At 49.5% G+C, this 70,528-nt stretch overlaps 3 protein-coding genes across 3 annotated transcripts; 2 read left to right on the forward strand and 1 right to left on the reverse strand.

Annotated features, from left to right (window-relative positions):
• The first annotated feature begins 3,390 nt into the window (after positions 1-3,390).
• Positions 3,391-33,960, forward strand: LOC138072664 (bone morphogenetic protein 8B). Its single transcript, XM_068963733.1, has 7 exons — positions 3,391-3,727; positions 19,684-19,873; positions 20,298-20,446; positions 28,342-28,542; positions 29,271-29,350; positions 29,841-29,951; positions 33,811-33,960. The coding sequence occupies exons 1-7, from the start codon at positions 3,391-3,393 to the stop codon at positions 33,958-33,960; spliced, it is 1,218 nt and encodes a 405-aa protein (XP_068819834.1).
• Positions 22,508-24,061, forward strand: OXCT2 (3-oxoacid CoA-transferase 2). The gene has a single exon (XM_068963732.1). It carries the CDS (start codon positions 22,508-22,510, stop codon positions 24,059-24,061), a length of 1,554 nt encoding a protein of 517 aa, XP_068819833.1.
• Positions 33,961-39,192: 5,232 nt separating the features above from the next.
• PPIE (peptidylprolyl isomerase E) lies at positions 39,193-53,478 on the reverse strand. The gene is made up of 10 exons (XM_068966763.1): positions 53,448-53,478; positions 52,357-52,455; positions 50,064-50,107; positions 49,560-49,586; positions 47,794-47,875; positions 47,034-47,134; positions 45,740-45,863; positions 40,806-40,991; positions 39,698-39,840; positions 39,193-39,508 (listed from the first exon to the last, which is right to left on the reverse strand). Exons 1-10 carry the CDS (start codon positions 53,476-53,478, stop codon positions 39,440-39,442), a joined length of 906 nt encoding a protein of 301 aa, XP_068822864.1. The 3' UTR covers positions 39,193-39,439.
• Between the last annotated feature and the right edge of the window lie 17,050 nt (positions 53,479-70,528).

Genomic DNA, 70,528 nt, shown 5'->3' on the forward strand with positions numbered 1-70,528 from the left:
TCTCCTTTTTAAATTTATTTATTTGGGCCATGTGGCACACTTTACAGGTTCTTAGTTCCTCAACCAGGGGTTGAAACCAAGCCACAGCAGTGAAAGCCAGGAATCCTAATCACTAGGCCACCGGGGAACTCCTTCGTCTCTTTAAAATTGCTGTCTCTTTTTCATATTCTGTACGGAGTAGGTCTTGGCAATCATAAATTTAACTTTGTGGTTTCGGTCATGGAAATTCATGGGTTTGCATTTGTGTTTGTTGTGCAAGAGAGCCAGGCACACAGCTGGAGAGGGAAGCTTGCTGGCCACCGACCCCCATACTCCAGTACACCTTTGGTCTGTCCTTTGTTGCTCCCGTGCAATAGAGAACAATTCTTAATGGAAAGATGCATGAAGCTGGAGGTTACTCTTTTCTCAGAGACTAGTAAATTCACAGATGTTTATTAAAACCCTAAACATGAGCCTGGCACTGGGATCTGAAGGTAAACTGACATGACAACTTCCGTCTTGAGAAATTCATAGTGGAGGAATTCCCTGGTAGTCGAATGGTGAGGGGTCTGCTTTCCAATGCAAGTAAGATGGGTTCAATCCCTGGTCTAGGAAGATTCCACATGCCAAGGGGCAACTAAGGCTGTGTGCCACAACTACTGAGCCCACATGCTGCAACTACTAAAGCCTGCATGCTCTAGAGCCTGTGCTCTCCAAGAAGAGAAGCCCACATCCCACAACAAGAGAGGAGCCCCTGCTTGCTGCAGCAAGAGAAAGCCTTCTCGCAGCAATGAGGACCCAGTACAGCCAAAAATGAACAAATGCAAACAAAAAAGTCCACAGTGGAGGAATGAATTCAGGGGAGGAAATGTGTACAAATAAATGCCCTTCAATTTGATAAAATGAAAGAGTTGGTGCCGGGAAGATCTATCTACCCATGAAGGTGGAGAGGACATCAGGCAGAGGTGTTGCTTCAGCTGTATCTTAAAGAGAGCTCATACTGACCAGCCAGGCAAAGGGGATCTGGACATTCTTGGTAAATGAAAACAAAGTTCAGATGAACAGAAATGTCAAGGGCAGGACTGGTGAGGGGACCACAGGTAGTCCCCTGTGACTAGAGCAAAAGGTACACTCTTAGTGGCTCGGCATGACTGTGGAGAGGGGTCCAGCCATAGGGACCAGGTGATGGAGGCCAGACCACTGAGTGCTCGGCCCTTGATCACATGGTGCCCTCCTAGTCCCTTAGATGTGGTCCTTAAAACACCCCAGAATCATCGTCAAATGCATTTGGAAGACGCTGAACTAAAGCTAAGTAAATTCCTTTATTGCAGGACTTCCCAGAGCCTCATACCAATGACATTAGGGCTTGCCCAAGGAGGGAACGTGTAGTGTTTCCTAAACTCCTTTTTGTAGGAAGCCCCTCAAAAACCTGTTTGAGAAATTCTGCTATAAGCAATGAAAGACCGTGAAAGATTTGGAGCTGTTTAGAGAGATTGGGTTTTTATTTGGAAATTCAGTCTGGGGAATGAGGAGTGAGAGAGGGATGGGGTTGAGATGAGAAACAAGGAATTTGGAAGCCTGTTACAGTGGCTCAGGGAGGGGGAGAAGCTCCATAAACCAGGTAAGTGTGGTGTGGGATTCAAGAGGCATTAGAAGGTAGAGTCAGTAGTAGACTGAACTGCCATCAGGAGGGAGGGCCTAGGTCAACAACAGGGTTTCTGGCTTCAGTCACCTCTTGTCAGGCATCAGGAGAAGGTCTGTGTTGGGATGTATTTGAGAGTCCTGCAGGATGGAATGATGGCACTAAAGTCTCAGATGGACGAGCTCATCACCAGGTCGAAAGTCTAAGGAGTAGAGCTGCTGCTGCTGCTAAGTCACTTCCGTCGTGTCCGACTCTGTGCGACCCCACAGACGGCAGCCCACCAGGCTCCCCCGTCCCTGGGATTCTCAGGCAAGAACGCTGGAGTGGGTTGCCATTTCCTTCTCCAATGCATGAAAGTGAAAAGTGGAAGTGAAGTCGCTCAGTCGTGTCCGACCCTCAGCGACCCCATGGACTGCAGCCTACCAGGCTCCTCCGTCCATGGGATTTTCCAGGCAAGAGTACTGGAGCGGGGTGCCATCGCCTTCTCCGAAGAAGGAGAGCAGGACTGAATAAATGCGGTGAGAAAGCGCCTAGGGAAGAGCAGGCTATGCAGAAGGGGATAGTCAGTCAGGGAGTTTCCGCGACGATCCTTCTCTCACAAACCGCCGAGGGCCCTGATAATTAAGAGGCGCAAAAAATCAGGAAGGGCGCCAGAGCTCCTTGACCCGAGGCATATCTAGCGCACGGCTGGACCCGCACCGGGGTCCGAAGGGCGCACAGCAAACCTGGCAGTGATAGCGCGGCTGCTGGAGCTGCTCGGGCGGCCGGCCAGAGGCGCCGACAGAGAGCGCGCCGGAGCCGGGTGGGTGTGCGCGCCGGGAGCAGTGACCCGACAGGTGTCAGAGGTCCCGGAAGGAGCCCCCCAAAAGCGCAGAGCCCGGCCAGGAGCTGCGGTGGCGAGGAACTCCTGCCCGGATGCTAATGGCGAAAGGATGCGCTCCGCTCTCTAGACTCGGCTGGTACCCGCGAACCCCTCCATCTCTAGGCTGGCCTGAGGCGTTTCGGGCCCTGGGGCGACATTCCACGCTCCAGTCAGGGCTTTCGGGTCACTCCACGGCGGGACGGAGAGTTGGGATCCCGCCCCGGCAGGGCGATCAAGAACATGCCCCGTGGGAGCGCAGGGTCTGATCTCAGATCGCCCCTGTACCCTGGGTCCCCAGGCCCAGTCCCCGCTCCATCCGGACAGCGCTTCCACAGTGGGCAGCGGAACCCAGGACGACAGCTAGGCCCCTGACGGCGGGGCTGCGGACTCCTCACTCGTCCCGCCAGCCACCTACAGGCGGGTCTCGCCTCGGGGGCGTCACGACCCGCCACCCAGAGCCCCTTCCTGGGGCACAGGTTCCGAGCCTTGTCCCCGCCCCTGCGCCCCCATTGGTCGGGTCCGGGGGGCGGGACCCGACGGCTCCCAGCTGGACAGAGACGGGCGGCCGCGGCCCCTCGGAGCGGTACAGACTCGGTCCGCACCTCCCCGAACCCGACGGCAGCTCTCCCTGCGCCTCTAAGCTGAGCGGCCTCGGCAGCAGCCGGACTATCGGGTGCAGCGGAACGGACAGACTACCCAACCGTCCCTGATTCCGGGAGGAGCCCCTGCCCGAGGCGGTGCGGCCGCAGCCGACGGTCCGGGAGCTCTAGGGACCGCGCCGCGTTCGCGGGCGACCCACGCCCCGTCCCGCCGGCCCCAAGCCAGGCCCGCCGCGCGCCGTCGGGCGGCCCCGATCCGGGCCCCGCTGGGAGCGGATGCGCGCGCGGTGAGGCCGCCGGGTCCCGCCATGGCCGCGCGCCCCGGGCCGCTCTGGCTGCTGGGCCTGGCGCTGTGCGCGCTGAGCGGCGGCGGCGTCCCCGGCCCGCGCCCCCCGCTCGGCTGCCCGCAGCGCCGCCTGGGCCCGCGCGAGCGCCGCGACCTGCAGCGCGAGATCCTGGCGGTGCTCGGGCTGCCCGGGCGGCCCCGGCCCCGCGCGCCCCCCGCCGCCGCCCTGCTGCCGGCGTCCGCGCCGCTCTTCATGCTCGACCTGTACCGCGCCGTGGCCGGCGACGACGACGAGGACGGCGGGGCCCCCGAGCGGCGCCTGGGCCGCGCAGACCTGGTCATGAGCTTCGTCAACATGGGTGAGCGCGGGCCCCGGGCGGGCGGCGGCGACCCCGGGAGACGGCGGCGGGCTGAACGGTCCTACGGGGGCTGAGCGCGAGCGGCAGGGGCGTGCGCGCCACCTCGCGCAGGGGGAGCGCCTGCTGGGGGCGGGGAATCACCTTGTCGTGGACAAGGACCTGCGGGAGGATAACCTGCCCGGCTCAGGGCAGCGAAGTCTTAGGGATGTGGGGGTCGGTCAGCTGCTGGACCGACAGGAATGTGAGTCCCAGAGGTGTCTGCCTTCACCCGCCCCCAAACACCCCCGACGGTAAGATCCTGTAGTGTTAGGTGGACGCAGGTAGTGGCAGGAAGACAGTCTGGTCCTGGCGAGTCAGATGAGTAAACAGAGGCTGTGATGCTGTCCCTGTGATAAGGGCGGTATGAAGCGTGGGACAAAGTTCAGCGTGGAAAACCCTGTCACGGCATCAAAGCACCGGAGTCGAGGTGAGGACCCAGATGTCCTGAGCCCGCGTTGAGCAGCCTCTTGCCTGGGTCACCTAGGGGTGGGGGCAGGGGAGGGGAAGGCGTGGACTCTGAGCTCAGTGGGGCAGGGACTGTGGTCTTGTCACCCTGGGCTCGCATCTGGGACTTGGCTTGTCATGGAATGAGTGTCCAGCCCCAGTGAATGACCCGATGGGCAGTTTGAACCCCCTTTGTTCTCCCAGGCAAAGCCCAGCTTTTCTTCTCTGCAGAAATTATACTCCAAATCATGGAGCCATTTACCCTTTTCTCAAAGATCACCTTTTCCATAACTAAACTCTCTTTAATCTACATTCATGAACATAGGTCTCCCATCCGCTTTGCTTCCTGCCTGTGGCCAGTGAGGGGCATGGATCTAGGCTGCAGCAGACACCAGGCTAGACCTGGGGACCAAGGGTCATAGCTCAGGCCCAGGTGGGGAGAGCCATGGGACCCAGAGCAGGGAGAGGCCCCTTGCCAGGGCCACCAGCCTCCCTCCACCTTGTAACCCCCCAGCAACCCTGTTGGCAGACATGATATTCATCCCCATCTCCCAGATGAGGACAGTGAGGCTCAGAGGGGTGGTGTCTTGCTCGGACAACGTGACCTCTGTGTGGCTGAGCCGGGACAGGCCCAGGTTCTTTGGCCTTCCATCCTGGGCTCAAGGAGGTGACAGTTCTGTGTCAAGGGGGGAGCCTTTCATGGTGGAAAGAGCTGTCAGAGGGGTTTCGGCAGAGGGGCTCAGGGGTCAGAGTGACAGCAGGTTTTATGCATCTTCAGCCATTTGCTTCTTACGGTATGGCAAGAAGAGGGGGCTGTCAGGGGAAGCCTGTTCCCCCCAAACAGCTGGTGATGGGCTCAGGTGGGAGAGTGAGCAGCAAGAGGCAGCTGTTAACCTCTGCTGAGATCCCAGTGCCAGCTCGGGACTTGGGCTGGTGGGTTCTAGATGCCGCTTCCCTGGTTAGAAGTTGGGTGGGGGACTGGGGACAGAGGTGACCATATGTGGAACTGAGGCTGGAGCTCTGTGCTGGGGACAAGCTGACTAGAAGAGCTGTGGATACAGCCCCCCTGAGAATGCCCCCATGGGAGCCCTCCGTGAGCGAGTCACCACCTAGCCCAGGTCCCTCTTTCCCCAGCACCCCTTGGGGCAAGGGGTACACAGCCCTGGTGGGAGCTTCTACTGTGAGTGAGCAGCACCCCAAGCTCAGGAGGACCTGGTTCCCCTCCTGCCTCTGCTGTGTGGTCCTGGGGAAGTCCTTGCCCTCTCTGAGCCTCAGAGCTCTCCTTGTAAAAAGGAGCTCCTCATGGTCTGTCCTCAGAGTTGTTGTGAGATAGGTTGATGGAGCAGAAAGTCAGCCCCCTTTTAGGGGGAACCCAGCCCTGGTCAGTGCTGACCCCAGTCTCTCCGAGCTGCTGCTCAGCCTTGGTGTGGATGTGTGGAAATGTTCTCACCTGTCTTATAGACACACGAGACCCAGAAACAGATTTTTGAAGCCAACCAAAGGTGTCTGTCTACCTGTTTTTGAATAAAAATTAACATTTGAAGTTCCATAGTCCTTTCAATACTCATTTCATCCATGTAGCAACTTGTGAAGCTGTTTTACCAGCCATGGGCTCAGAGAGGTTAAATAAGCAACCCAGGGCTACATAGCACATCCGCGGTATCATCCAGACTGTGGACTCCAAATTCCAGTTTCTTCCCACGCCACCTCTGCATGTTTCATGGAGATCTAAGGCCTGTGACGCTGTGAATTAACAAGACGATCTTTGTTCAGGGGAAGCCTGGTGTGTGGGCAGGTCCAGCCAGCTGTCAGAGGGCCTTCTTTATTCTGATGTACTAATTGCACTAGTAAAACTTCTTCAGTTGAATCAGTTTAACTGGTAATTATGTGGGCTGATGTGGGGATTAGGCAGCTACCAGCGTTGTTTCCTCCTTTGGAGGCCCTGGCCCTGGGCCCCTGAAGGTCCTCGGGCCCTGAACCACCCTGGAGTCTAACAGCAGAGTCGCTGCGGCGTCAGAACCCACGCTGAGGCTCCCACACCTGTGGCCTCCAGCTCCCCTCTGCTGCTGGCCTCACTAGCTCCTGACAGGCCAGGCCTGGGGCTTGCTGGGCCCTGACCATCAGCAGCACCTGTAGGACCCAGAGGCCTGGGCCTCTCAAAGGCTTCTGTCCAGGGGTCGGGCCTCTGTCCAAGCAGACACTCCAGGGGCCTTCTGGAGGCATGACTGCTAGAGTCTGTGCTGGAGGCCAGGGCTTCGGTCAGAACTGGGCCCCGCCTGGCCTGCCTGTCAGTCTGTGCCCGTGGACTCTTGGCTCCCTTTGGCCAGGACACAGAGATAGGTAGGTCTGGGACCTCGAGGAGTGGACAGAGCTGGTCCCTGGTGTCGCCTGAGCTCCGGGGAGGAGACCCTGAACTGGGAGGCAGCACCCAGGGTCTTGGCCCTCCTGGGCCCGCCATGGATTCCTGCACGTCCCTCCCTTATCTGGTCCCTTCTCAGCACACTGCCCACCCCTCCGCCCAGCTCAGGTGAGACTGGCTGGACCCCGCTGGCCCGGCCCCTCCAGAGAGAGGCAGGAGAGACACCTGTGGTATTTCTCCTGAATCCTTCCCCACCTCCTGTCCTCAGAGTGGGGGTGCCTATGCTCCAGATTGAGAAACTGAGGCTCAAACAGCACTGCAGGCTGACGTGTCATCAGAACTGAATGGGACCGTCTTCTCCTTTGTCCTGACCTTTCCCTGAGCTGGGCTCCCTCATTCCCGTGGTCCCGGGCAGCTGAGGAGAGGGGTGTGAAGGAGCTGAGCTCTTGGGTTCGGGAGAGGCAGGGCTCCGTGGGAGTGAGGGGCCTGCCCGGATCCTGTTCAGCCCCTGACCTTGAAGGAGTGACCCCTCACCTCCATAAGCCCCGGGGTCACTTACTTTGCTTCCTTACTACAGAGTTCTTTCATGTTTTCCTGACTTCACTCCACAAACGGTCCTGGGGCGCTTGCTCTGTGCCGGGCTCCATTCCAGCTCCTGGAATGTAAGAGGGGACGAAACAAAGACCCCCCTTGTGGAGCTGACCTTCCAGTGGGAGAGACGCATGCCTGCCCCTCAGCCGCAAGGTGACTGTCACCTGGTCCACACAGTGACGCCCTCCCTGGGGGGCCAGTGTGAGGATGGGCAGGACGGGCTGGTGTTCTGAGCCGGACTCAGAATTTGCTTCTTGACTCCACCTCCTGCTGTCAGTGTGATCTGGACTCTCTAGTCCACCTCTCGGAACCTCCGTCTCCTCCTCTGTAAATGGAGATACTCATGGAACCCACCCTGGAGGCTGTTAAGGGACTGTGTGAGCAGACACCCAGTGACGACCACATGCCGAGACCCTCCATGTCTGTCCTTTCATCTCATCTCACAATTACAGTCGCATCTTTGTTTTAAGAGGCTCAGAGAAGTTAGGTGGTCTTCCCAAGGCCACACAGCTGGTCATCTTCCTGCCTGTGTATCTTCTGCTCTTGTCCTACACAGAAGTGGCCTCTGCCCCCGGGCCAGGGCCCATGATTAGGTGCAGTGCGTGCTGCTGCATTGGACTGTATTAAATGTGAGGCTTTGTTGTAAACTAGGACATGATTTTTAAAATATCTTTGTTTTGGGATTTACAGAACTAATGCATGTTCACTAAAAAGTTTATGCCATATAGATTCATCATAGAATTTCATTATAGAAAATTCAGACCATGTGTCTAGAAATATATCATATGGAAGCCTCTAGTAATCTTCTGTGTACCTCAAAGAGAACCAGTGTCTTAATCCTTTAGTGTAACCCTCCCGACAACCAGCCCTGATTTTTAAAAACTAATTAATTTGGCTGCATTGGGGCTTAATTGCCTCATGCAGCATCTTTTGTTGCAGTGCTCGGATTCTCTAGCTGTGCCATGAGGGCTCAGCATTTATGGCACACAGGCTTAGTTGTTCCACAGCACGTGGGATCTTTCCAGACCAGCGACCGAACCTGTGTCTCCTGCAAGGCGTATTCTTAGCCACGACCAACAGGGAAGTCCTTAGCTCTGATTAAAAAAAAAAAAAAAAATCAATTTGTGTTAATCTTTTCTAAGATATTTTCTAAGATCTTAAGTGGGATCTAAGTGCCTGTTGGTTGGCCATTTTGTCTTTCACTTAATCTATCTTGAAAGTCGAATATCGGAATGACCACATTATTTCTCTTTTTATCTATCTACGTTTCATTTATTTATTTTCATTTCAACTTTGTTGTTGTCCAGTTGCTAAGTCATGTCAGACTCTTTGCAATCCCATGGACTGTGGCATTCCAGGCTTCCTTTTCCTTCACCATCTCCTGGAGTTTGCTCAAACTCGTGTCCTTGGAGTCAGTGATGCCATCCAACCTCCTCATCCTCTGTCGCCTCCTTCTCCTCTTGCCCTCACTCTTTCCCAACATCAGGGCCTTTTCTAATGAGTCGGCTCATCACATCTGGTGGTCAAAGTATTGGAGCTTCAGCTTCAGCATCAGTCCTTCCAATGAATACTCAGGGTTTATTTCCTTTAGGATATTTCAACTTTATTGAAGTATAATTGACATATAAAATTCTAAGTTATTTAAAGTGTACATCAGGATGGTAAAACATCCCCCCCAATCCAGTTAACACATTTCATCACTTCACATATGTGTCCTTTTTTTGCATATGTGAAAATATTTAATTTCTACTCTTTTAGCAAATTTCAGTTATATAACACAGTATTATCAATTGTAGTCACCATATTTTACACTAGATCCTCAGACCTTATTCAGTTGATGACTAAAAGTTTGCACTGTCTTACCAACCTCTCCCTATTTCTCCCATCCCCAGCTCCTGGCACACACTTTTTCTACTCTTTTGACTTTTTTTTTTAAACTCGCATATAAGTGATACCATGTCATATATGTCTTTTTCTGGCTTATTTCACTTAGCATAATACTCTCAAGTTTCAATCCATGTTGTTGAAGATGACAGGATTTCCTTTTCTCTCACAGCTGAATAACATTCATATATATGTGTATATATATGCACCCATAGATATTATATTTATATATATGCTGTATCTTTAAAAAATACTTCTCTATTTATTTGGCTGCCTTGGATCTTAGCTGTAGCGTCTGGGGTCTTTTGCTGTGTAGTGTGTGCTTCCCCTTAATGGCACGTGCACTTAGTTGCCCCACAGCGTGTGGGAACTTAGTTCCCTGCATTGGAAAGCGGATTCTTTACCACTGAGCTGACAAGTAAGTCCCTGCCATATCTTCTTTGTTCGTCTGTAGATGGACACTGAGGTTGTTTCCATGTCTTGGCTATTGTGAATAGTGCTGCAATGAACATGAGAGTACAGATAGCTCTCTTTTTTAAAAAACTGAGCTGTAAGTGACATCATCTATCAGTTTCAGGTGTTCAACATAATGACTCAATATTTGTGTTGAATACATAGTTATACTTTTTTTCACTCCTTAATATTTTATTTCCTTTGGATATATATCCAGAAGTGGGATTGCTGGATCATATGGTAGTTCTATTTTTAATTTTTTTTTAGGAACATCTATACTATTTTCCTGGAGAAGGCAATGGCACCCCACCCCAGTACTCTTGCCTGGAAAATCCCATGGACAGAGGAGCCTGGTGGGCTGCAGTCCATGGGGTTGCTAAAAGTCGGACACGACTGAGCGACTTCACTTTCACTTTTCACTTTCTTGCATTGGAGAAGGAAATGGCAACCCACTCCAGTGTTCTTGCCTGGAGAATCCCAGGGACGGGGGAGCCTGGTGGGCTGCCGTCTATGGGGTCGCACAGAGTCGGACACGACTGAAGCGACTTAGCAGCAGCAGCAGCAGCAGACTATTTTCCATAATGGCTTCACCAATTTACATTCCTGCAAAGAGTGCACAAGGGTTCCCTTTTCTTACATTCACTATCTCTTATCTTTTTGACAATAGCCATTCAAAGAGGTGTGAGGTGATATCTCATTGTGGTTTTGGTCCTGTTGGCCATTTGTATATCTTTGGGAAAAGGTCTATTCGGTTCCTCTGCTCATTTGAAAAACTGGATCGTTTGAGGGTTTTTTGCAGTTGCATTGTAGGTGTTCTTTATATGTTTTGGATATTAACCCCTTATCAGATATGTGGTTTGTACATATTTGCTCCCATTTAGTAGATTTAGTAGATTGCCTTTTCATTTTGTTGATGGTTTCCAGGAGTTGGAGATGGATTCTTTTCTCCAAAGCCCTACCTGCCACTAGGGTGGTGTGCCCTGTGAATCCCTGATGACTGAGTACTCCTCTCTAGCCCCCATCTTCTCGGTCTTTCCTCACTCTTCTGGGGTAAATGACAACCACTGCCCCTAGGTGACAGATGAGAAGTAGAGTGTCAGAGTCTAAGTGACTGACCCAAGGTCCTGGGTACCCAGATTCAAAGGAGCAGCTATGAGAGCTGGGTCACAGCAGCGAGCAGGGTTGGCCTTGGTAATGGGAGAGCAGAGCTCGGAAGACCAGATTTTAATTCAAGGTCTGCTACTTGAGATCTGTGAAATTTTGAATAGCTTACTTAAAGTCTTGGCACCTCAATTTCATCATCTCTATTTATTTTTATTTCTTTGGCTGGACCAGGTCTTGTTGTGGCACATGGGACGATCGACCTCCATTGTAGCATGTGGCCTCTTTAGTTGCACCATGTGGACTCTCAGCTGTGGCATGTGGGATCTAGTTCCCTGACCAGGAATTGAACTCTGGCCCTCTGCACCGGGAGCGAGGAGTCTTAGCCACTGGACCTCCAGGGCAGTCCCTCCTCATTCTAAAAATCAGAATAAATAATATCTATATCATAGTACAATGGGTAAATAAGTAGGTTAAGACACTGAAAAACTTAGCAAGTGCTTGAAAAGTGAAGTCAGTCGTGTCCAACTCTTTGTGATCCCATGGACTGTGTAGCCTGCCAGGCTTCTCCATCCATGGGATTTTCCAGGCAACAACACTGGAATGGGTTGCCACCTCCTTCTCCAAGCAAGTGCTTGGCACTGCTCAATAAATGGCAGCCAGAATGGTGAGGAAGGGCCTGCTGTGTTTATCTACCTTTCCGCCCCCATCATTCACTTGAGGACCTGGAGCTGAGTGGTAAGAGCACAGTGCCAGGATCAGATCCCCATTCCACTGCGTACTTTTTAGGGGATGCTATGGTGCTGCCCAGATCTTCTCTCTGGGGTTGAGTCACTCATTGCCCCAGCTGCCTAGAGAGTGGGTCTGTCCCTAGGCATCAATCCACTAGCTTCTTGCTCAAGGTTGGGTACCCTCCCTGGGGTCACCCCACATCCAGTAACAGGCTTATCAGAATATAAATGCCCAGCCTCATTGCCTCACAGAGGGACAGTTCTGAAGGGCCATCAGCCCCAGAGCTCCCCGTGCAGCCGGAGTCGCTTGGCCCTTGTGTGATTGCATCACCTGTGCCCGCTCCTGCTCCCTGCATTCCCTACAAGAACCCTCTCCACTAAACCTTCCCACTCAGTCTGTTGCCCAGGAAGTCTGACCTAGGATACATTTATAAGATTTTTAATGCATATACTTATTTATGGCTGCACTGGGTCTTCGCTGCTGCGCTGGCTCTCTCGAGATGCGGTGAGCAGAAGTTAGTCTCTAGTTGTGGTGTGCAGGCTGCTTATTGTGGTGGCTTCTCTTGTTGTAGAACACAGACTCCAGGTACAAGGGCTCAATAGTTGTGGCACGTGGGCTTAGTTGCCCCTTGGCATGTGCGATCTTCCCAGACCAGGGTTCAAAACCGTGTCCCCTGCTTGGACAGGTGGATTCTTAACCACTGGACCACCAGGGAAGTCCCCTATTTATTTGATTTTTGTGTAAGTTATTTACTGCTCTGTGCCTCAGATTCCTCATCTGTAATATAGCCATCCTAGGATGGCTGTGAGCATTAAATGACTTACTCTACATAAAGGGCTGAAACAGTGCCTGGTAAATGCTCAGTAAATGTCAGCTCAGTTTGTTTGTTTGTTTGATTTTAGCCCCAGTAAGTCCAGCTGGTAGTGACAAGACCTAAAGTAAAGCACAGTTATTTTCTTTGCTGGCTCTGTTCCCTGAGCAGCAGCCATTCCTTCAGAACAGTCTAGGGCTCCAGGTATAGGAAGGGTTCTGGGGAACCCAAAGGCTGCAAGACCCAGGTATGGAGAAAGTTGGATCCTTCAGCGTGTGGTCATTCCCTCACAAACACTCCTGGGAACCCAGTGTGTGCTCTAGCCCTCCCTGGTTATCTTGGAGCCCACTGCAAAGCAGAGTTGAGTCCAAGGTCTGCTCATTACAGTGGGAAAGAGAGGCCCACAGACAATCCAATATAAATGATCATCAAGTGGAAGAAATGGCCATTTCCCCGCTCAAATGTGAGCAGGAAGGCTTAGTACTGCAGAAGAGAGACCAGATCCCTCTCTCTCAATGGGAGATGAGCAAGCCCAGAAGACGGGGAGGAATGGCCTCTTGGCTGAGGGACAGACGGAAGTCTTGGGAGGAGGTGGAGTTATGCTGAACCTTGAAAGAAGGGTAGAATTTAGTTCGAAGGGGGTGAGAGGAGAAGGTGAAGAAGCAGAGGGGAGACATGGAGGTGAAGAAGCTCTTGGTCTGTTCTTGGAACTGCAGTTCCTCACGTGAAAACCCACTCATGGCTCCTCTTGCTTGAGGTCCTTCTGTGTGTTTCTTTGCCAGCTTGGTACTCAATACTCAGCTCTAGTCCGGTGCCACCCGACGGCGGTCCCTTGACACATCCCCGACCTGCCGAGGCCTTAGATGAGGGGAAGGGAAGCAGACTTTGCAGACAGACACACCTATTCTCACCCCACCTTGGGAGTTCTGGGTGTGGTCTTGGGCAGATTGGCCACCTTCTCTGACCTTCAGTGTTCTCAGCTCTGAAATGCAGTGAATGATGCTTCTTTCTCAGGGTTGCTGTGGTTGCCAGCCTCCAACATGGCTCTCAAAAACCCTGCCTCCTGGTTTTCACATCCTCATGCCCCCCTGTCCCCACCACGGGGCAGAACTGGTCTGTGTGACAATAGGGATGCTGTGTCACTTTCAAGGTTAGGTTATAAAAGACTGCAGCTTCCATCTTGGGCCCTGTGTGTGCCCTGCACCCCCGACCCCCAGGTGAGCTCATCCTGAGGGAAGATCATGTCGTGTGAGGTCCACAGTGGGAGGCTGCTACCCTCAGCCCCAGGCGTGAGCTGAGGATCTGTTCGTCCCAGTCAGGTCTCCAGGGACCTCAGCCCCACCCGACAGCTTGCCTGTCACCTTGTGAGAGACCCTGAGCCAGCGCCACCCAGCTAAGCGCCTGGATTCCTGACCTTCAGAAACCATGTGAAATAGTAAGTGCTGGTTGTTCTCAGCTGCTACGTTTGGGGTGATTTGTTACACAGCAATAGCTAACTAACACAGTTAAGTAACGATGAACAAAAACGCCCAGGATGCCCCCACCTCTGCCACCCTGCCAAGAAACCATGAACAGTCTGAAAGCAGGGACCAAACCGGCTCTCATGCCTTCCCCCAAGCTGTCCCCTCACCCCTGTGTGGCCAGCTCTCAGGGCAGACTGGCGATGCTGAGGGAAAGAGGCATCGGAAGGCAGGGAGCACCGAGAGCCAGGAGGAGACAGAGCAGGGCCTGCCTCCCTGTCTGTGCGGATCATGCTCCCCACCCAGGACCCGAGTCCCCGCAGAGCCCTGCCTGGAGGACCGTGGCCTCAGGAGGTCACTCTCAGGCACCTGTTGATGGAAGAACCTTGTGAACAGGTGAGCCCCCCCATCCCAGTATCGCCACCAGAGCAAGTCTGGGGCCACTTATATCACATGGGCTCCAAGTCTGCAATTCCACGTGAAGGGCCCCTAACCTGACACCTGATGCCCGGCGATCCTCTGCCCCCTTGGGCCTCAGTTTCCTCATCTATGCAGGGCAGCCCCGAAGGCCTTTCCAGCTCCCACCAAAGAATGTGCCCCCGCCCTCCCCACCCGCTGGTGGCCGCCCACGCCCCACCCCGGGGGTGAGGCAGGCTCGAGGAGGGAGCACACGGCTAGTCCTCACAGGCACGCACTCCCCGTGGGACAGAGGGCATGTGTCACCATGACCGCGTCCTTCTGGAAAGCCCCACAGTTCGGGTCTTTCCTAGGTTGACCTGGAGGAGCCGCATCCTCCTTGCTCACATCTCCTGGGATCTATTTTTGGCCGTGGCGGGCTTGATGTGGTGCGGCGGGCGGGTGCCCCTTTTAATTTGGTCTCTGAATCCGGCTGAGGTCTGGATGGTAATTCTGAGCATGGAGCCATTTATGGAAACAGGCCCTAAAAAAGTCAGTAATGAGAACTGACTAAAAATGCCCCAGAATGAAGGAGCGCTGAGATTCCTGGGTGGGAAGGAATCCTTCAGGAGGCAGAACCGGGAGGTGATGCAGTCCGAGGCTCCCCCGGGACCTGGGGCTGCGCAGACTGGGTCTTGTCTTAGGTCTGAGGGGCCCCTTGGCCTCGATACCGGTGGGACCAGCCAGACAGGCCCAGCCCGTCTGCCTCCAGGGCCCCGGGGGAGCCTGTCCTCCTTGTCAGGCTGTGAACAGAGGCGAGTCCCTCAGCAAATAGAGAACATGGGTGGCTTCAGATGGAGGCCTGAGGTGACCTGGAAGCCACTCCCAGACCAGCAGGACCCCTCAGTGCAGGGGCTCCACTGCTGGACACTGAGTCACTGTCCTGGAGACCAGGAGCCCTTGGGAAAAGGGGCCGGACATCCCCTCTCTGGGCCCAGGGGACACGAGGGGCTGGACGAGCAGACTGCCAAGGCCTCCCATTTCCACCCAGTTGTTCAATTTCTGCCTCCAAATTGGTCACCGTCCAGAGGACATATGAGCCAGGGATGGGGACCCCGGGACAGGGAAAGGAGAGACTGACAGGCTGATGTGTGGGGTCAGGGGAGGGCAAGGGGGCTGTTACAGCTGGACTGAGAAGAAAGTAGACTTCATACTTGGTGGGATGGGGCAACCCTGGGAGAGGGCTTCAAGGAGGGTCTCTCGGGGAGGGTGTTTATACCAGACGGCCCAGGAGACCATGAGGATGAGCCGGGCTCGCTCGGGAGGCCTGGAAGCAGAGCCAAGCTTAAGACCCTCCCATGGGCCCTGAGGGGCTGGGGAAGGGCTTCAGGAAGGACTGTCAGACAGGGCAGAAGATTCCAGGCTCTTAGCAGTCACAGCAAACAGGAGGAAGTGGGTGTCTTTTGAAGTCTTACTTTTTTGGTCAGAAAGAAGATTCAGATTGTCCGGGTGACTGTAAATTTTGCTGAGGGCCCAAAAATAGCCAAAGCCTATGTAGGTTTCGGGCGGTGGATGTGGGGTGTGGCATCTGGAGCTCTAGGCTGAGAGTGGCGGGTGCAGGGCCTGAGAAGTGGAAAGGCAGAATGAGGATCCCGGACATGGTGGCGGCGGCCGCCTCCTGCCCCCAGAGGGCCCTTCCCTCAGCTGGGGAACCTGGAGCTGGTTTATCAGAGGCTGGAGGAGAAGGCTGAGGCTCCAATTAGCACTCACTGGTGAGTCATGTCTGCTCATTATTCGGAGGGCAACATTAAGGTGATCCAGAAGGTAAATTCATCTGCTGCTGCTTCCCCAGACAGAAGGAAATGGCAACTCTCCCCAGTACTCTTGTCTGGAGAATTCCATGGACAGAGGAGCCTGGTGGGCTACAGTCCATGGGGTTCCACAGAGCCAGACATCACTGACCACCTGAGCACACACCCTAGACAGAAAAGCTGGATCAGTGATTGAACATGTTGGCAGCTTTTATAAGTTTTGGAAAACAAACATGTGCCTGTGGAGCCAGATGTAGCTTTGTCTTCGCCCTGTGCCAAATGAAGAGCTTTGTGGCTGTCCTTTCATATTTTTGCCAGTGTGTCTTTGGAACTCTTGTGTCAAAGGATAAATTCAGGATATTGCAAAAGCATGTTGCCAAAGTCCTCTCCATGGTGTTCCTATCAGCACCATATATGGGAATATGCACAACTGCACTTACTTATTTCCTTCTCGCAGGTCATGCTAAGCACCTACGGACAAGGCCCCCACCCCTTCCAATTCCTTGAGCCCAAGTCGCTCTGTAGTTCACTTACAATAGAAATGACAATCCCTAGTTTACTTGTCTTGTTTGTTTCCATTCTGTCTCCTCTATTAAGACTCGAAACATTGTGAATGCACCATCTTTTAAAAAAATATTTAAATCTATTTATTTGGCTTCACTGGGTCTTAGCTGCAGCATGGTGGTGGTTTATTCACTAAGTCATATCTGACCCTTGTGACCCCATAGACTGTAGCCTGCCAGGCTCCCTGTCCATGGGATTTCCCAGGCAAGAATACTGCAGTGTGGGTTGCCATTCTCTTCTCCAGGGAATCTTCCTGACCCAGGGATTGAACCCGTGTCTCCGATATTGTAGGCGGATTCTTTACTGCGGAGCCACAGGGGAAGCCCCAGGATCTTTAATAATCGCATGTGGGATCTAGCTTCCTGGCCAGGGATGGCCCCTGGGCCCCCTGCGTTGAGAGCATGGAGTCTTAGCCACTGGACCACCAGCAAGTCCCCTGAATGCTCTGTCTGGTTCTGTCTTGCTCACTGCTATGTTCCGAGTGCTCAGAACAGTATGCTTTCACATACAGTGAGAACTTGACAAATTTGTCTATAAATTGCACTTGATAAATGAATGGATTAATAAATGAATGATGAGTACATTTATTTAGATAACAATCACTCAAAATCTCCCCTTCCCCTCCACCCCTTGGCCTTGGAACTGCTGACACAGCCTCTCACATCTTCGCTCAAAGTTAGGAGAATGCAAGTCAAGCTCATCCCAAACTCCTACTGAACAGCCATTCCTCCCAGTCCATTGCCTGACTGTTTACAAAGTTCTTTCATGACCGCGAGAGGAAAGCTGGGCTGTCTCCTCATTCTCAGTTCACACAAGAGGAGACCAGGTCCAGAGGGGAATGTCCATTCCTGGTTAGTTCAGGGACAGGCCTGCAAGGAAGCCCTGACCCCTGGCCAGAGCCCTCTGGGCTGCCTTAGGCTGCCTCCCTGGCTGAAGCAGGCTTGGTCTGCACAGTTAACAAGGGGGACAGAGAGGTGCCAAAAAAATGTTTTCTTAGAACACCAACTTTTGGAAAAATCTCTCTCCTAACTCAAGGCCACAGGCACTGAAAAAGCTGCAAATCCAAAGTGGCCTATCCCTCCCTCCCCACTAACCCTAACCCTAACCAATTTCTAATGAAAATCATTTTCCTAAAAATGTCCCACCACTAGTGCTTGCCTGGAACAGCTGGGACAGGCAGTTTCCTGTGCGGGAACTATGGGGTGGGGGTTGGGTGGGCATCGCTTTCACACACCCACAGCTCAGAAGCTGGGAGCTGAGGTCAGTCCAGGGGAACAGGGCTCTCTGGACCCAGCACATGTGGGCCCCAGGTCAGCAAGGGAGGGAGGCCACAGAGCTTGATGCCCTCGGAGCTGGCGGTTCGTGGTTGTTCCCTCAGTCCTGGATCCAACGTGAGTCAGTGTCAGGCCTGCAGACAGGTTCCCAGGGACCCACCTGTCAGCCCCCTCTTTGCCTTGGGGGCAGATACACTTAAGGATGCTTTGAGAGGGGTCCGGTACAGGGCATGGCTGGGCGACCCTTTTTCATTCTTGGGGTCACTCCCTGGAACAGCCAACAGCCTGGACCTATTCACCCTGCAGATCAGGGCTGCTTCCATAGCCACATAACAGAAGTGGTCTCTGCAGTTACCTAATCCACGGAAATTGTCCCCAAAGCTTTGTGTGTGTGTATCTGTAGGGAGGAGGGGACTCGTGTGGTGATATTCATGGCGAGCATCACTCAGTGAAGGTTCAGAACCCTGCCCTCCACGCCCTGCCTGTGTGGGAGGACCTGGATCTGCCCTTGTCATGCTGCCCACGAAACAGCCTGGCTGGTGGGTGGGCATTTGCTGCGGGTCCAGCCCCCGTCAGACGATGGGCGTTCCGTTCCCTCCTCCCTGGTCTGGGGATGAAAAGCCCATCTCCTTCCCAAACGCGTGTGTCCACTGGCCCTGCCCAGCGCAGCTGTTTGCCCACCCCTGGGCCAGGTCCCCACCGCGAGGACAGGAAGTGCTCCCACATCCGCCTCCACCACCAGCCTGGCGGCTTGTGGTCACTGAGTCCAGTAGCCAGAGAGAGAATTTTTAAAAAGACTCACAAACGTGTAATTAAAATCTCAGTGTTGGTTTTAGGGGAAGGCTTGGGGCGGCTCCCACCCCTGCTTTGTGGAAACACAGATTTTTAGTGTTTGAAAGTGACAGGAGGCTAAAGTGAGATGCCCTAAATATACTGTCCTGGGCATTTCCGGCAGCTGGGGAAATGTGGGGTTTACTCCACTCCTGCGGTCTCTTGCCCAGACTGAGAGCATCCTCGCCACCAGCCTGGCTCGGGTCCCTGCAGTCTGGGCTTTACCCTCGCCTCCACACATAGCTTCCACTCCACCCTCAGACCACGACCCCCTGCTGCCCAGAACCCTGGCCCTCCACTGGTCAGAGCACAGCCCACGCTCCGAGGCCAGGATTCCAGCCCTTGCAGCTGGACCACAGCCAGACTCACACCACGAGCCCCAGCTCTGCACACCTGTGCATAGAGGTCCCCTCTGCCTAGAAAACCTGTCCTCCCAAGACTCCTTCCTGTCCTTCAAGGCCAGTTCAGGTGTCACCTCTTCCAGGAAGCCCCCTCAGATCACACCATGGGACCCTTCAACTTCCCCCGCACTTGACACAGCATCTTTGGGAGCTGTCATCCTACCTCGCCTCTTTCTGGTCCTTTCCACATCTCCCTCAGGTCTCCCTCCTCCTTCCCCTTGTTCCTCTCACATTTTGCTGGGTGTCACGGCTGCTATTTTCACTGCTGGTGCCATTGTCCCTCAGCTCTAGGCCATTGCTCATGCTTGTTCCTGTCTCTGTGGTGTCCTTCTCCCTTGACATCATGGCATATCCACTCTGACCCCCAAGGCCCAGCTCCAAAGTCAGCTACATGCCCAATCTCCCCTCACCTGCCATCCAGACACCAGCAGGCTCTGGGAGCCCTCGTCCCACTCAAATGCATTCAGCTATGTCTCTTTTCAGCCTTGGGTCTCAGTCTGTCTCCCCAGAGGAGGGACCTGTCCTGTACCCCATCTGTGGGTCCAGTAGGATGTGAGCAGGGCAGGCTGGGTTTGGGGCTCGGGGGCCAGACATGGACGCTGCCCTGCGGCACTGCCACGTGCCGGGTGCTGAGCCAGGCATCTCACCACACAGCTCTTGGAGCCCTCTGAGCACCCAGGAGGCAAAGCTGGGACAAGCCTGTTCTTGAGGGAGTCAGTCCTGCCAGACTGCCCAGGCCCCCGCCTCCCACCCTGGAGCCGGAGCCCGAACCTCGAGTGACCGCCAGCCCTGCTCTGTCTTGCAGTGGAGCGTGACCCTGCCCTGGGCCACCAGGAGCCCCACTGGAAGGAGTTCCACTTTGACCTGACCCAGATCCCGGCCGGGGAGGCTGTCACGGCCGCGGAGTTCCGGATTTACAAGCTGCCCAGCACCCACCCGCTCAACCAGACGCTCCACATCAGCATGTTTGAGGTGGTCCTGGAGCAGTCCAACAGGTGCTTGCCCCACACCCCCCCGTACACCTGCTCAAATCTCTGTCAGAGTGTCTGGCCCAGCCCTGGGGTGCATTTCCCAGAAGACAGAAGGGGAGCTTCCTGGGCAGCCCACCCTCAGAGAAGAAAGATGTTTGGCCCAAGGCCTTGTCTCACTGTGGGGACAGGCCAGCATCAGTCCTGGATTCAAGTCCCCATCTTGCTGTCTTGGCTGTGGGACCATGGATGGGTCACTGAACTCCTGAGCCTCAGTTTCCCCATCTGTACACAGGCTCCATAACACCTTTGTAGACAGTGAGATAAGGCCTGAAAAGCACCCAGGCCAGAGCCAGGCGGATGGATGCCCCAGTAATGGTCCCCCGGCGGGCACTGGAAACACAAAGGCAGCCGTGCTGGCCCTCGGTTAATTGTTCTTTCGTGTCCACAGGGAGTCTGACTTGTTCTTTTTGGATCTTCAGACGCTCCGATCTGGGGACGAGGGCTGGCTGGTGTTGGATGTGACAGCAGCCAGTGACCGCTGGCTCTTGAACCGTAACAAGGACCTGGGACTCCGCCTCTATGTGGAAACAGATGATGGTAAGACAGGGGTCAGCATCGAACCTTCCCCTGGGGCTCCTCCAAGGAAGCTGCTGGCAGCAGACACAGCTGGAGCCCCCTCATTTGGCCCTGGAGGGCTGGCCTTTCTCAGTCGAGGGGACTCAGTGGGTAGAGGGCCAGGGTTCCTCAGTGCGGGACAGCAGTAGGGCAGGTTGCTTGCCTTTCCAGGCCTCAGTTTCCTCACCTGTAAAATGAGGATTCGTGCCTTCATTCATTCATTCAGCCGGTGTTTGGGGGAGAGCCTCTTTTATCCCGGAAGTGGGACTAGAAACCCTGCAGGTGGGCCCACGTTGGTGTGTCTGAGGTGCAGCAAGGGGCCACCGTGGCTGGAGCACAGAGAGCCAGGAAGTGATTGTGAGGAGGTTGAGAGAAGTGGCCAAAATATGAAGTATGAAATCAGTGTTATTTTATTTAAGAGCAGTGGAGGATGGCAGGATCTGATTCAGCTTTTTATAAAGCAACCCTCTGAGACGCTTCCCGCGCACGGGGGTGTAGCCTCTCCCCTTCCTTCAGTGTGGGCTACACTTAGTGACCTGCTTCCAGTGTGTGCACAGGCTGGGGCAGTAAATTCAATTTACGGGGGAACCTCAGCAGCACCCCCTCAGTCACGTGCTCAGGCTCCCATGAACATCTCATGTAGCTCCCAGACGAGACGAGAACCCATTACCTCCATGGTCTTTATCCCTGAAACCCAGAACCCCAGTCTGACCATGAGAAAAACACCAGACAACTCGAAACTGAAGAACATGCCACAGAAAACAAACCCAAACACAAAAGCTGTCAAGGTCATCAAAAGCCACAGGAAATCCGAGAAATTCACAGCCCATAGGCGCATAAGAAGTTGTGATGACTAAGTGCTCTGTAGGACCCTGGGTGGGATCCTGAAAAAAGACACTAGAGAAACTAGTGAACTCGGGTCAGTCATGGTGTTTAGTAAACAAGACACCGGTGCTGGTTCATTAGTTGTAACAAAAATCGTTCAGACACTAAGTCGAGTCTGACTCTTTGCAACCCCATGGACTGAAGCCCACCAATCTCCTCTGTCCTTCACTATCTCGAGTTTGCTCAAATTCTTGTCCATTGAGTGGGTAACAAAGGTCCTATAGTTGTTTACATGTTAACACTTCCCAGGGGAAACCTGGTCTGGGTGTGTGAGAACTCTCTGTACTATCTTGGTGTATTTTCTATGAGTCTCAACTATGGTAAAACGAAAAGTTCATTTGTCTTACACATAAAATAAAGCCCCCTGACTTCAGTCGGGAGAGTAGACTCGGGGACGGAAGTGAAGGCAGAGAGGCCCAGAGCCCCGCAGGGTGGAGGTGGGAGCTGGGGGTGGGGGAGCTTGTCCAGGGAACGGAGGAGGGTGCTTGGAGGAGGCGCCGGTGACAGGACTGAGCCAGCGGCTTTTATTTATTCATTTATTTTTTAATTTATTAATTTTTATTTTTACTTTATTTTACTTTACAATACTGTATTGGTTTTGCCCAGTGGCTCTTTGTAACAGGTTTGGTGTTGTTCTTGCCCGAGGTGGGGACAAACAGAGGAGGAGCAGGTTTGAGGCAGGAAGGCAAGAGGTCTCCTTCGGCGGGGCTGTCGTTGAGGCCCGGCTTGACGTCCGTGGAAATGTTGCAGGACCGGGAGCGCTGGGGACACAGGTGTTGGAGCCCGTGCCCCGGGGGTGGAATTTTGGGGGGTGGGGGCGACGGGAGTAGCGCGCCTGGGAGGAAGGGTGACGATGGAGAGGGCAGGAGGCCGGCGCCCAGGCTTCCCGGGAGGGACGTCGCCTCGGGGTCTCCGAGCGTCAGGCCCGGGATCCCTCTGGTCCTCCAGACGATCCAGGCGGTCCCGCCTCCCGCCTTCGCTGCCCGGGAAGCTCAGCCCCTCGGGCCCTCGGAGCGCGGAGACGGAGCGGAGCGGCGGGAACCAGCCGGGCGGGCGCATCACGGCTGGGCGCCCCCTGCTGTGTGACGCGCGGGCGGGGACGCGCGGTTGCCTCCTGTCCCCGCCGGGCCCGGAGCCCGAGCCGGAGCGGAGCGGCCGATGGCGGCCCTGCGGCTCCTGGCGTCGGCGCTCGGGCGCCGGGTCCCCGCCGGCCGCTCGGGGCGCGCGCTGGCGAAGGGTGTCGCGTGCGGCTTCGCCTGCAGCGCCCGCGCGCGCGCCAGGTTCTACACGGACCCGGTGAAGGCCGTGGGAGACATCACTGATGGCTCGAGGATCATGATCGGGGGCTTCGGGCTCTGCGGGATCCCGGAGAACCTGATAGGGGTGCTGCTGAAGACCCGCGTGAAGGACTTGACTGTGGTCAGCAGCAACGTGGGGGTGGAGAGCTTCGGTCTCGGCCTTTTACTGGGGACCAAGCAGATCACCCGCATCGTCTGCTCCTACCTGGGGGAGAACTCGCTCTGTGAACAGCAGTACCTGGCGGGTGAGCTGGAGCTGGAGATCACGCCCCAGGGTACCCTGGCCGAGCGCATCCGCGCAGGGGGCGCCGGTGTGCCCGCCTTCTACACCCCCACGGCCTACGGGACCTTGGTCCAGGAGGGAGGCGCACCCATCAGGTACTTACCAGATGGCCACATCGCCATCCTCAGCCAGCCCAGGGAGGTGAGGGAGTTCCATGGGCAGCACTACCTGCTGGAGCATGCCATCACGGCTGATTTTGCTTTGGTGAAAGGGTGGAAGGCCGACTGGGCAGGAAATGTCATCTTCAGGGCCAGCGCCAGGAACTTCAACGTGCCCATGTGCAAAGCCGCCAGAACCTCCGTGGTGGAGGTTGAAGAAATTGTGGACGTGGCGTCCTTTGCCCCAGAAGACATCCATGTTCCTAACATTTATGTAGATCGCATAATACAGGGGGAAAAATACGAGAAAAGAATTGAGCGCTTAACTGTCCGGAAAGAGGATGATGAAATATGCACGTCTTCAGATAACATAAGGACACGGATCATCAAGCGGGCAGCTCTTGAATTTGAGGACGGCATGTACGCCAATCTGGGCATCGGCATCCCTCTCCTGGCCCCCAACTACATCAGCCCCAACATCACCGTGCACCTTCACAGTGAGAACGGGATCTTGGGCTTGGGTCCCTTTCCATTAAAAGAGGAGGTGGATGCGGACCTCATCAACGCGGGCAAGCAGACAGTCACCCTTCTTCCCGGGGGCTCTTTTTTCTCCAGCGATGAATCATTTGCCATGATTCGAGGGGGACACATCAACCTGACCTTGCTGGGAGCCATGCAGGTTTCCAAATACGATGACCTGGCTAACGGGATGATACCTGGCAAGAAGGTGAAAGGCATGGGGGGTGCGATGGATCTGGTGTCCAGTTCCAAGACGCGAGTGGTGGTCACCATGCAGCACTGCAACAAGGCCAATGAACCCAAGATCGTGGAGAAGTGCACCATGCCGCTGACCGGGAAGCGGTGCGTGGACCGAATCATCACCGAGAGGGCCGTGTTTGACGTGCACAAGAAGACAGGACTGACCCTGATTGAGCTCTGGGACGGCCTCACAGTGGAGGACATCAAAAAGAGCACGGGGTGCCCCTTTGCTGTCTCCCCGAACCTCAGACCCATGCAGCAGGTCAAAATGTAGCCCGAGAGTGAACCTCGGTCCCAGAGTGTGTGCTTCTGCCTTCACCTCCCAGGACTGCATTCCAAGGAAGCCACAGTCACATTTGTACATTTCACCAGCATCCTGCTGGCTTTGTCCTGCCATCCCAGGCTGCCTGCCCCTGGATAGCCTAGGTTCTCTCAGGAGAGACGTGCCTTTAATTAAAAACCAGAGGAAAGATGTTGACCTTGTGTGTCCTGTGAATTCTGAGAAAGCTCTGCTCCCATCGCCCTCCTTACTGTCTGTGATATTTACATTAAATTCTATGTGGTTTGAGATGATCCCATAAAAGGGGTTTCATTGAAGTGCCTGTTAGCATGAATGACTCATGAACCATGGGGAAAGTGACGGGGGAGGAACAAATCCACCCAGAGTCTGCCTCTGGAGTTTCCTAGAGCCATGAAAACATACACGTGTAAATGTGAGTTTGTGATCAGGAGAAATGCTGTCTTAAAGAATGACTTTTTTTTTCCCTTTGGCCCCTTTGACTTTCCTTCTGGACCTTTCATTTTGTCCCTAAGGTTTGTTTTCATTATAGCCTCACCTTCTCTGCCCCCTATATTTCTCCTTCTTGTAGCTAAGCATATGTCTCTAGAAGGGAAGCAAGAATGTCTAGGCAGCCAGTAAACTGGTCACAGGGGCAGTTGAAGAGGGAGAGACCTTGAGTGCCGCTGTTCTGCAGGGAGGTCTCCTCTGAATAAACAGTCCAGCCGTGTGGTTCCAAAGGCTTTGGCTTAGGATGGGAGGGATCTAGAAACCTGAGAGATGGACTTCAGTGGGCTGTCTCACCTCAGATCGTCCAGATCAGACACTAGACCCTTCCGCTCTGTCACAAAACCTAAACTGGCCTTTTGTTCATACTCCCTTGAAACTCAAGAGAGGCAGAGAGGTACTTCATCCTGAATCCACAGTCTCACAAGCTAAACAGAAAAAAAATGTATGTGTGTGTAGGGTTCAAACTCAGGCCTGCCATGGAACTCAGGCTTTCTCAATGTGGTCTTAGGGCTGCACAGGAGCTCATGGGTAAGAACACGAAGCTCCAGCTGGTCAAGGAAGGCCTTTCGGAGAGGCCTCCCTGGAGCCTCACCCTGGCGGGAGGCCCAGATCCTGCAGTAGAGACAGTGCGTCTGAAGGGACAGCCACGGGATGTCGGGACCGTCAGCAGGCGGGCAGGGGTTGGGCGTCAGTGGGGGGACGGTGTAGCACCTTCTGGGGCTTCTGGAGCCGAGGACCTGACTGCCCTGGGTGTCGGGAGAAGTCTTCCAGCAGCAGCCAGGACAGGCAGAGGTTTCCAGAAGCAGAGCAGTGAGAGGGCTGTTCAACAGTAGGAAGAAGGAGAAGCCCTGAGTTCCTAGTTCTCCTGGTGAGGAAACAACCCGCGGGACAAAGGTGCTCGGTCACAGCTGGCTTCCCTCCCAGGCCCCCAGGCACCCGGACTGCCCTTCAACACGCGGCACGAGGGTGCCATCCATGGCAGCAGGCTGAGAGTGGGCAGGGGCTGCAGGGAGGCTCAGGTGGCACCCAGGGCAGAAAGAGGCCTTGGGGAGGGATGAGAGCGACCTTGGCCTGGCCCAGGGGGAGAGGGATGAGTCCCTAGGGATGGGACGGGCAGGGGAGCTACCATGACATCCAGGCCCTGATGGGGAGGATCCAAACATGGGGGGAGGCTGGAAATGTCAGGGGCCCGCCTGGCCCAGAAGAGCAGCATCTTCATCCAGGCCTGCAGTGGGGGAGGGAAGGCCACAGTGTGGCCCTCATCTCCAGGCGTGGCCACACATCCTTGTCCCCTGCAAAGGGATGGCATGCCTACCGGCACCCTCACAGCTCAGGTCTAGAGCGGGGACTCTGGGCCCCAGAGGCTCCTGGAGTTCCCGCTCTGCTTTCTAGTAAGGGTCCTGCCAGAGCCAGACAGCCTGGGCGCCACCACCTGGACAGTCCAGGCCTGCCCTGTGACCCAACCTCTCTGCGCCCAGGAGACCCCAATACCAGACAGTTGCACAAAGAAAAGCCTACAGTGGTCCCAGCCTTGGGTCACCCAAGGTCTCCCTGGCCCGTCTATGGACAGGGCTCTCCAGGGACTCAGGACAGGGCACTGCACACACAGGCCTGGAGGGTGACTGGGCCGAGGTTGTCTCAGGTGTCCACTGGGGAGATCCACTCCAGTGCCACATGGCTGAGAGCTGTCCATCTGCCCAAATCGCTCCATAGTCACCTCCTGGTGCCCTCAGGACCTTTCCCTCTGGGGAGGAGCTGCTGTGTGTCTTGTGGCTTCGCCTCCTCACGGGCCGGCTCTTCCTGTGACCCTCACTTGTCGTGACCCAAACTCCCCGAATGGCTTCTTCGTGGGCCCCTTCAGTGTCAGCTCCTGTCTCAGCAGGGTCATTCCTGAGTGGCAGCTCTGATGATGAGCCCAGTGCATATAGTGGCAGGTGATGTCATAGGTCAAAGGTTAGTCTCTGGTCAGTTGGTTATTGTCAACTCTGGCCCCTGGACTTGGGCATAAAGCACAGCCGTGTAAGGGCTGACCTTTGAGGCGAGCTGTGTGTGGGGCAGGCAATGTCCTTGACATGTCGTGTGCAGTGGAGATCATGAGACTGACCCGCTAATGTGTACACTTGCTTCATATCAACATGCCTATGTGTGTTTGTGTGTACGCATACATTTATGTGCACGTGTGTACATGCCTGTGCATCAGTGTTGCAACACTGGGGTGAAATGTACTTGGAAATGGGATGCTCCACCTTGTGTTTTAAGAAATGTGACAGTGAGCTTGTAGTCACATCCCTGTTGTTTAGTCTGAGAAAGTCCCATCAGGAAAGGAAATGACATTTTCCCTTTATGGAAAAGGAAAAGATATTCTCATCTTTATGATGACAGCCAGGACATAAGCTAAATGTCTTAAAAGATGAGCTAGCATCTAAACATTTTCAGATCTACTCAGAGGAATTTTATCTATTTGAAATGTTTGTAGTTGAGACTTAAGAACCAAGAAAATGTTTAGGTGGAAAAATTGGGGGAAAAACTATAGACTTCTTTGTTATGCAGGAATTTTTTAAAAAATTATTTTGTTTTGGTCGTGTGGATCTTTGTTGCTGTGCGTGGGCTTCCTCTGGTCGCGGCTAGTGCAGCTGCTCTTTGTTGTGGTGCCTGAGTGTCTCACTGCGGCGGCTTCTCTTGTCTCAGAGCACAGGCTCTAGGCACACAGGCTTCAGCAGTTGCAGCTCTATGCTCACAATTTAAATTAACATGAAAAACAAAAGCCTAGAAAGAATGAAAATGGTGTATTGTAGTGCGGAAGGGGTTTTATATTTTTCCGAAGTTTCTTTACAGTTGTTTTTATATCACTTTGACAATTAAAAAACGAGAGGTCACTGGGAATACAAAGAGGTACAGGAAGATAGTTTTATTGGTGGAGTTGACTTTTCCAGGGATAATCAGTGTGTTTCCTGCATCCTCAGGCTTTAAGCGGATGTGGGTGAAACTCCACTTTTACAAGCATCACTGCTTTGAGGCTAAAGCCCCAGTTGTGTCTCTGCCCGCAGCCTTTTCTCTTTCTTCCTTTTTAAACCACAAACCTGGTGGCTGAGAACATAAGAGGACAAGAACTTGGGCTCTGGGATTAGATGCTTGTGTTTGAACCCGACTCTGGGACTTGGGGTTAATGTCTCTGCCTGCTGAGCCTGGGGTCTCCTTCGGGGACTTCAGGGGATGTGAACAGCCTGCTCTTGGGTGGTGTCAGCAGAGCAAGCACTAAGTCCGGGTCACCTCCCAGCCAGGGGTTGTAAATCCTACACTGATCCCTAGAAAGGATGGGATGGGAGCTAGAGCCCCACGATGGAGGTTTGACCCTGGTTCTGAGATCCCCGGCAGTGAGGCTCTGGGCCGTCACTGAGCAGCTCTGTTTCTCGGTGAAACAGAGCTTCATGGTCCAGGGTCACTGTGAAGACTGGCTGAAATTGTCACGTGAATGGACTGAACGTTGTCCACCTGCGTGCCCTCAAACATCACTAATCCTCACCCTGTGCTGGCAAGGCCCCTCCCTCACCCCATAGAACTGCCTGCCCAGGCAGGAGCCAGGCTGAGGTGGGGAGGTTGACAGGCAGGGGCTGGACTGGGGACTTGGGTCTTCAGAGGAGGAAACCCAGGCCCAGTGGGTCCCTGAGGCCTCAGCCTCGAGCTCCTGGCCAGCCCAGAGAGGTGCCTGCTGTGTCCCCGCGCAGCGCCCGCCCTCGAGTGACCCCTCTCTGCTCTCTCCATCTCAGGGCGCAGCGTGGATCCTGGCCTGGCCGGTCTGCTGGGGCGACAGGCTCCGCGCTCCAAACAGCCTTTCGTGGTCACCTTTTTCAGGGCGAGCCCCGGCCCGGGCCCTGCCCGAGCTCCGCGGGCAGCGAGGCCCCTGAAGAGGAGGCCGCCGAAAAGGACCAACGAGCTGCCGCCCCCGAACAGACTGCCGGGGATCTTTGGTGAGCCTGGGGACGGAGTGGGGACGGAGCCCCTCTGGCCTCAGCGCGGTCAGGCCCACGGTCACCCCGCCGCCTTTCCTGACACCCTCTGCCCTGCCCCCTGCGGAGCGGCCGCCCCACAGTCTCCGGGGCTCTGAGCATCCACCCTTGCTGCCCCCGCCGCCCCAGAGTCCCTTCTCTGCCCTCAGGGGCTCAGCAGGCCTCGCCCTGGTCTCTGTCAGAACCAGGGGCCCCTGCAGCCCTCAGGGCTGCCCCGGGCGCCCTGCAGGGTCCAGGCGTTTGTGTGAAGGTCACCCCACCAGGCCGAGCCCCGCAGGATCAAGGCCACCAGGGGCCCTTTCCTTCACGGGAACCAGCCTTTGCTTGACCTCAATGGGAGCACTTGTCCTGTGGAATGGGCATGGCAGGAGAGGCAGGGGAGGTCGGGGTGACTCTGGGGAAAAGGCTGCTGGATGGCCAAGGGCCCCCGGGACTTTTCCTGGATTATCAGGACCCCACAGGCTGAGAGTCAGGGGAGGCTGGACTGAGTGTGGGGTGACTGCAACCAGAGGGAGCCATCGAAAGTTCTTGAACTGGGTCATGGCACCAGCAGAGCTGCAGACATGGGCTTTAGGAGACCAAATGGGTTAGTTTCCCACCATTTATTATTCAGCAAATGTGTGCATCATGGCATCCCCCGCCCTGGGAACAGCAGTCCAGTAAAGCCCTTGCCCCTCGTGTCTCTGCAGATGACGTCCACGGTTCCCACGGCCGGCAGGTGTGCCGTCGGCACGAGCTGTACGTGAGCTTCCAGGACCTGGGCTGGCTGGTGAGTCCCGACTCTCCTCCTTTCCTAAAGACCTTCCCCACCTGGAGCCCGCAAGTGTGTCCCAGGGGAGGTAGACCCACGGAGAACTTTGATTGTCTTTATTTGCCTCTGTGTTTTCCAAGTTCTCTAAAGGGAGAAGTGCTGTTGTGTGAAACCATGAATACGGAGACTGAGTCCTCAGCCATAAAATGTCTGAGCTGCAGCAGGAAAGCTGAGGCCAGGGTGGGCAGTGCCTCTGGCGGGGCTGTGACCAGGGGCGGCAGGGGAGGACGCAGCTGCGTGCTGATGGCGCGTGGAGGGGACGGAGCTTGTGTCCAGCTCAGTCCACCGAGGCACTTCAGTGGATGTCTGACTTGGGATGGGGGCCACTCTGCCTTGGGAGATGTCCTGCGGGAGGGAGGGGGCAGCCCTGAGTCATGCTGTGACAGGTACTGGATGAAGGGCTGGGAGGGCACGTGGATGGGACTCACCTTCTCCCACTACCCCCCAGGACTGGGTCATCGCCCCCCAAGGCTACTCAGCCTATTACTGTGAAGGGGAGTGCTCCTTCCCGCTGGACTCCTGCATGAACGCCACCAACCACGCCATCCTGCAGTCCCTGGTCAGTACCGCGCCCTTCTGCCCGGACACCCAGGGGAGGGGTTCGCCCTGGGGAGGGGGCCGTGCAGGCAGGAGGTGACAGTGGACTTCTGTGTCAGGGAGCCTTCTTCACGTGGAAACCTTCCTGCCTGCACGTGCAGTGGAATCCCACAGCCGGACAGAGACGGGTCCCTGTGTGGCCACTCTGTATGGAGACCCTGCATCCCATGCACCTGAACAGCGTGCAGCAGGCTCTTGTTGACTGGTGTGCACACATACACACGTGTGCACTCCACGTGCACATGGGGGACATTCACATCCATGGGGTGGGCCTGCCTGCTGGTGGTCGAGGCACAGCACGTTCCTGACCGGTGGGCATCCCACGCGACTACCCGTGCCCCAGGTCACACATGTGCACCGCGTTCACTGCCGAGTTTGGCCTCCTGTGGGACACACAGCCTGGGGGTCGGGCTGAGTCACACGTGGAGGTTCTGTCCTCTTCCTGCCCGAGAGTCACGGCGTGCCCTGTGCCCTTCTGGCTTCGGCTTCCCCTCCCGGTCCTCTCCTGTTGCTTTTTCTTCCGGGTCCCTCTTGCTCTTTGTGTTTCTACAGATCTTAGGGCTTCTGATGCCCTGGTGTCTGGCGTAACTTTAAATGCTGGAAGTTTCTAGTAGGAACAAGGTTGAGGCTGCTTATTGCTAAGTGCAGTAGTTTTTGTGTGTGTGTGTGCTGAGGCTTATTTCTAGAACGTTGACCTGGGCACTCTAGTTAGAGGCTGTTCAAGGTGTTGCCAGAGTGAGAATGAGTGAATTAAGAAAGCAGCCTGGAAGCCCGGTAATGCCTCCTTTCCCAGTGGTCACGTGGGGTTTGCTGGACACCCCCTCCCCCAGGAGCCACCTCCCTTGCAGAATCTCGGGGTGATGAGCCGTGTGTGGGCTTCTCTCTGCCCTGTGAGGGGGGCACAGGGTGATGACGGCGCTGCCCCTCCCGGGACTGGTCCCCTGGCTCTGCAGCAGCCCCGCCCCTCAGCCCCCGCGCTGTCCGTCAGCAGGAGGGAGCAAGCTGTGTGCTCCGCGCTGTCAAGGCAGCAGCTGCCCTCTGGGGAGGCTGTCAGTGAACATGAGAAGAAAGCACAGCCAACACGGTGGGTCCCCTGAGGAGGGGAAGGCTGGGGTGAGCTGGGTGGGCTCAAGGACCATGGCTTGGAGGGGAGGAGGACGGAGGTGATGTTGAGGGGGGCAGGGCCTCTCCCACAGGCTCGGCAGGTGGTAGATTTAATCCCAAGTAAACTGAGGGGCTGGAGTAGATTTCAGAGAAGCAGGGCCTGATCTGGGCACTCTCTGGAAGCATCTCTGGCAGCTGCAGGAGGAGGACAGACTGTGGGGTCGAGGGTGGAGGGGGCAGGGAGTGAGGAGCGGCTGTGGTCCCAGCAGGAGGACCAGGCACCTGGTGGGGTGAGACGTGGATGGTGGAGGCAGAGGGCAGGAGCCCAGCCCTCCAGGTGAGACCCTCCCCCAGGACGAGGAAGGGGCAGCGAAGGTGCTGAGTTGATAAAAGGATTGGAGGGAATCAGCGGTTCTGCTTCCATCCCCACATGTGTGAGGCCCTGCAGGACCCTACGTGAGAGGTTGGGGGGCAGTGGGTGCAAGTCTGGAGTCTCTGAGTTGTGAGAGCAGAAGAGATTTTCTGGTGGGACAGTGGAAGTGGGAGAGGCCTGCGGAGGAAGAGGAGCCTTCGTGGAAGAGAGGGGGTGAGATGGTGGTTGGGGAGTCCTGGGCCAAAGAGCAGGAAGTGGGTCCCTCCAGCCTCACCCCCCACATTCCCCATGCAGCAGCGAGGGTCGCACTAAAGCACAAATGTGACCACCTCCTTCTGGGCCAGGAACCTCCCCGTGGCATCCTTTATCCCTGGGGAGAAGTCTGAGCCTTCGGCCTGTGACTCGGGGCCCCTCACTGGCCTACCCACCTCCCCAACGTCCCCCAGCACACGTCCCAGTGCCCTCGCCTCCCTGCTTTAGCCTGGGGCCTCCTCGTCTGCCCCGGGCCAGGCCAGCTCCTGCTCGCCCTGCTGCCTTGTCTCTGGGTCCTTCCCAGCCAGCGTTGGTCTCCAGCACTCATGCCCCCAGAGCGAGGACACTGCTGTATGTTGTGCTGCTCTTGGGGGTCCTGGGTGTTTCCTGGAATGTTCCCCCGTCTCCCCTCCTCCCCTGCTGAGGATGTGAGCAGGGACCATGTCTGGGACACTTTTGTATTCTTAATCTGGGTAGGGTTGGCACAAGGCATGTGAAATTACATTTGTGTCGGGAGGGAGGAAAATACCATTATACCCATTTGGCAGAGGAGAAAACGGAGGCCCTCAGATGCAGCACTATTCCCCAGCGATGCATCGCCAATAAGTTACAGAGCCTCTGATTTGGTCTCCCACATGATTCTAAAGTGAATTGAATGGAAAGGCAAATTAGGTTTCAATCAGTCTTTTTGGTGCAGATAGGGCAAAGACCGTCCTCTCTGTCAGTCACGTGGTGAAGCCTGGTCCAGGATGGACTTTCAGAACAGCTGCACCGCTGTGGTGCTGACTCCTCTCTTGATGGTCCCAACCCAGGAAAGGCCCTCCCAGGTTTCCAGCCACTTAGAGCCCCATGGCCGGCTGGCACAGGAGGGCAGTGTCGCCTGGTTTCTTTCATGTGGGCCTATGAAAGTGGAGCCCAGCCACCACAGGTGGAGGCTGGGAAGTTGGGGAGCAGTGCTCCCACAGCCCAGTCTGGTCAGACATCCCCACAGAGGCCTCGGCTCCCCCTGGGGCCTCAGAGAGGCTCTGGGCCCCAAAGCAGCCTGGTGTCTGCCTGACGGTCCTGGCAGCAGGCTGGCTCCAAGCTGGGGCTCCCAGGACAAGGCTGGGCTCTGGGGATCCCAGGCCAAGCTGCTGGACAGACACCCCCCCACCAACCCACCCCCTTCATCAGACAGCTTCATCCTGGTCCTGCTCATTGGCCTTGGTGAGGGCTGGGAGGTCCCGTGGATGGCAGCAGGTTCCCTTTACTCTCAGGCCCGGACTGATTGGGGGTGCCTTCAGGGCCCAGCCCTGTGGTGCCCTGATGAAGAGTCCAGTAGGAACTGCAGCTCATTCTGCCTGAGTCTCTGCATAAATATTTGTGTGGAGGCTGCAGTAGCTTCCTCAGACGGGCTGTTTTTAGGGGTAGAGCTGTTTGCAGGAGGGTAGCAGGGACTCCCGGCCCCCTCCCCGAGTCGGGTCCCAGCCTTGTGCAGGTGACTTGGCCCCTGTGTCCCCAGCGGTCATCCGCCCAGAACAATCCCTGCCTGGAAGTTGTTACAGGGGTGGAGGTGCTTTGAGAAACAATGGTGTTGGACACCCCAAGGGTGAGTCTGGATGTCTGAGCATTAAGAGGTGTGACAGGGACCTTCACCGGCTCCCAACCTGGACGGGTGGATGGACCAGAAACAGCTCATGCGGGCAAGACACGATGCGGGATGTTACAGAAGCGATCAGGGACGAAAGAGGGGCAGAGAGGGTGGGGAAGGGGAGGAAGGGTCGCAGCGGCGCCAGGCCGGCGCTGGCACAGGTGCGAGGGACCCGCAGGGTCAGGGCCCTCCCATTGAAGGGGCGGGGCTGTGGCAGGAGCCCCTGGTGCTCAGTCTGGGCCTGAGGGCAGTGGGCAGGGCGGGCATCAAGGGGGCGGGGCCGGGGCAGAGTTCAGGCCAGCGCCTGCCCGGCCGGGCCGCGGGGGGCGGGGGCGGGGAGGAGATGGAGCTGGCAAGGGGCCAGCGGCGGAGCCCCAGGCGGCAGGAGCTGGGCGCTGGGATGGGGGTCCCGGGAGGAGCCCGAGGTTCTCACGCCTCTGCCCGCCGCCCCCTCCCCGCCAGGTGCACCTGCTGAAGCCGGACGCGGTCCCCAAGGCGTGCTGCGCGCCCACCAAGCTGAGCGCCACCTCCGTGCTCTACTACGACAGCAGCAACAACGTCATCCTGCGCAAGCACCGCAACATGGTGGTCCGCGCCTGCGGCTGCCACTGAGGCCCCGCCTCCACAGGGGCGGGGCCCGGAGACCCCCCAATGCCGTCACAGCTCAGGCAGAGACCCTCCCAGCGCCGTCCCAGCTCAGGCAGGGTGGCAGCGAGGGCCCCCTCCCCTGCCCACATCCTGCCAGGGGCTGGTGCTCCCCAGGCCCTCTGCCCCATCGCCTGCCTGATGTTGGTGGAACCCTGCATCGTGGTCTCAGTCATCCAGCAGGGTTCTACCCCAGCTCCCTCCCCAGAGGCTCAGGATGACTGTTCTTTGGGGTTGACACAGAGTCCTGTCTGAGGACCCACTCTTGTCCATTGCTGGCCCAGCTGTGGGCTATGTGGAGTGAACTGAGGCACCTGGAGCCCAGGATGGCCACCTCAGGCCCTTCACCATCCAGGACTGGGTTTGGGGATGTGCAGACAGGTCCTGGTCCATCTCCAGTTGTCTGACCCTCCCGGGTGCAAAACTGGGCATTTCTGGGCACTCAGAGCGTGGAGTCATCCTGTTTTCTATATTTGTGGGTCTGAATGACCAAACTGTTGGCCACAAGGAGGCATGTGGGTCACCTCCAGAAAGAGCTGAATAGCATGCTTTAGGGCCAAGGCCAGTGTCAATTACCTTCCCCGTCTTCCTGCCTTGATCTGTCTCTGCTGTCAGGGGAAGACGTGCCCTTGCATGGACACTTTGGTGAAAAAAAAATCTTGGGGGCTTTATTGACCCCATCTATCAGTCACTGTGTTGAACCATCAGAAGTTCAGCTCTGTGAACAGATTACCTTTTCACTGAGCCCAGTATGGTGGATACATCGGGTGGCCCAGAATGATAATGCCCCCAGCAAGGGTGACAAAGTTTTTCTTAACTTTCTGCACAGCAGTTATCAATAATCAACCTTGGTATTTTTTCGTTCAACTCTGGAGAGAATTTCAAAGTGATCAGCACCAAACTGAAGTGGCCACCACCAACAGATTAGAGTTGGCGTGTAGAGTGAAAACTGTCCGTCTTCTCCTGCTAAGGAGCAGTTCACTGCACCCAGGGACACTGGGTGGCCTGTGGCCAGGCGTGGGGCGAAGGGTAGGGCTGGTCAGCACCTGCCTGTGTCCACAAGTTGTCAAAAACAGACTGGTCACCCAAGTCTGCGTCACCCTGTGTGCTCTGGAGTCCCGTCCTGTTTCTTGGAGCCTGTGAGCCAAAGAAAAGGCCCCCGTTCCAGGGAAGTGACAGGTGGCAATTAGGCCAAGCTGGGTGGGGAGGTTCCCGGAAACCACTGTTCTTCTTGGAGCGGCCACCGGCAGCTGGAGTGTTTATTTGATTTCTGATTTGGTAAGCCTGTAATTTACCTGGTGGAGCAGACAGAACCCAGCTGTCCAAACCCCAAAATATCATTAAAAACACACCCTGGGCCTGCCCCACCCCATGGGCACAGCCCAGGATGACACCCCTGGAGTTCACTCTGTGCCCTGAGGGGCTCCAGGAGCTAAGCAGGGGTGGAGGAGGGGGCTGGGCTGCAGAACAGCAGCCCCTCCATCTGGACCTGGGAAGGGCTCTGGGAGCCAGTGCACAGAAGAGCCGCTCTCCATGGACACAGGAAGGCGGTGAGCACCCCAACAGTGTAAGGATCTAGGCTCTGGCCTACATGTTGGGGATGTGACTTTGTGACTTCCTCCTCTGGGCCTCATTCCCCATCTGTAATATGAAGCTTTTTGATCTGCCAAGGGCCTTCAGCCTGGGAAGCTGCGTCTGCCAAGCTTTCTCACACTGAGCCGAGGCAGCCTGGTAACCCTGAGCGTGGAGCTCAGGCGGCCATCATGAATCCGGGCTGGCACATAATGTGGACCCTATTTTTCATTCTAGGACTTAGGACCTAAGTTTTCTCTTCCCAACAGCGAAGATTGCCTCTTGTGCGTGTGCTCACTCGTTCAGTCGTGTTCAGCTCTTGTGACCCCACGGCTGCAGCCCGTCAGGTCCTCTGTCCATGGGATTCTCTCAGGCAAGGATACTGGAGTGGGCTGCCGTTCCCTTCTCCAGGAAATCTTCTGACCCGGGGACAGAACCTAGGTCTCCTGCACTGCAGGGGGATTTCTTACCATCTGAGCCACCAGGGAAAAATAAACTTTAAGTTAGCCAATTATTTTGATAATTCTATTTGAAAATTTTTGATAATTTTCATTTTTTATTGCACATTAGGAAAGTCAAAACATGTTAGCTCACCAGCTACAAATTACCAAAGAAACTCTTATTAATGACTACCTTTAAAATGGAAGAATTGACAACTGATTTTTAATTTGGTATTTTTAGGCCCAGCCAGTGATTGGCTTAGTTAGGGGTACACCAGGAATGTCTGTCCAGTTACCCAAAGGTTGGCAGATACTGAGAACACCTCACCTCCCAACCAAGCAGTTTAGCAGGAATAGAGCTAGTCTTGCTTTTTCATCCAGAACAACTGAAAAACAGTATTATTGTTTATGTACGTGGTCGTCAAACTTCCAGCGACTTCTGCCATCCGGTCACTAAGTGAAATCAAATAGGAAAAAGCCTGAGTGGTGGAACAGTAGTGAATGAACACAAGGCCCATGTATTTTATCCCGAGAGTTATCTTTGCTCAGCCAAGCAGTGGCAGGAGAGATGCCACCATTTTTCTTTCTCTTGCTCAGCGCCTGGCTTGTTTACCTGGCCAGACTAGAAGGATAAATAAAGGTGGTCTGTTCAGACCCCCTGACAGCAATGAGAAGTCATTGACAGCTGATAGTTGAGGAGGATGTGGGGAAAAAAGTAAAGAAGCAGCGCACAAGCTTTGCTGTCTGCACTGCAATCCTGGCCTCAGGAGCACGTCATCACGCCAGACTGTTTCAAATGAAGGCAGGCTAGTAACATGTTCTGGAAAATTTCCTAAGAAATAGAACAGAGGCAGCAGGCAGAACAAGAGCACAGATTTATGAAGCCACATGGACTTGAATCCTGGGTATTCTTCCTCTGTAGAGCAGGATAGTGGCTCTCTCCTTCTAAGCTATTAAAAAGATCATCTGTGTACACAAACATTTAGTACCATTCTGGCATATAAATACCTAAAAACTGGTAAAAGTCAATTGTGTTCAACTCTCTGCAACCCCATGGCTTCTCTGTCCATGGAATTCTCCAGGCCAGAATACTAGAGTGGGCTGCCATTCCCTTCTCCAGGGAATCTTCCTGACCCAGGAATTGAACCCAGGTCTTCTGCACTGCACATGGATTCTTTACCAGCTGAGCCACCAAAGAAGCCCCTAAGAATACTGGGGTGAGTTGCATTCCTCTTTCCAGGGCATCTTCCTGACCTTGGGACTGAAGCTGGGTCTCCAGCATTGCAGGCAGACTCTACTTAACAACTGGTATCTGTTGGTATTATTACAAAAGAATTTGCTAGTTTTGAGCCCCTTCTGTGCTTGGTCACTAAAACTTTCTTCTTCTGAGAATGTATTTTGTGGGTGATGGTGTTTGTTCAGAGCTGTGCTTTTTCCTAAAACATTTACACACCACAATCCTTTGAGCACAGGACTTGTGTTCTCACCTGCTTTAAAGGCCTGGGCAAGTGGCCGGTTATGCGGCAGTGGTCAGGGTGGTGACACCGTGCTGTTCCCAGGAGCCTGCTGAGGGCACGCAGCACTGCCGAGGTGCCTTTAGGCAATTTTAACAGGGCTTGTCCATCCTGAGTGTTACTCCTCATGGAGAGGCCTTTTAGAAGCACTTGACCCATATATATATATATTTTTTTTTATGTGCTTTTATTACAGCAATAATGCAGTTTTGGAGGAAAGTTTGGAAAAAACAAACAAAAAAAAATACAATTCAAATCACCATAATCCTACAAGTCAGATAAAATATGCTAGTTAATATTTTGTTGAATTTATTTTTAGGCTTTTTTCTTATATATATATATATATATATAAAATATAGATGTTCACATATTACAGATAAGTATTTGTACAAAATGGTAGTCATACTGTATTATATAAACTGCTTATAATTCCCCCTAATAAATACATTTTGAAAATACAGCTCTCTAATTTTCCATCACCTGGAACTGTATTTCACAATTAAAAGTAGGTCCAACAGTCTTTTTTTGCGCCAGCAGCATCTGGAGCAGACATGCTGTGAGAAACTCCCAAGCCACAGAGTCCTGGGGCCACAACCCTGGGTCTCTTCCTCTGTGCAGCCACCACACCCAGCAAAGACGGGACCTGGCCCTGGAGGAGCTAGTGAGGGATGGTGGTGGTTAGTTCTCTGTCTATAGCTAGGCTGTGGTACCCACACTTTAGCCAAACACCAGTCCAGATGGTGCTGTGAAGGTATTTTCCAGATGTGACTGACATTTAAATCAGTATGTCTGAAGTAAAGCAGACCACTCTCCCCCAAACAGTATGGGTGGGCCTCATGCAATCAGTTGAATGCCTCAAGACAGACAGACTAGGGTCTCGTGATGGAAAGAATTCTGCCTTCAGAACAGTCTTTGGACTCAAGCTTCAACATCAACTCTCCCTGGGGCTCCAGGCTACTGGCCTGTCCTGCAGCTATCAGACTTGTCAGCCCCCACAACTGCAGAGCCAGTTCTGCTTAATGAATCGTTTTCTGTGTACATGTATGCACATCCGATAGCTTCTGTTTCTCTGAAGAACTCTAATTCAGGGACCATATGGTATCTGCCACCAATTACTCCAGTCACGGCAGTGAGAGTATGTAAACCGATGACTCTGACTGTTCCAACAAAACTTTACTCATAAAACCAAGTAGTGGGCTGGACTAGAACCAAGGGGTTTGCTAACCTCTTGTCTCCTGAAAAATAGGTATAGTACCTAGTATAGAAAAGGCACTGTGAGTAATAAGGTATCATTTAAAAAAATCTGTAAAATGAAAGTGAGCAAATAAGCAAATGCATCATGGAGACTGAGCGATACACTCACTGGCTCTGGGGTTGGCAGTGTGATGTGGGAGTGGAGGCGCTGAAGACAGTTCTTCCACTGTCTTTGATGCCCACGGTCTTGACAGTGGTCTGACAAGGGTATCTGACCTGAAGATATATCACCTAGCATCTCAGGGAATCATCCAAGGGAAGAAAAGAAAAACTGTGGGGAAGGGATTATGCCCTATTCACTCACCAACCTGTCTCAGGGGACAGTTTAGCTTTATAGGCGACATCTGACAACTCATAGGAACTAGCTGGAGGCAGCAGTACAAAAACTAGGATTTATTTTACCCGAAGAAAATGTCCAGGAGTCACACAGGTGGGCCCACGAGAAGCCCCGGTGGCAAAGGCCTGGAAAGACCACGCACAGCTGTCCATGGTGGGGAGGGCAGCCCCGGCCCCAAGGCCACACCTGAGGAAGACCAGAGGAGGCGCAGACTGTGCCTGCAGAGGAGCTGCCCCACGCTGACCCCGAGGAAGGGCCACGACACGAAGCCCTGCTCGCTGCCAACGGGACACCTCGGGTGCCGGTTCCCCGGGTTAACAGCTCCCCTCTCATACGTACTCCCCACAGTCGGAGATGATCACCTTCTGCTTGGGCTTCCCGTCCTTGCTGCCCTGGGCCTTTGCGGGCCAAACAGAAGAGGAGGAATCAGGGGAGGGAGGGTGGAGAGTAAGAGTGGCTCAGGGATACCCACCCCTCTGCCCATCCCACCCCGCCACCCCCAACAGCAGCTTGCTGTCTCTCTCCAGGCCCCGATTCAGCTCTCCCACATTCACGGCTGTGCCCCAGGGGCCCCGGCAGCCACCCACCTCAATCTGCCGCAAGACGTCCAGGCCATCCGTGATCTCCCCAAACACTACATGCTTGCCGTCCAGCCAATCCGTCTTGTCACAAGTGAGGAAGAACTGGGAGCCGTTGGTGTTTGGGCCGGAGTTGGCCATGGAGAGCAGGCCTGGGGGAGAGAAGCGCCCGTCAGCTCTCCCGACCCTGCTGCTGGTTCCAGGCGTGGAGGAGGGAGTACAGATGCTGCCTCTGCACTGGCAGATGGGAGGGCGAATGGGATGAGCAGCAGGAGCTGACTATGGGCTGGGTGGAGAAGAGTGCCTTCAGGGGAGCAGTCTGTCTAGACGGGACCAAGAGAACCAAGGCAGGGAGCCCAGATAACTTTATCAAGAAGTTTCGGTTAAAAAGGGGACCAGAGGCATGGGTGATAGCTGAGGGGGGGACATGAGTCAAAGAAAAGATCGATACTGTGTGCTTTTGTGCTGATCGAGCAGAGCAGGGGACGGGCATTACACGAGGCAGCGGCAGGGCACGCGTGCAGAACCAGGTTCTGAAGGGCGAGGGGTGGGGAGGGTCTGGGTCACGAGCAGAGGGGAGGTGGCTCAGCCCCTGCACTTGGGGGGAAGCCGGCGCAGGCAGGTGTGGACAGATGCAGACAGGTGCGGGAGGCTAAGCATCAGCTGGGGCAGAGGGTGACGTGGAGGTTTCGGGAGTGAGGCGGCAACTGCCGTCTCTGACCAGGACTGAGCATGAACTAGGGAGCTCTGTCTAGTGTGGCTGCCAAGGGCCTCCAAAAGAACTGCAGTCTTAAATATCAGTACAGTTCTGTATTTTTTTCTAGTTGCTGGGGAACCAACCACTGAAATTTTTTACTAGAGTCTGACAGACAGGCAGGCAGCAGGGTTGAGGGAAGAAGAGCAGGCTTACAGTGGCTGACCACAAAATTTAAGCTGTGCCCACAGTTGTGGACCCTGTGATGGAAACAGGCTCGTTCCATTCCAGCCAGGCCAAACGCCTCCCCTCTGTTCCCTGGGTGGGGGTCTGGAGGAGACCAGAAGCACAGCCTGTCACCTGCCTGCGCAGCCATCCTGCCCCAGCCCAGTGCGCCGACCATCACCCACCAGCCGATCCCACCTGGTCCCGTGTGTTTGAGGATAAAGTTTTCATCGTCAAACTTCTTCCCGTAGATGGACTTGCCCCCGGTGCCGTTGTGGTTGGTGAAGTCACCGCCCTGGCACATGAACTGGGGGATGATGCGGTGGAAGCTGCTGCCCTTGAAGCCAAAGCCCTTCTCGTGGGTGCACAGGCAGCGGAAATTCTCTGGGGCCAAGAAAGGAAAAGGCGCCTGATTAAAAAACAAACCAATGGGGGGATTCCTTGGTGATCCAGTGGTTAAGATTCCATGCTTCCAAGGAAGGAGCACAGGTTCAATCCCTGGTTGGGGAACTGAGATCCCACATGCCTCGGGGGCATGGTCAAAAAAACCCAAATAACGAGATCTCCAACTAGACTCTGAAAAACTATATTTGTTTAATGTTCGTATTTTCATTTCAAAATATGACATGTTCATTATAAACCTTTGAGATACTGATTATCTTGAAGGATTAGAAAGGATTCTAGCTAAAGAAGGCGTGAAAACATGCATTCTAGATCTGCTCCACCCTAAGCTGGTGGTAAAGCAATTTTTAAAAAGAAAGACCAAACAGGATCTTAGAGAAAAAGACAGGTCAAGTCTTTGTGACTTTGCACTTGGCAATGTCTTAACTGCAACTCTGAAAGCATAAGTAACAAAAAACTGGCAAATGAGACTTCATCAAAATGAAAAACTTTTGAACATCAAAGGACACTCTCAACAAAATGAAAAGGCAACTTAGGGAATGGAAGCAAACATTTGCAAATCACATCTCTTGAGTGTTTAATATCCAGAATATACAATGAACTCCTACAAATCAACAACAAAAAACCAACCTAGTAAGTAAATACACAAAAGACTTTCACAGACATTTCCTCAAAGAAGATACACAAATGGCCCCTACCCCTAAGCACATGAAAAGATGCTTCACATCATTAGCGATTAGGGGAATACAAATCAAAAACACAATGAGATCCCACTTCCCAACTACCAGGATGGCTATGACAAACAGAAAACAAGTGAGGATGTAAAGAAACTAGAATGCTTATACATTGCTTATGAGAAGGGAAAGCGGTGCAGCCACTGCAGAGAGTACTTTGGTAGTTCCTCAGAAAGTCAAACTGGAACTGCCATATAACCCAGCAATTCCAGTCTTAGAGAGGCACCCAAAATAACTGAGAACAGGGATTTAAATACTTATTTGTACACAAATGTTCACAGTATCATTATTCGTAATAACTGGAAAGTGGAACCAGTGTTCAAGTGTCCATCAACAAATGAGTAGAGAAACAAACTGTGGACTATCCAGACAATGGAATATTAGCCAGCCATACTGATACCTAAATGAGCCCTGAAAACATAATGCTAAGTGAAATAAGTCAGACATCAAAGGACAACTACTGTTAGGACTCCATGTATATGAAATGTCTAGAATAGTAAATTCAGAGAGATAGAAAGTAGATTAACCATTACCAGAGGCTGGGAGTAGAGGAGAAAGAGGAGTGACTGTTTAACGAGTCCTGAATTTCTATTGGGCTTCCCTGGTAGCTCAGCTGGTAAAGAATCCGTCTGTAATGCAGGAGACTCCGGTTCGATTTCTGGGTCAGGAAGATCCACTGGAGAAGGGATAGGCTACCCACTCCAGGATTCTTGAGCTTCCCTGGCGGCTTAGACAGTAAAGAATCCGCCTGCAATGTGGGAGACCTAGGTTCGATCCCTGGGTTGGGAAGATCCCCTGGAGAAGAGAAAGGCTACCCACTTCAATATTCTGGTCTAGAGAATTCCATGGACTGTATAGTTGCTATTAGGGGTGGTGCAAAAGTTGTGAGAGTAGATAGTGGCGATGGTTGTACAACATTGTGAATGCAATTAATGCCAGTAAATCATACACTTAAAAAATGGATAAAATGACTAGCCCCTAAAAGGAGCGAGAGAAGAGAAAACAGCAACACAAATCTTTGGAAACTGGAAGACAAACAGATGAGCCATAACTGACAGAGCAGACCTAACAGAGCTGAAGCTTAAGCTGATAAAGCCCAGAAGCAATCTGATTTCTGCTGCAGAAATTCCAAAACCTCAGTGACAAGGATGAAGATGGTTCTAAAAGCAGTAAGTCTGGTTGAAAGCTCACTTTAAAAAGTAGCTAGCCCCTAGATCCTCTCTCTTCCCTAGCCCTGCCTGCTGGTGGGAGGTCAACCCTCCAGCAGGTTAAAGCAGAGGGTCTCTGGTCTGGGAAGCTCTATACATACCTGAGGGACCATCATGACAAATGGAGATTTACTGAAGTTCATATACTGCTCCCACAACCTCCCACCCTCCACGACAAACAACTGGACATAGGACCATTAGCAAGAGACTAGAGTCTTCTCTGTGGCCTCTGTTCTGTGCAAGAGACTATGACTCAGGGATACTGATATCCGGGGTCCAATCAGAATCACCTCATAGAGGAAGGTTCAGTCAGCAAGCCTTACCAATGTCCAGGGAGTTTCCAAGCAGATTTTAAGGACTCTAGTCTTATACATGAGAAAGGCATCTAATGTGAAAAGCAAAGACTGAAACAAGCAAACAGATCAGTAACAAAACAAACAAAAAGAAGAAAAAAACAAACTGAAAAAAGTAATTTCAAACATAAGCTGTATAGGAAAAAGAAATTTTAGTATACTAATCTCCCAAGATGAAATGATAGTACATACATGAAATAAGCACAGGATGCTATGAAAAAGAACATTTAAAAAGATTCCAAAATACGAGTAGAGAAAAATCAGAAGGGATAAAAGTAAAGAAATAATTCAAGGAAAACTTTTCAAAAGATAGGACTGTCCTAACTGATGGGTGTGGTATGCAGGATAATGGCTCCCGAAAGATGTCCATGTCCCAATTCCTAGAACCTGAGAATATGCTGCTCACAGCAGAAGGTCCTGTGCAGATGTGATTAAGGTTACGGACACTGAGATGGGGAGAGTGGCCTAGATTACCCCAGTGGGCCTAGTATAATCACAAGTCTATAACCAGAGAGCCTTTCCCAGCTAAAGGCAGAAAGAGAGAGTCAGAAGTGGCTGCACTGTTGTACAGCAAAAACTAGCAAAACACTGTAAATTATATTCCATCTCCTCCACAACCCACCCAAAAAAAGAAGTGGATGGAAAAGGAGGCAGGTGGTTCAAAACGTGAGAGGGACTGGATCACTCACTGCTGGCTGTGATGATAAAGGAGGGGGGCCACAAGCCTCTGGAAGCTGGGACTAGCCCTCAGCTGGCAGCCAGCAAGGAAATGGGCACCTTCATCTACAGATGCAGGAAACTGAATTCTGTCAACAAGCTGACTGTCTCTGGAAACAGATCTACCCGTAGAGCTTCCAGTAAGGAATGTGGTAACCCAGCCACCATCTTCTTTTAGCCTGGTGAGTCCCGTGTTGGACTTCTGGCCGTCAGAACAGCTAAGACAACAAATTCATGTTCTTGTAAGCTGCTAAGTCTGTGATAATTTGTTACAGCAGCAAGAGAAACCAATATAGTAGGGCCCACTGAATATCTAGCAGGATGGATGAAAGGGACATCTACTCCAAGGGGACAGTATTTCAGAACACAGGATACAGAGACCCTCCAAGCATCTAGACCAGTGTTATCTAACAGCTTTTAAGCATCTGAATAACTGAAGAAGTGAAACTTAGTTTTATATAACGTGAATTAAGTTTAAAGAGTCACACATGGATAGTGACTACCATATTGGGACAGCTCACCTCTAGACAGAAAAAAAAAAAAGGTTTTATATTAAGGACCAAAAATCAGAATGACATTAGACTTCTCTAGAATTCTACATCCAAACTATCAGGTGGGAAAGTAGAAATTTCCACACATCAGTCTCAAAAACCTGATCCTCCAAGCTCTTTTCTCCAGAAGCTACAGAATTATATCCTCTACCAAAATGAGGGAATAGATCAAAAAAGACAACAGAGGTCCCAACACAGGAAGTGAAAGCAGGAGATCCCAAGACAAAAGCTATGAGATGGGCCTGGAAGGCAACTAGTCCAACCTGGAGGAGGCCAGGGGGCTCCAAGGAGGAATAAGTGAAACTGACACAATACCTGATGTGTCTGAACATGATGGAGATTTATACAAACAGGAAAATTTGGGGAAGCTCAGGAATATGTGTACAGAATACTAAGCAAATGTGAAAACAAGAGAATTATGAATTTTAGGGGAAACAAAGTGCTGTGTATGAAAAGAAGCTATCACAGTACGATGCTTACATAGAATAACCTGTGACCTAACTAAAATTATGGTAACAACATAAAAGGATGAAGGAGCTGGGAAGCTGATTTAAAAAGCTAATTCCTTATCTTCTCAAGTGGGAAGTCAATAGATGTCTAAAACGAAAAGACATTAAAACAAAAAACAGAAAAACCAGAAAGTAGCAACATACATCTGTTACCTACAAATATGGAGGTTAAAAACCAAAAGAATCAGCTAAGAGCTGAAACTGGCTGCCTCTGAGAAGCAGCAAATGGTGCTGGGGGATGGCAGCAGGGCAGGGGGCAGCATGGGGGCACTGCTGTGTTTCAAAACAAACTGTGAAATTAACACTCCTGACTATATGTCTACATAATAAAATTTAGATTAAAAGAAGGATAAATAGAATTCAGTATTTAACAAATGAAAAAAACATTCAAAAAGTTGTTAGTTATCGGTAGTTACTTCTGAAGAGTATGATTAGATATGGAGAAGGAACAAAGACTCAGGTTTTCAATTTATTGCCTTCAATACTGTTTGAGAGAGAGAGAGAGAGAGAGAGAGAGTACTTAAAAACAAACAAACAGAAAGAGAGAGAGAGTGTATGTGTGTGTTGGAGTGTGTGTGTTGGAGTGTGTGTACTTAAAAACAAACAAACCAACCAACCATGAATACACATTCACTGTATTAAAGAAAAAACTACTCACCTGCAGTCATGGGCACGACGTCTGAACGCAGGAGCATTTGGATGCGGCCAGCTGGCTTGTTCCCAATCTTGATATCCATATACACCTGAGGGTTTGACCGGGCCTTTTTTACAGCAGGCTCTCCCTAGATGCAGGAGAAATGGCCAGGTTAGAGAGAACGCCCTGACTCCCCAACTAGGAGAGCGAGTGTGAACGAACACATCTGAGAACCCAACTAGTGGGCGAGCTGAACAGGGAGACGACAGGGAAGGCCTTGGGAATGCAGAAGAAGGTGAAGGCCACGGCCACGGCCCCAGTTTGGCATCCAGTGACAGGAGATTCAGCACCGTCTACCAAAACACTTTTCTAGCCCCAAACAGACAACTCTCAACACCTTCACAGCCCAGCTCAAGGTCACCCACCTTAATCCAGTAAAACGGACCCATTTCTGCAGCACCATCCCCTCCCTCTGTGCACAGCACTGCACACACGCAGGCTGGCTGCAACGGAAGCAAGGAGTTCCGAAGTGCTCACAATGGAGGTGGCCGGGACCTTGATTTATACACTTGCAGGCACTCTGCTTAGCCTCTGTATTTCCTGCTTGCATCGATGTGGATGGAAAGTGGCAAGTCAGTGAGTTAGAGAACACAGGATGAACAAGATTAGAGGAGGGAGAGCAAGACTTGCATTAGCAATGTCTGAAGCTCAGGACTAGAAACAGAGGCCAGGGGAGTCCAATAGCCTAGGAGAGGCTGTGAAAGATCAGAGTGACTGCTGCTATTTTGGCAGAGAGGGGAGAGAGAAAGAAACCCAGAACGTCAGTTACAAGGGGGAGGGGCAGCCGGAGAGGCAATGGTTAGAGAGGTGCACTGAGAATCAGAAGGAAGTGCCAAGGCAGGTTCCCTGGAAGGGAGGACCTCAAACCTGTGCCCAGACTGCAGGGAAGGTACCCTCACCCCGCGCTGCCTCCCTTGCGTCAGGAACAGAAAGACGGTGAGCCGGGAGCACACTTGCGTGAAGGAGGGGGACTGACCAGGAGAGTGCAGAGGCCCACTCACCACCCTTCCTCACCTCACACTTCCTCCTCGTCAGTAACAATCACAGGACAGAACCCAGCAGAGCTGAGAAGCTCCTCACGTAGAGCACAAGGACAAGACACTTAAAGCTTCACTTCAGTTCACTCATTACCAACCTCCACTAAAACACTGTAAGTTCACTTTTCATTCTCTCTACTTTTGTATATACATTTGCAGAGTTCCATAAAAACCTAAAAAAACAAAGTTTCCTTGGGGGAAATGCCAGGCTGCAATCTCACCTCCTGTGTTTCCACTTTGGGGGGCTCTGACCCCTCCTCCTCTTTGTTCTCCTCAAGCGTCTTCCCAGAAAACTTCTTCAACCAGTCATCATCAGACCAAACTGAAAGGAAAGCAGTGAGCAGATGAGAACCCATTCAAGCCATCAGCCAGCTGCTAAGTAGGTACTCTGATCAGCGAAGCAGAACATATTTTATGGCCCTCTCGGCCACAGGTCTCCACTTTGGGAAGTCACATCTGTCAGGCAAGTTCCCATCTTTTAGAGACTGCCAGCCCTGAAGCCCCAGCTCTTGTGTGTGTTAGTCGCTTAGTCGTGTCTGACTCTTTGCGACCCCATGGACTATAGCCTCCCAGGCTCCTCTATCCATGGGATTCTCTAGGCAAGAATACTGGAGTAGGTTGCTATTTCCTTCTCCAAGCTCTTAGCAGGGCAACATGAAAAGGCTATGCCCCAGGGAAAGGTGCAGCCCTTGCCAGTCCCAGCCCCTGATGGAACCTGCCAGGAATGTTGAGAAAACTGGGACAGATGAGAGATCAGGCATGGCTTCTCTCATAAAGGAAACAATTACCTTGGTGTGGCTGAGAAGGTCACACTCTTTATTTCCCCACAAAAGTGGCACATGTCCTTTGCCAATGTAAACCATTCTCTACTACTGTCCGCCAGAGAAGCATTCAGTGCCTCCTTTCAAGAAAACTGGGACAGGAAGGCAAGCAAGGCCAAACTGGAGGGTGTGATGAGGCATCTGTATTACTCCCACTCACCTGGTCTAGAAGAACCTTCCTTAATCCTCATGGGTTTTGCCAAATTGACACGAATTGTCCGTCCAAAGAGCTCAGATTCATTCTGAAAAGTGTGAAAATCCATTTGCTTAAACTGTTAGGTTAAAAGAAAGTCAGACACTTTCCATTTACTTCTGACGCATGAGACAAACTCATGATTTGTTCTCCCTTAATCCCTGATCCCCTACCAGCAAGTTATGCACCTGCCACAAAGCGGCCTGTGGGCTGCAGAGAATTTCCTCCTGGGAGCCATCATACAGGTCCTTTCTCCTTTCTTTCTTTCAAATTTATTAGTTCCTTATTTGGCTGCATTGAGTCTTAGGTGCAGCACATGAGGTCTCTGTCGTGGCCCATGGACTCTCTAGCTGCAGTACAGGCTTAGTTGCTCCATGGAATGTGGGATCTTAATTCCTTGATCAGGGGCTGAATCTGCGTCCTCTGCACTACAAGGCGGATTCTTAGCCCCTGGGCCACTAGGGAAGTCCCTTTCTTTTTTAAAATTGAAGCATAGTTGATTTACAATGTTTTGGGTGTACAGTAAACTGATTCAATTATACATTTTATATATATATGTCAGATTCTTCTCCATTATAGGTTATTAGAAGATATTATAGATTAGAAAATATTATTATAGGTTATTAGAAGATAGGTTATTCTTCTCCATTATAGGTTATTAGAAGATATTAAATAACAGGTTCCCTGTGCTATATAGTAGGACCTTGTTGTATATCTAGTTCATATGCAGTAGTATCTGACCTCCTTTCTTTCAATACTAGTAATGACCTGTGCTAACAAAAGTGATGCTGTGTTCAGAGTACTCGGAAATTATAAGGATAAATGCAATTTCCAAGTACCTGAGTTCATTTTCAAAAGTCAAGGTCAGCCTTGAGCAATGAGAAGTGATCTCGCTCTGAGAGCTGAGGAAAACATTTGATGAATGGAAAACAGAGAACAGGAATGAAGGAAAGCCTCATTACCCTAAGATAACTGGTACCAGGAAAGGTCACTCAATGTGAAATGACTTAATGACAGTGAAGAAAATTTCATGGTTTAAAATGTGAAGGGGGAAAAAATTGGGAATGTACTGTGATGAAACTAATTAATGAAAATAAATTTCTTATAGCTAAAATTCAGCTTTTAAACTATGGCCTAATTTGAAGAACAGAGATATAATGGATGTTTATACATCTGCAGTATTTTTTCCAATAAAATCCTATCAACAGTATGACTATCTTTGCATTTCTTATCTGATGTGAAAATCCTTAAGTATCCTGAAGAGGGAACACACACTCAGGAGCTACATCATCGCCCCAAGGAGCTCTCCAGGCTGTCCCAATCACTTGGATCAGCAGCACATCCTATCATTATCCTTATCAAATTTCTCTTCTCAATTGTTAACCGGTCTAACACTTCATGAAACCCTGTCACTTTTGTAAAATATGCAATTTCACTGTGCAATTACTTTGCATTGTTTGCAACTTCTTATCCTAGACACAGGCAGCCAGTGAGTGACTGGTCAACAAGGATGATTAGCCTTTACATTATTCATCAAATGGAGAAAGATATTTGAGAAAGGACAATTTCGTAAGTGATCAATTCACAGTGAATATTTTCACACGATGACAATTTGTATGTACTTCCTCATGCAACCTTGTAACTTTGGAGGTTTGGCAAACCGAATGTAGAACTAAGTGCCCTCTGTACCACCAAAAAGCAACTTCTGTAAGAAGCCGGATTCCCAGCCTTACCATGTTGTCAATAGCTGCTGCAGCATCCTGCCAAAAAAAGAGAAGGTGCGAATTTAGGTTTGCAGTCAAATGCTTCTTGTAGTGTCTAAACACATACTTGGTAAAACGACAACAGAAAAACAATCCAACGGAAAAAGGTCTCTTTTTCTTCCTCACCTAGGTTGCACGGGTCTAACAAAGTGCACTTCCTGGCTGACTTCAGCTATTTGCCATTTAGTGGAAGACAAAGAAAGTATCACCAGTGCTACCAGGCAAAGATGCTCAATGAGCAGGGCTGCAGGAGTTTCTGCAGAGCAAGAGGGGCAGGACCTAGCAGGTCTGTAATGTTAATCACGGCCCATGGTTTCATTAAGTGAAGGCAGCTTTCCTTCAGTGTTTCTCATCTCTCCAGAAGCATCAGCATGAGGTCCCAAAACCCAACCCCAAATGAAGAACAGCTCCCTTTGTAATCAGTAACAATAATAACAAGCCAAAGACTTAACATAGATAACAGAATTGTCTCACCTCTGCCAGCTCAAATTCAACAAAAGCAAATCCTCGGTGCTTTTCTGAAAAAAGGCAGACAATATCAAGCAATTATCATGTTGGGCAATGGGAAGAAGTAGGTGGTCACAAAGAAAGTGAAGTCAGTCACATGCCTTACCCATTTACTAGAAATTCTACACCATCACTATTTAGGAAAAAGGCATCTTACTCTGATTCTTTCTAGTTTAAATAACATTTCAAGCAACATTAAACTGTTTTGTAGTGAGTGAAAGTCACTCAGTCGTGTCCGCCTCTTTGTGAACCCACGGACTGCAGCCTGCCAGGCTCCTCTGTCCATTGAATTCTCCAGGCCCGAATACTGGAGTGGGTAGCCTTTACTTTCTCCAGGGGATCTTCCTAACCCAAGGATCAAACCCAGGAAATTATCCCGCATTGCAGGAGGATTCTTTACCATCTGAGCCACCATAGAAGCCCGTTTTGTAGTGAACATAACTAAATAATGAACTATACTTTTCATCTTTAAAAAGCAGCATTCTTTACCAAAGCCAATCAAATCTTAACCTCTGCACTCAAGGCAGCTAGAAAAATGAAGTCATTTAACCTATCAATCATTCATTCCAAGCATACATTCTGAGCATCAACTGTGCCGAAGTCATGACTCCTAAAACCTGGGTAAGGATGCTCAGTCTTGATCCTCAGCAAAACGCTAATCTAACCAACGCCAATTAGGAAGGCCAAGTGCACAAAAGCATTAGTTTAAGCAACCAATTAACCTTACAGAGTCAACATAACCTTATCGTTTTTATACATATAAAGGTCCCAGGGAGGTTAAATCCATATACAAGGTTGATGATAGAGCTGAAGCCACACAACTCGTCTCAGGATTCAGCAGAGGATAGGTTGCTGAAACCACAAAACAATTTCAGGACTTAACGTAGCTGAGGTTCTTTCGTCTCCTTGTGAAAAGAAGTCGCTGAGAGGCAAAGCGACACGGAAAGAGTCATTTATTAGTATATGACGCTTGTGAGAGATACAAGGAGGCAGGCAAGAGGGTGCTGTGACAAGAACTTAGTGGGGAGCAATTTAATTTTTTTTACTTTAAAAATTCACTTATTTATTTATTTTTGGCTGTGCCGGGTCTTTGTTGCTGCATGCAGGCTTTCTCTAGTTGTGGCGAGTCGGGGCTACTCTCTAGTTGCATGGGCTACTCTCCAGTGCGTGGGATTCTCATTGCAGGGGCTTCTCCTGTTGTGGAGCACAAGCTCTAGAGCACAGCTGAGTATTTATGGAGCACTGCCTCAGCTGCCACAAGCCATGTGGAATTTTCCCTGCACTGGCAGGCAGATTCCCAACTACTGGGTCACCAGTGAAGTCCTGGGCTATACTTTTATAATTAAAGGAAAAGTGAGGAGGAGGAGAAGACCACCCTCTTCCTCATTCTTTGAGTCTCCCATCATTAATTCTTCCTACATGCTGGGTAGGGGAGTTTTTGACCCTGCATGACCCCACTAGGACTGTCACGGCACTATGGAAATGAGCAAGAAGGCAGTAACAGATATTAAAATATGGTAAATCATCTCGGGTTTCAGTGTAATGTTACCTTTCCCCTGTATTTTTGTTTTTAGTGTGTGCACAGGAGCATGGCCAAGGGATCATTAACTTACTGACCTCAACCAGCAGAATGCAGGTGTCACTGCTATATGGTGTTGTTGTTAAGCAGAGCTGCTTGGTTTTGTTGCTGAGCAAGCCAGCTTTCTTGAATGATCAATTAACTCACATGGGTCTCCCAAAATTCCCTCTCTATGATCCCTTGAGGGGATTTCTAAACTAGTTGTGTACTCTAGAGCTGGGCCTAAAACTCCAATTTTAAAAATGACAACAAAGGTTAAGACAGAAAACGGAACTGCAACTGTGATACTAATTGAAGGGAAAGTTCAGGTGCAAAGAAGTTGAGGCCCCATTGTTGAAGCTGGGCTTTCCTGCTACCCTATTTAACAGCACAGCTGCCAAGAACAGAGCAGGTGTAGGAGACTGCCTGGCAGGCAGTTTGAAACAACAGCTCTCCAGGTAGCTCGAAACCGATCTTCCTACTGGCTAACTGAAAAGCCTGTCTTACTTCAAATGCAATATATGGGATCTGAAAAGTATACTGCAGCTCACAACCCCAAGCCTCAGAAAAGTCCTTCTGCATAAAGATGACTGTCACGCTGCCCAAAGCATATTTAGAACGTACTGTAATATGACTTACAAAAACTTTAAGTTCTTTCCTAGCAGGAGGATCCTGGGCATGAGAAACACTAAGGTGACTCACCTGTTTCATAATCCAGAGGAATCTGGATATCCGTGATGTCTCCAAAAGGGATAAAAGCAGCGTGGAGAACTTTGTCATCCACCTCCTCTGCGAGTCCACCTGCAAAGACATCAAGTGCCTTCTGAACTACTGTCCTCCGTTCTCCTGAGAAGTCCCTGCTGTAAAATTAGCATGCCGTTGTCAGGGAAGGGATCTTCCCATTCAGTCCTTCGGGTTCATAAATATCCCTCTCATTTGCTCCTTCACACTTACTTATGAAGCACACTCTCCACTCTCCTTTCAAACCCTCATCTAGCCCGGAGATTCCCTCCACAGCTTCATAACTGCCTCCCTTCTCCACAAAGCCAACCAGTACCATCCTGGGAACGTACAGACTTTAACTCATCACTTCCCTGCTTAAAGTACTTTATCCAGGGAAAAAGTACAAACTTAGCACTGTACACAAGGCTGTTCACAAGGCCCTGACCACTTCTTCAGCCTCTTATCCTTTGCGTCCCCGCAAACCGACACATTTGCCTGCAAGTGTTAGACTACTTCACACCTTTGGGGTTTTGCTCGCGGGGCTCCCTTTCAGTAAACGCACTTGCTCCTACTTCGCTACCTGGCTAATTCCAGCTCATCTCCGGCGTCACCGCAACCTGAAAATTTGCTCTTACCTCTCCAGATGGAGGGGTCATTTCTCCCCACACCGAGGCCTATATCACCAGTGTCCGTCCCCACCAAAGCTCTCATCAAACTGTACTATTGAGGTTATTCTCATTTTTAGCCGGCTAGCCTGGGAACTCTTTCCCTAAAGAGTGCGGGCTGAGCCATTGCTGCGGTGAACGTAAAATGAATGGACGCGAGGATTGAGAGGTCCCTAATATTCCTCCAACCATCGCTCCGGTCCCAGGTGATGAAGAGGTGGTTGTTAGAGGTTGGCGGGCTTCGAAGAGAGGTGCAATTATTACGTCTCAGGCTCACTCTCTGAGACCAAGCAATACCGCCACAGATGCCACCTAAACAGCTGCTCGCCGCCTCCCGCGTCCGGAGACCTGTCCAGCTCCACGCTCAGTTCGCCCAGCCTCCATCTAGCCCCCAAGCCTGCTCACCCACATACAGCACTCGCTTGGTAGTGGCCATCTTGCTCTTGCGCTCTTGCGCTCTTCCGCCGGAAGCCTGCATTCGGCCCGCCCCTTCCCCAAGGCTCCGCCCCCGCGCACGGCGATCGCAGACCCCGCCCACTCTGGCATAAGCCTTTCCCGCCTCTGGGTGCCGTCGAGCTGCGAGTGCAGCTTAGGTGCATCTTGGTGCCTGAACCGACACGGCTTCGGCTCTGCCGGTGCTCCCTGCTGCGGAACACACTCCCTTGCGGAGTCAGAAGGCGTCAGCAAGTAATAAACAACCAATAAAGTACGGTCCGCGGGCCACCCCGCACATCTATTTTTGGACAACCTGGAGCTACGAATGGTTTTTACATTTTTAAAGAGCTGGGGGCGGGGAAAGAAGAAACAAGAATAATATTTCCTGACATGTGAAAATTATATTAGATTCAATTTTCATAAAAAAATTTTTATCAGAACGTAGTCTTGCTCATTCCTTTTAGTATTCATATGTGAGTGCTTTCAGGCTGCAGGGGCAAACCCAGAGCCTACAAAGCTTGAAATATTTACCATCTGGATCTTCGGGAAAAACGTTGACTGACTCCTGGAATACATCAACTAATAGCAATACATAAATTAGCCTAAGTGGTACAAAATAATGGGGCCACTTCTTTTAGGCACAGCAGCTGGTTAAGATCTCTCTGAGGCCACATTTAAGCTGAAACCATAAAGAGGAGCCAGAGAGAGGAGGGAGCAGGGGAAAAGGTTTCCGGGAGAGGAGACAGCTTCTGCACCTTCTTATGGGCCTTGGGGAGGAGAGGGACATGGAACGTCAGACAGAACAGGTGGGTAGGGGTGGCAGGATGCATGACCTGCAAACCATGTGGAGTACTTGGGGCTTTGAGAAGCTACTGAAGGTTGTGATGGGTAGTTACATGATCATATTTATACTTCAAGATAGTCTGACCATTGTGCCCAGAATGATTTGGGTGGAAGCCTGGAGACCAAGAGGTTAATGCAGTTGAGACTAAGGAAGAGTTGATGTTGATTCTGTCCTTCAAGTCTACCCTCTGGCTTGTTCCCAGGGTGATCTTAAAGAAAAAAAAAAAAGAAAAACCTCAAGTCTCTAGAGCTCCCTTTTTTTTTCTTATTTTATTTACTTACTTATTTTTGGTTATGCTGGGTCTTTGCTGCAGATACTTCTCTAGCTTCAGGGAGCAGGAGCTATTCTCTAGTTGCTGTGTGAGGTCTTCTCATTGCTGTGACTTCGCTCATTTCAGAGCACAGGCTCTAGGCATGTATGCTTTAGTAGTGGTAGCATGAGAGCTCAGTAGTTTTAGCATGAGAGCTCGGTAGTTGTAGCACAAGAGCTGGTAGTGGTAGCACGAGAGCTCGGTAGTGGTAGCTCTTGGGCTCTAGAGCGCAGTCTCCGTAGTTGTGGTGCAATGGCACACCAGCTTAGTTGCCTTGCAGCGTGTGGGATCTTCCCAGACCAGGGACTGAACCCCTGTCTCCTGCATTGGCAGGCAGATTCTCCACCACAGAGCCCCCAGGGAAGCCCCTAGAGGTCCCTTCTTCAATCAGTGCTGCTGATGACAAGGCTCCTAGAGCCCTTGATACAGGGACATGACATGGCCATGCCAAGTATATTCTGCTCATTTGGCTCTCTCTCTCCACCTGGAGGCGCCCACCAGTCCTTGTTGAAGGTCCTGCTTACCCCACAGAGGGGGGTCATGGCCTCTAAATCCAACAATTGAGTGAAACTCATCCTGTGACTGTAGCCAGGTGTGTGTCTTATCTTTTTCTTTGACAACAAGACCTGTGCCTACTGTGTTCCCAGAGCTAAGCAGTGGATACAAACACAAACCTCATTGTCCTCAGGACAAACCAGAGGGATACCACTCATAGAAATGAGGCTGTGAGATCTGATTACAAGATTCCCCTGTGAACCTATCACTATTCCCTACTAACAGGATCACTCTCAAGGGAATCTGACAAGGTATCCTTTATGAAGATGTGGTATTATATATATTCATATATTTGGTCTTTGTCCCCACTACCTGGCACAGAGCCCTTAAAACGCTTAAACTTTTCTGAAAGAGGTTCTTTTTAAATTCTTAATGAACCCTTTTGACCATACCTGAGTTTACTCTAAGGAGGTGACTCATGGTGGAGTTCTGTATTAGTTAGAGTTCTACAGAGAAAAAGAGCCAATAGGAGAAATATGTATGTATATACATTATATATAGTAGGAAAAAAATATGTATATATAGATATATATCCCATGGACGGAGGAACCTGGTAGGCTGCAGTCCATGGGGTCGCGACTGAGCGACTTCACTTTCACTTTTCACTTTCATGCATTGGAGAAGGAAATGGCAACCCACTCCAGTGTTCTTGCCTGGAGAATCCCAGGGACGGGGGAGCCTGGTGGGCTGCCGTCTATGGGGTCGCATAGAGTCGGACACGACTGAAGTGACTTAGCAGCAGCAGCATACACACATTATATAGATACATATGGAGAGATTTATTATGAGAACCAGTAAATTATAAATCCTGGTTTAAGAGTAGGAAAACATTGCGATGTCCCAGCTCAGTCATTCAGGCAGATGAAGGTGTGAATTCTCCTCTCCTCTACCTTTTGTTCCATTCAGGCCCTCAGTGGACTGGATGAAGCCCACCACCTTACAAAGGGCAATAGCATTACTGAGTCCACTTATTCAACTGCTAATCTCATCTAGAAACACCCTCCAAGACATTTAGAAATAATTTTTAGCCAACTATCTGGGAACCCTATGACCTAGTCTAGTAGATACATAAAATTATCCAACACAGGTCCCTAGATAGCTTCCAGATGGGGGCTGGTCACCAGAGGAACTAACTACATGATGTATAGGGTTGGAGCTTTCAGCTCCACCCCTGACCTCCGGACAGGGAAGAAGGGATGTAAATTGAGTTCAATCGCCAATGGCCAGTGACTTAATCAATCATGTCTGGATAGTAAAACCATATGTAAAAACACTAAATGTGGTTTTAAACTGGAGCAGGCATCAGAATCAGCCGGAAGGCTTATTAGAACACAGGTTGCTGGGCTCCACTCTCAGAGTTGTTGATTTTGTAGGTCCAGGGTGCCAAGACTGTTCATTAATAACACGTGCCCAGGTGACCTTCAAGCTGCTGGCCTGGGAAGCACGGTTTGAGAAACATCTCTTCCAAGAAAAGAAGTGACGTATCAAGAGTAAGGCATAGAACCAATCCCTTCTGACTGAAAACAAAAAGGAGTATATGGTGCATGAGAATTTTCAGACAGTAATAAAACAACTAGAAAGTCAGTCGTTTTTTCTTTTGGGGGAGGGATGTGACAAGGGAAAATACTGTAGTTGCTGGGCCTTTGGATGCTGAACAGAGAATGAGGACAAAGAAAGTATCCATAAAGGAGAGATTGTATAAGTCTTTTCTTTTTTGGCTGTGCCGCAAGACTGCAGATTGAACCTGGCCAGTGAGAGTGTAGAATCCTGACCATTGGGCTGCCAATGAATTACCAACAGTCAGTCATTGTTTGTTATCATGTGCAGGCAACTCTGATCAAATTTTTTTAATTGTCTAAGTCAGGGTTCCCCAATCCTCAGGTCACAGACCAGACTGTTCCAGAGCCTGTTAGGAACCAGACCACAGAACAGGAGGTAAGAGGCAGGAGAGCAAAGCTTTGCCTGCCATATTTGGGGCTGCTGGTATAAAACAATTACTATGGCTACTCTTGAGCCTGTTTCCTATTAGTACATTTGAGTACTTATCTTTAATAAATATTGTATTCTGTTTAAAAACTAAAATGGGAATCTGTATGGTCAGTCCCGAAGACACCTGGACTCAGTTACATGCACGTATTTGGAGAGTAAATTCTTAGTGATTCAGAATGCTTTGTGTTCCTTCAAGTTCACTTTGGGCACAGGTTGTGTCTCTAACCCTTGTGTAACTATGGATTCCTGCACTTAAAAAGTATTCAAAGAGACAGTTCCATGTGATTTTTCTCTTTCAAGTTACCTTTTTTTCTGGAGTGAAAATTTAGATGAGATTAATAAGACAAAAATATTTGCAAACAATAGGGTTCAGCTTTGAAAAATGTACAATAAAATATTATTTTAAAATTGTCCCTTGCAGATGGCCCATGCTGCTGCTGCTGCTGCGTCGTCACTTCAGTCGTGTCTGACTCTGTGTGACCCCATAGACAGAAGCCCACCAGGCTCCGCCGTCCCTGGGATTCTCCAGGCAAGAACACTGGAGTGGGTTGCCATTTCCTTCTCCAATGCATGAAAGCGAAAAGTGAAAGTGAAGTCGCTTGGTCGTGTCCGACTCTTCGCGACCCCATGGACTGCAGCCTACTAAGCTCCTCCATCCATGGGATTTTCCAGGCAAGAGTACTGGAGTGGGGCGCCATTGCCTTCTCCAAGATGGCCCATAGGCACATGTAAAGATACTCAGCATCACTAATTTTCAGAGAAATACAAATCAAAACTACAGTGAGGTATCACCTCACACCAGTCAAAATGGCTACAAATAAATGCTGGAAAAGGTGTGGTGAAAAGGGAACCCTCCTACACTTTTTGGGGGAATGTAAATCGGTGCAGCCACCATAGAGGACAGTATAGAAATTCCTTAAAAAACTAAAAGCAGAATTACCATATGATCCAACAATCCCACTCCTGGGCATATATCTGGAGAAAATTCTAATTCAAAAAGATACATGTACCACAGTACTCATAGTAGCACTATTTAAACAGCCAAGACATGGAAGCAACCTAAATGCCCATGAACAGACAAATAAATAAAGATGTGCTACATACATACCCAAGAGAACACTATTTAGCCATAAAAAGAATGAAGTAACGCTATTTGCGTTTGTAGCAACATGGATTGGCCTAGAGATTATCATACTAAGTGAAGTAAGCCGAACAGAGAAAGACAGATATCATGTAATACTTGCATGTGGAACTTAAAATATGATAGAAATGAATTTATTTATGAAACAGAAACAGACTCATAGACATAGAAAACAAACTTATGGTTATCAAAGGGGAATGGAAGGGGATAAATTAGGAGTTTGGGATTAGCAGTACAAACTACTACATATAAAATAGATAAAACACAAAAGTCTTACTGTATAGCACAGGGAACTATATTCAGTATCTTGGAATAATCTATCATGGAAAGAATATGAAAAAGAATATATGTATGTGTAATGAAATCACTTTGCTATACACCAGAAAATAATACAACATTGTAAATCAACTGTACTTCAATAAAAAAGCAAGCAATTGAGAGATACTGTCAAAAATGTCAACTATTGGCAATAGTTTCTTAGATAAAATTTCTTAGATATGCTTTTCTCACCAAAAGCATAAGCAACAGAAGAAAAATAGGTAAATTAGACTTCATCAAATTTAAAAATTATTATGCATCGAAGGACACTATCAGGAGAGTGAAATGATAACCCACATAATGAGAGAAAATGTCTGCAAATAATACATATGATGAGTCTTCTATCCAGAATATAAAAAGAACTTTTATAACCCAACAGCAAAAAGGCAAATACCCCTATTAACAAACAGGCAAAGGACTTTTCTCCAAAGAAGAGACACAAATGATCAAAAGTGCATGATCAGATCAGTGCCATTATATCACTTATATGTAGAATCTCAAATAACTCAGAAATAGAGCGTAGATTGGTATTATCAGGGGATGAGGAATTGAGGAATGGGAAAATATTTGAATAAGTTCAGAGGATTCAGTGTTAATAATACCTGAAGATTACTGATCTTAAATGTTTTCACAACAGAAAAGAAATGGTAATTATGTGACATGATGGAAGTGTTAGTTAACTATAGTGGGCTTCCCTGGTGACTCAGAGGGTAAAGCGGTCTGCGTGCAATGCAGGAGACCCGGGTTCGATCTCTGGGTCGGGAAGAGCCCCTGGAGAAGGAAATGGCAACCCACTCCAGTACTCTTGCCTGGAGAATCCCATGGACAGAGGAGCTTGGTAGTCTATAGTCCACGGGGTCGCAAAGAGTTGGACATGACTGAGCGACTTCACTTCACTTCACTTCATGGTGGTGATAATTTTGACATTTATAAGTGTACTAAATCAAGGCTTTGTAGACCTAAAAGTTACATGATGTTGTAAGTCAGTTATATCTCAGTAAAGCTGAAAAAAAAAATCAATGTCATTATGTCATCAGTAATTAGGGAAATGCAAATTGAAACCATAATGAGTCACCACTTCTCTCCCACTAGGATAGCTATGATTTTTTAAAAAGTGAAAATAACAAGTGTTGGCAAAGATGTGGCCAAAATTTTTTAAGAAATTGGAAACCTCACACATTCCTAGTGGGAATCTAAAATGGTGTAGCCACTGTGGAAACAGTTTTGTGCTTCCTCAAACAGTTAAACATAAAATTACTACATGACCCAGCAATTCAGGGAAAAAAAGGAGAGGGAAAGAAGAATTATTTGAAGATGTGGCCAAAATTTTGATGAAAAAATATTTATTTGTGGATTCAAAGAACTCCATGTAGGATAAACAAAGAAATTCACGTTCGGACACATAATAGTCAAACAGTTTAAATCCCCAAACACAGAAAAATTTGAAAACACCAAGAGAAAAACAGTATGTCAGAACTCACAAGCACAGTTTTTGGCAAAAAAAAAAACCCCTCCAAACTTGTAAATACAGTTCTGATGAGCCTTCTTTCTCAACAGAAATGATAGAGGCTAGAAGGCATTGGAATAATTAATCAAGATGCTGAAAGGAAAAATAAACTGTTCATTCAAGTTTCTATGTCCAAAAAAATTATCCTTCAGAAATGGATAATTTTTTTAACTTTAAGTAAATTGAATTAAAAAAAATAAAAAATGAAGGTAAAATAAAAACTTTTCCAGGTAAAGAGTGAGAGAATTCATTGTTAGCAGACCTGACTTAACATGAAATACAAAGCCCTTCAGGGTGAAAGGAAATAATACCAATGGTAACTTGAACCCACAGGAAGAAATGAAGAACACCAGAAAAGTTACATATGAGGTTAAATATAAAGAACTGCACAAATATATATTCTCTTCTCTCCTGTTAATGTCTTTAAAAGAGATAAGATTTTATAAATCAAAAGAGATGAGATTTTATAAGTCATTAGGCTTCCTGGGTGGCTAGTGGTAAAGAACGTGCCTGCCAACGCAGCAGACTTAAGACATGCAGGTTTGATCCCTGAGTTGAACCTGGAGGAGAGCATGGGCAACCCACTCCAGTATTCTTGCCTGGAGAATTCCATGGACAGGGGAGCCTGGCGGGTTGCAGTCCTTGGGGTTGCAAAAGAGTTGGACATTACTGAAGTGACTTAGCACACATGCATGCATTGTTGGGATTAAAACATTTGTATATGTAATATACATAGTGATAATAACACAAGGAGGGGGTAGGGAATGAAGCTGTATTGGAGCAAAGTTGCTGTATTTAACTGCTAGAGAAGACTCTACACATGGACATCACCAGATGGTCAACACCAAAATCAGATTGATTATATTCTCTGCAGCAAAAGATGGAGAAGCTCTATACAGTCTACAAAAACAAGACCAGGAGCTGACTGTGGCTCAGATCATGAGCTCCTTATTACCAAATTCAGACTGAAATTGAAGAAAACAGGGAAAACCACTAGACCATTCAGGTATGACCTCAATCAAAGACCTTATGATTATACAGTGGAAGTGAGAAATAGATTTAAGGGCCTAGATCTGATAGAGTGCCTGATGAACTATGGAATGAGGTTCGTGACATTGTACAGGAGACAGGGATCAAGACCATCCCCATGGAAAAGAAATGCAAAAAAGCAAAATGGCTGTCTGGGGAGGCCTTACAAATAGCTGTGAAAAGAGAGGTGAAAAGCAAAGGAGAAAAGGAAAGATATAAGCATCTGAATGCAGAGTTCCAAAGAATAGCAAGAAGAGATAAGAAAGTCTTCCTCAGTGATCAATGCAAAGAAATCGAGGAAAACAACAGAATGGGAAAGACTAGAGATCTCTTCAAGAAAATTAGAGATACCAAGGGAACATTTCATGCAAAGATGGGCTTGATAAAGGACAGAAATGGTATGGACCTAACAGAAGCAGAAGATATTAAGAAGAGGTGGCAAGAATACACAGAAGAACTGTACAAAAAGGATCTTCACGACCCGGATAATCACGATGGTGTGATCACTCATCTAGAGCCAGACATCCTGGAATGTGAAGTCAAGTGGGCATTAGAAAGCATCACTATGAACAAAGCTAGTGGAGGTGATGGAATTCCAGTTGGGCTATTTCAAATCCTGAAAGATGATGCTGTGAAAGCGCTGCACTCAATATGCCAGCAAATTTGGAAAACACAGGACTGGAAATTTGGAAAACATAGGACTGGAAAAGGTCAGTTTTCATTCCAATCCCAAAGAAAGGCAATGCAAAAGAATGCTCAAACTACCGCACTATTACACTCATCTGACACGCTAGTAAAGTAATGCTCAAAATTCTCCAAGCCAGGCTTCAGCAATACGTGAACCGTGAACTCCCTGATGTTCAAGCTGGTTTTAGAAAAGGCAGAGGAACCAGAGATCAAATTGCCAACATCTGCCGGATCATGGAAAAAGCAAAAGAGTTCCAGAAAAACAGCTATTTCTGCTTTCTTGACTATGCCAAAGACTTTGACTGTGTGGATCACAAGAAACTGTGGAAAATTCTGAAAGAGATGGGAATACCAGACCACCTGACCTGCCTCTTGAGAAATCTGTATGCAGGCTAGGAAGCAACAGTTAGAACTGGACATGGAACAACAGACTGGTTCCAAATAGGAAAAGGAGTACGTCAAGGCTGTATATTGTCACCCTGCTTATTTAACTTCTATGCAGAGTACCTCATGAGAAACGCTGGACTGGAAGAAACACAAGCTGGAATCAAGATTGCCGGGAGAAATATCAATAACCTCAGATATGCAGATGACACCACCCTTATGGCAGAAAGTGAAGAGGAGCTAAAAAGCCTCTTGATGAAAGTAAAAGAGGAGAGTGAAAAAGTTGGCTTAAAGCTCAACATTCAGAAAACGAAGGTCATGGCATCCAGTCCCATCACTCCATGGGAAATAGATGGAGAAACAATGGAAACAGTGTCAGACTTTATTTTTGGAGGCTCCAAAATCACTGCAGATGGTGATTGCAGCCATGAAATTAAAAGACGCTTACTCCTTGGAAGAAAAGTTATGACCAACCTAGATAGCATATTCAAAAGCAGAGACATTACTTTGCCGACTAAGGTCCGCCTAGTCAAGGCTATGGTTTTTCCAGTAGTCATGTATGGATGTGAGAGTTGGACTGTGAAGAAGGCTGAGCACCGAAGAATTGATGCTTTTGAACTGTAGTGTTGGAGAAGACTCTTGAGAGTCCCTTGGACTGCAAGGAGATCCAACCAGTCCATTCTGAAGGAGATCAGCCCTGGGATTTCTTTGGAAGGAATGATGCTAAAGCTGAAACTCCAGTACTTTGGCCACCTCATGCGAAGAGTTGACTCATTGGAAAAGACTTTGTTGCTGGGAGGGATTAGGGGCAGGAGGAGAAGGGGATGACCGAGGATGAGATGGCTGGATGACATCACTGACTCGATGGACTGAGTCTGAGTGAACTCCAGGAGTTGATGATGGACAGGGAGGCCTGGCGTGCTGCGATTCATGGGGTCGCAAAGAGTCGGACACGACTGAGCGACTGAACTGAACTGAACTGAAGCTAGTATTAACCTAAAGAATATTACGGTAAGTCAGGATGATTACTGCAGTCCGCAGAGCAACCACTCTACCTACCAATATAGTTTGAGTGAGTAAAATGGGTGAAATTCTTGAGTTTGGATGAGTGAAAATAACTCAATAAAATACAATTTACAAAGGTCAACAGATATAGTTCAATGGTAGGCTAAAAACATTTTTAACACAAAAAAAGGCAATCAAAGAGGGACAGAGAAATAAAAGAAAATGGGAGAACTGTAGAAAATAAATAGCAAATGGCAGGCATAAAGTCAACTATATGAATAATTCCGTTAAAGTGAATAGTTTAAACAATTTAATCAAAAAGCAGAGATTGTCAGATTGGATCTTTTTTTAAAAAAAAACAGGATTCAGCTATATGGTATCTATCAGAGACACAAATCAGATTCGAAGACACAGGCAAGTTGAAGGTAAAAGAATGCAGACTGTAACTGTAAGAAAGCTGAAGTGGTGGTGTCATTATCAGATAAAATAAGCTTTAGGGTAAGAAATATTACTGTTGATGGGAGGAATATTGCATAATGATAAAAGAGTCAAGACAGCAAGAGAGAGGTAACAACTATAAATCTATACATACTAACAATGATGTCTCAAAATACATGAAGCAAAAACTGATAGAAATGAAAACAGAAATAGATAAATAATCATAGCTTTGGCGTTTCAAGACCTCACTCTTAATAATTAATAAGATGTATATCCAAAATATATAATATATTCCTACTACAAAATAAAAGTAAAATAAAGTGAAAGTAAAGTCGCTCAGTTGCGACTGACTCTTTGCTACCTCATGGACTGTAGCCTACCAGGCTCCTCCGTCCATGGAATTATCCAGGCAAGAGTACTGGAGTGGGTTGTCATTTCCTTCTCCAGAGGATCTGTCTGACCCAGGGATCGAACCCAGGTCTCCCACATAGCAGGCAGACACTGTATTGTCTGAGCCACTAGGGAAGCCCTAAAAAGAAAATAAATTATCCAAATTAAGAATAGGCAAACATTTGAATAGACAGTTTACCAAAGAATATAGGAAGGCACAAAGAGCTAGTAAGCCCCTGAAAAGATGCTTAACATCATTAATCATTTGGGATATGCAAACTAAAACCAAAATAAGATACACAATCACTAGGATGGCTGTTAAACAATTGTGAATGTTGATGAGGGCATGAAGAAATTGGCATCCTCATACACTTCTGATGGGAATGTAAATGGTACAACCACTCTGAAAAGAGTTTGGCAACTAAGAAAATTTAAACTTCATTTACGACCTAACAGTTCCCCTCCTAGGTATCTGTCCGAGAGAAATAAAGACATATATCCACACAAAGATTTGTACATGAAGTGTTCATAGTGCCATTGTTCACAACTAAAAAGTGGAACCCACTGAATATCAACTGATGAACGGATAAACAAACCGTAGGATAGCCATATAATGCAACGCTATTCAGCAATATAAATGGTTAAAATTTGCATGCTACAACATGGGTGGACTTCAAAACAAAATGGTAACAACCATAGAAGACCACATATTCTATGAAAATACTTTTATAAAATGTCCATAAACAGCAAACTTATAGACATGGAGAGCAGATCAGCTGGGTGCCTGGACCTGAGGGTGGGAACAGAACTGAGTAAAAATGGGCAGAAACAAACTTTTGGGGATGATGGAAATCTGCTCAAATCGGATTGTGATTTTCAGAGTTGTCAAACTGTAAATTTACTAGAAATCATCAAATTACACACTTATAATGGGCATATTTCATGCTATGTAAATTATATCTCAAGAAAGTTGTTTTAAAATGAATCACATTCCACTGGTACAGAAAAGCTGTGGAGAAAGCCATTAAGTATGGAACAACGAAATGCGAGGAAATGGAAGTTTGCATGGAAAAACAGAGTTTAACTTTGAATGCTCAAGGAACAACAAAAGATGCTGGTCTTCACCCAGAAGAAATAAAAAAGATAATGCTTGAAGGACTAAATTGTTTTCACCAAAAACTAGACACTCATTCTAAACCAATGGATCACATAATTTTATGTTTATTATTCAGCCAATTTCTCTGATTTTTGCAGAAGAAGACTAAGTATAACAGAAATGCTCAATAAATGTGCTTATAAACATATTTTAATGGAAATTTTTTGCCTGTGGAGACATTTGAAAGTTACTAGAGTAAATTCCAAATAAATCCATAGACAGTGTATAAGACATGGCTCTCCAGAGAAACAGGACTAACATGATATATTTATCCCATTTTTATTATTTTTTATAAAGTGTAAATCGTATATAAGTTAACAATAGGAATTGGCTCAAGTAATTGTAGAAGCCACAGCCTGCCATCTACGAGCTGGAAAACTAGGAAAGCAGGTGGTATAAACCAGTTGTGCCCTAGGGCCAGAGAACCAGGAGAACTGATGGCCAAGGGCCAATAGAAGACAAATGTCCCAGCTCAAGCAAAGAGCAAATTTGCCTTCTTTTGTTCTACCTTTTTTGTTCTATTTAGGCCATCAGTGGATTTAGAACATAGTCTATCCTTGACCTGGGAGGTAACGCAGTTAGATTTGTCTTTCAGAAAATCACCCAGGTTTTTGCAGAACGAAGAGGGAATGGGTGAGGTGGGGGTGAGGGAGCGATGTATATACAGTTCTGGTCTCTGCCTCCCTCCTGTTTACAGGCTCTTGCAGCCTGAAGGAAGCCAGAGGCTGCAGGGGGCAGGGAATGAGCCAGGAGGCAGGACAGAAGGGGCTGGGAGGGCCCTAGGATACCTCTCTGGCTTTCGCTTCCATGAACAGGAGGTTGGCAGTGCCATTCACTGTGGTAAAGGAACAGGTGCACAGGAAGAAGGAACGGATGCTGTTTGAGGGGGTGTGCTGAGTGTGAGATGAAGACAGGAATTCGGGAGTCTGTGAAGCTGACATCACAGAAGTGGATGAGCTCACTCAGGTGAGGGTGAGTGGAGTGAGAAGAGGAGAAGGTGCAGGATGGAGTGCTGGGATGCCAGCATTTATTGGGTGAGCAAGAGGAAGGGGAGCAAGAACAAGAGCCTGCAGAAGGCCAGCAGGGGAGATGGAAGGCTTGGGGCACAGGTGGCAAACCAGATGCTTGGGCAGGATTTTCTGATAGGTATCTGTAGTTAGTTGGGCCAATTCTGTTTTTTGTTCTCATTTCGTCTTGCTTGAAAGGTGCTTAACATGTTCTTTGTTGAGACGTAATTCACATACCATAAAAGTCACCATTTCAAAGTGTACAATCAGTGTTTTCTGGTACACTTGCAAAGTTGTACAACTATCACCACAGTCTAATTCTAGGACTTTTTCATCACACCTCCAAAGGTGCCCCATACCCATTAGCAGCCATTCCCTGTTTCCCCTGCCTTCAGCCCCTAGCAACTGCTAATTGACCTTCTGTCTCTGTGGGATTTGCCTCTGTTGGATATTTCATACAAGTGGAATTGCATAGTATGTGGTCTTTTGTGAGACTGGCTTCTTTCACATGCATAATTCTTTCAAAGCTCCTCCATGTTGTAGCATGTGTCTGTACTTCATTTCCTTTTACTGATGCATAATAATCCACTATCTGAGTATACCACATTTTATTTACCCACTCATCAGTTGAACTATGAGCTATTATGGATTACACTTTTATGAACACTCATATACTAATTCTTGTGTGAACATATGTTTTCAATTCTCTTGGGCATATACCTAAGAATAGAATTGCTGGATTTTATGGTAAATCTGGACTACCCTGGTGGCTCAGACGGTAAAGAAACTGCATACAACACAAAAGACCCAGGTTTGATCCCTGGGTCAGGAAGATCCCCTTGAGAAGGGCATGGCTACCCACTGCAGTATTCTTGCCTGGAGAAGTCCATGGACAGAGGAGCCTGGAGGGCTGCAGTCCACGGGGTTGCAAAGAAGCAGACATGACTGAGTGACTAATATATGTACACATGGTTACTCTATGTTCAGCTTTTAGAAGAACTCTAAGTCTTTTTGTATCACTAAACAGATATAGGACTGTGGCTGAGGTCCTTCATAGGTGAAAATGAAACAATAAAGGACACTTTTGCTGTTTCTAAAGTAATTGCACTGTTTTACATTCCCACCAGCAATGATGAGGAGTCCGGTTTCTTACATCCTTGCCAATACCTGTCGTATGTCTTCCTTTTATGATAGCTAGTGTGAAGAATTTGACTTGTGTTTATCTGAATATTAATGATGCTGAGGATGGCCATGGTGTTTTCCTTTGTTGAGATTTGCCTGTACATATCATTAGACTTTCCCCCCATTGATTTGCTTTTCTCTTGTTGATTTATAGAGATTTTCCAGCTGATTGTTCCTATACTATGGTTCCTATGCTATTTAATAACATGGTCCAATCCCCCTACTCCATCATCCTGTAAGATTGATTGTGTCCTTGCAATCACATATTGTCTCCAGTGTTTTTGGTCTGTATCTTGGCTTTCTATTTCTTTAGAATGATCCTGAATTAATTCTATCCTATTTAATTTCTATAGTTTAAAGATAAATCTTTATATCTTGTATCTTGTTCTTTTTTTTCCTGAATTATCTTGGATATTCTTGGATGTTTAGTCTTTCACATGAGTTTTAGAATCTACCTATCTAGTTACATGAAAAATCCTCATACATTTTTATTGAAATAAATTGAATTTGTAGGTTTATTTTAAGGAAGAAGTGACATCTTTATGACAGTGAGTACTCCTATGCATAAACGTGTTATATCACTCCATTTTTAAAATATTCTTTTTATAATTCTAGAAATATTTTGTATTTTCCTCTGTAAATGTCTAGCGCATTTTTTATAAGCTATATTCCTAGACACATGAGAGTTTTTACTGACATTGTGGATGGTATTATTTTGCCTATCACATCTCTAGCTTCTCATTCTTATTACAATCAATATGATAATCTATTGATTTTTGTATACGAATTTTGTATCTAGTATCCCTGCCAAAGTCCTCTATTAGTTTAAATAGTTCTTCTCTAGATTTTCTAAATTGACAATAATGTAACCTGAAAACAAAAATTGTTGTCTCTTCATAATATTTTTTTTTTCTGACTGTGCTGGGTCTTCATTGCAACACGCAGGTTCTGGGACCTTAATTCCCAGACCAGGGATCAAATCCATATCCACTGCATTGTAAGACAGATTTTCAAGCAGTGGACCACCAGAGAAGCCCCTCAGTTCAGTTCAGTTCAGTCGCTCAGTCGTGTCTGACTCTTTGCGACCCCATGAACTGCAGCAAGCCAGGCCTCCTTGTCCATCACCAACTCCCGGAGTTCACTCAAACTCACGTCCATCGAGTCGGTGATGCCATCCAGCCATCTCATCCTCTGTCGTCCCCTTCTCCTCCTGCCCCCAATCCCTCCCAGCATCAAAGTCTTTTCCAATGGTCAACTCTTCGCATGAGGTGGCCGAAGTACTGGAGCCTCTATTTCTTCCTAATTCTTATCCTTCTTATTAGTTTTGCTCATTACATTAGCTAGAAAGTTGAGATGGTAATGAGTGGTAAGGTGACAGAGAGCAATCCTTTCTTGTTCTTGACTCAGTGGAAATGCTTCCAAACTTTCATCTTAAGTATAAACTTTAGGTTTGGGGTAGATACCTTTTAAAATCTCCTTTCTATTCTTAATTTGCTAAGCATTTTTATAAGGAATCTATGTTTCATTTTGCTGAACAGTGTTTCTGAATTTTTGAAAGGATAAATGGATTTTCTCCTTTCAGCTCAGTTCAGTCACTCAGTCATGTCAGACTCTGCGACCCCATGGACTGCAGCACTCCAGGCCTCCTTGTCCATCACCAACTCCCAGAGTTTACCCAAACTCATGTCCATCGAGTCGGTGATGCCATCCAGCCATCTCATCCTCTGTCGTCCCCTTCTCCTCCTGCCCTCAATCCCTCCCAGCATCAGGGTCTTTTCCAATGAGTCAACCCTTCGCATGAGGTGGCCAAAATATTGGAGTTTCAGCTTTAGCATCAGTCCTTCCAATGAACACACAGGACTGATCTCCGTTAGGATGGACTGCTTGAATCTCCTTGCAGTCCAAGGAACTCTTGAGAGTCTTCTCCAACACCACAGTTCAAAAGATCAATTCTTTGTCACTCAGCTTTCTTCACAGTCCAACTCTCACATCCATACATGACCACAGGAAAAACCATAGCCTTGATTAGATGGAAGTTTGTTGGCAAAGTAATATCTCTGCTTTTTAATATGCTATCTTGGTTGGTCATAACTTTCCTTCCAAGGAGTAAGCGTCTTTTAATTTCATGGCTGCAATCACCATCTGCAGTGATTTTGGAGCCCCCCAAAATAAAGTCTGACACTATTTCCACTGTTTCCCCATCTCTTTTATCAATTAGCAAATCACAGTGATAAATTTTCTAATGTTAAATTATCTTTTGGTGAGTAAACAAAATTAATATCAGTCCTGGGCTGATGCCAGCCTGCCTGACACTGACCTTGATCTTGGACAATAATGTTTCCTTGGAAACAGCAGAGTTCGAATAAAAAAGGGTTATAATGAATACCTCCTTTGTTGTGTGCTTAAATTTAGGGGGCTTACATAACCAGAATGATGTAAATTATTGATGGGAAATAGAGGCTGCAACTTCTATGAGTCAAGGCAACCCTCACATACCTTGGCTCTGCTGCGCACAACCTGTGAGAAAGTGACAGAAGAACCTGTGTGCTTGGGTAGCTGCTGGGCCTCCCAGGAAGATGCCATACCTCCTGCTTTGTGTTCTAGGTTAAAATCTATTGTGTCTCATGGGTCTGATTGCCAACTGGAACCCATAATCACAGGAGTGGTACTGCACCTTCCATTCCAGTTGTCATGATATATGATTTTTTAAATATGTTGCCAGATTCTACTCGCTAGCGTTTTATTTTAGGATTTTTGCAAATATATTCTTTTCATGTACTAGCATCCAAGTTTGATTTGGCACCAGTTATAGAAGCCCACAATTCTCATCTGCAATTCCAAAATTCGGAAAGTTCTGAAAACTAGCAAAAAGTGTGGGGAAAGGACACATTTTTTGGCAAACTCACCTGGCCACTAAACCCGATCTGAACTAATGTGAGACTATTTATAGATTTTATTTGTACCACTTAATATGTTTTATGGTAGAAACAGTAACATATTTGATTGTAGGGAAGTGGTCCCAACTGTGCTAAGGGAGTTAAATATAAGTTACATACTGCATCATCTTTCTAAACTTCCAAACCCTGAAAAGTTTAAGATGAAGGATATT

This window comes from Capricornis sumatraensis, chromosome 2, assembly GCF_032405125.1.
Source record: "Capricornis sumatraensis isolate serow.1 chromosome 2, serow.2, whole genome shotgun sequence".
NCBI classification, from domain to species: Eukaryota; Metazoa; Chordata; class Mammalia; order Artiodactyla; family Bovidae; genus Capricornis; species Capricornis sumatraensis.

What these genes read in the sequence shown, in the direction of transcription:
- LOC138072664 (XM_068963733.1), top strand. Translation starts at nt 3,391, where the DNA reads ATGGCCGCGCGCCCCGGGCCGCTCTGGCTGCTGGGCCTGGCGCTGTGC. An exon ending in CATGAGCTTCGTCAACATGG is followed by an intron (nt 3,728 to 19,683) that starts GTGAGCGCGGGC and finishes TCTGTCTTGCAG; the next exon opens with TGGAGCGTGACCCTGCCCTG. An exon ending in CAGACTGCCGGGGATCTTTG is followed by an intron (nt 28,543 to 29,270) that starts GTGAGCCTGGGG and finishes GTGTCTCTGCAG; the next exon opens with ATGACGTCCACGGTTCCCAC.
- OXCT2 (XM_068963732.1), top strand. Translation starts at nt 22,508, where the DNA reads ATGGCGGCCCTGCGGCTCCTGGCGTCGGCGCTCGGGCGCCGGGTCCCC.
- PPIE (XM_068966763.1), bottom strand. Translation starts at nt 53,478, where the DNA reads ATGGCCACTACCAAGCGAGTGCTGTATGTGG. An exon ending in GGAAGGTTCTTCTAGACCAG is followed by an intron (nt 47,135 to 47,793) that starts GTGAGTGGGAGT and finishes CTTTCCTTTCAG; the next exon opens with TTTGGTCTGATGATGACTGG. An exon ending in ACGTCTTGCGGCAGATTGAG is followed by an intron (nt 39,509 to 39,697) that starts GTGGGTGGCTGC and finishes TGGCCCGCAAAG; the next exon opens with GCCCAGGGCAGCAAGGACGG.